Genomic DNA, 72,089 nt, shown 5'->3' on the forward strand with positions numbered 1-72,089 from the left:
ACTCAGCGATTTTCCAGAATCGCTTTCTTTACTTCTTCCCCACTGTAGTCAATAATATATGTGCTGTGCGTCCACGGCGGTCGTCGTCTTCGACATCTTTTCGAAGCGTTTACTCCACTAGTAAACTATGTCTTCCTCATAGCCGATTCGCCAAAAGCCACAGTCAACATTTCGAATGCAGTGCTGCATATTATTCCATTTTCAAGAAATATTTAATGTAAATTCTTTGATCTGTCTTTCTCGTAAGCAAAAATTCGCCCAGCACTCGAAAACTCTTATATTCTTGAAATGTCCTGGCAGATTAAAACTGTGCGCCGGAACGAGACTAACTCGGAACCTTTGCCTTTTGCCGGCAAGTACTCGACCACCTGAGCTACGCAAGTACGACTCACGGCCTCGCCTCACAGCTTCACTTCTGGCAGAAAGGTTCCGAGTTCGAGTCTCGGTCCGGCAGACAGTTTCAATCTGTCAGGAAGTTTCATATCAGCGCACACTCCGCTGCAGAGTGAAAATTTCATTCTGACATATTCTTTTCGATACTCGGCAATAAACTAACTATTCAAAACAGCTGAAAATGGAAACATACAAATGCAAAAACTGCAAACATACATCAGGAACATGTGTACGAACAAGATATTTTTTTTAATGGGATGTATAAAGCCCACGAAAGTAAATAAAAAAAACGTTAAATTTCGGTCATATCTCGTATGATGTCCTCCACTGAAGGGGTGCCCGAGATATCTGACGTGGAGAATATAAGAGTGTCAGAAGTGATTGGCAGGCCGATGGTTCAGAACTGTACTGAACAGGATTGTACTCAAACGAGCAGTCAACATCATGGCTTTACATTTTATTTGGTAATCATTGTATTTCAGAATCCACAATTCCGGTTGTTTTCGGTACAGATCTATGAAGTTCCACACGATATTCAATTTGAGATAGAATGCAAATTAATCAACACACCTCCTGTCAGTAAGGCAGGTATTACACTATCAAATTTCTTTGTCCAATATCTTTGTCAAAGAAATTTGATGGTGTAATAGGAAACTTTGTCAAATGTCGTCAGATATTTGATCAAATCTAGGACCTCGCTGTAGATTTGATCAAAGAACACGCTTGTCTTATGTTCACTACAATGTGACATGTTACCACGTGGAGCGCTAGCATCGCTGCAGCGTTCTGTCATCTCTAGTGTTTGTATAAACATTGCCAGTAAATACAATTGATGTGTACCGACAACTACAATATTAATAGACATGTATGAAGTTGATGAGGCGCTTTACGATGTGAGGCACCCTGAATACAAAAATATACTAAGAAGATTGGAGACCTGACCTAAACTAACCTAACCCTCTCCTGTAGCAAGGAATCGGAGTGTTGCAGGAGCCTGTCTTCTACAGATGTAGCAGTTCTTAAGTGAGTATTGTGCTTTGTAATATAAAGATACACTTCACTGAGCACATACTGAGATGTATGTTCATCCGTTCTTAAGTAATTGATGTACGACTTCATGTCCACCACTATAAGATCACGTAACAAGTTTTGTTGAACGCTTTTATCGTGTCGTCGTAAAATCCACGGCTTCACCCAGGTACGTTTCCTTTTTTTCCCCCGCTTCTCTTCCGCATGTGCACACAGTACAATTGTGGTACATGCAACTGCTGCGGTTAATAAGTTGTTGTTGTCAGCCATCTTGAAAAATATGACAGTGTAATAACCCTTTTTAGCGCCACGTCAAAGATCTTTGTCAAATATATTTGACGAATATTTGATCACATCTTTGACAAAGAAATTTGATAGTGTAATACCGGCTTCGACCATAGATACTAGTAGACTGGCTTTGCTGTGCAGAAGCTATAGGGCTAGTGTGGCTCCAACATAAAACACGTGACTGTTGGCAAAACGTGGCGGGATTTCAAATCAGCGGTCTGCCATCCTATGTTTGTATCTGATTTCCCCCACATTTCTCGATTGACTGCTAAACGCTTCCACCAAAAACTACTTTTTTATTTGTGAAAAATTATGCCAAAACTACATTTGACCTGGATTTGTTCAAAGTACCATTTATAAAATCTAACAAATACATCGAACGCCACTCTGGTGGGCAGCGGGACGAAATTACTATAAACTATCAATTATAGTAAAATGTCGTTAAAATTCTTTTAAGCAGTAAGAGTGGGCTCGTGTCAAAACTTTAAACATTGTATTGGCCACGTTTCGAGCTCTAGTCACTTATAAAAGAAAATGGGCTATGGGAACTATGTCAACTATAGGTGTCAAAATTGTTTACTTTAGGAGCAGGTCCATTTTAGAGTATCAATTTTAGGTGCACTTCAAAGGTTCAGTTCCCGCTATTTTTACAAAAGTTTAAACTATCAGTTTAAAAAAATGATATTTTAGATGAAAGGTGAGACTTTGCAGTTTCAGAAAATAATTTTGGAGCCTAGGTTTAAAAATGACAGACACTGTAAATACAAATTATAGATATAAATTGTAAATAATAACTAACCTATCAAAACACTTCTCCGCGAAGTGCTTCGAGCAAAGGCGCGTATGTGCAAATGGCTTAAAGTTTTTCCGTTTCAGGGCCTGTATCCAAAGCTGCCTTCGGTTTTCATCCTTACAGAACCTATGAGTAGGAACGAGAAACGATTATATTTACTTCTGTAACCGAATTATCACAGATACTTTCCAAAATGTAATATGAGTATGACTTTACAGGCATCACTTTCAACACTTTAATTTACGGGATACTCTGTTTCAAGTGTAAAAACCATAAAAAAGTCACTTCAGCAGATTTCAATAAACGCATCTGCACTATCATAGAAACACTTACACGTGAAATGTAATGCCATTTCCCCGACAAAACGCTGAGTACAACCATAAGCGCAACACGAAACAACCATGTTTTGCCAACATTCACGTGTCTTCAGCCCAGAGATGTTGGAGCCACGAAAATGATGTCAGGGCCAGTCTATTATATTTATGGTCGAAGAATACCGGCCTAAACTACCACCTCGTTGCTGCTGTACAACGCGCATTGCGAAGCGGTTTGCCGTCCGCGCCGGACGCGTCGCGCTGCGCCGAACGCGTTTTCTTGAGTTTTCGCAGTGTGACACGGAAGTCCCGTGTAGACCAGGCTTTGCAGTATACTTTCGCACGTGTCAGATTTCACTATTAATTGTGATTAACCTCTACGTATACTGCGGAGACAAAAGCCATGGCATACATCCTAATATTGTGTCGGCCCTGCTTTTGCCCGGCAAGTGCAGCAGCTCCTGCAGAAATATTGAACCATGATGAGTCTACAGCTGTCCACAACTGCGAAAGTGTCTTGGGTCTGCGCCACACTTAAACGCTATCATCAGTTCTTACCAACTGAAACCGGCTCTCATCTGACGAGGTGACGGCTTTCCAGTCACCTAGGGTCCAACCGCTATAGCCACGAGCACAGTTTTGAAGGCGCTGCATACGCCGTCGTGCTCACAGCTAAGGCACTCACGTCGGTCGTCTGCTGCCATAGCCCATTAACGTCAAATTTCGCCACAGTGTCCTAAGGATACTTGTCCGTCCTACATCGATTTCAGCGACTATTTCACGCGGTGCTGCATGTTTGTTAGTACGCCGGGGTCGTTAATTGAAGCCCGTCCGTCACTGCGTTGTCCATGGTGAGAGGTAACACTTGAAATTTGGTATTCTCGGCACACTATTGATACTGTCGATCTTGGAATATTTAATTCCCTACAATTTCCTAAATGGAATGTCCTCTACGTGTAATTCCATCTACTATTCCGCTTACAAAGTCTTAATTCCCGTCGTGTGGCCATAATCATGTGGGGAACCTTTTCATATTAGTCATCAGAGTTCAAATGACAGCTCCGCCAATTCACTGCCCTTTTATACGTTGTGTACGCTATACTACCACCACCTATATACGTGCATATCGCTATCCCACGACTTACCACCTCAGTGTGTATTCCAGATTCCACAATCACCGTTGGTTTGTTTTCGGTGCACATCTACACTACTGGTCATTAAAATTGCTACACCAAGAAGATATGCAGATGATAAACGGGTGTTCATTGGACAAATATATTATACCAGAACTGACATGTGATTACATTTTCACGCAATTTGGGTGCATAGATCATGAGAAATCAGTACCCAGAACAACCACCTCTGGCCGTAATAATGGCCTTGATACGCCTGGGCATTGAGTCAAAAAAAGCTTGGATGGAGTGTACAGGTACAGCTGCCCATGCAGCTTCAACACGATACCACAGTTCATCAACAGTAGTGACTGACGTATTGTGACGAGCCAGTTGCTCGGCCACCATGGACCAGACGTTTTCACTTGGTGAGAGATCTGGAGAATGTGCTGGCCAGGGCAGCAGTCGAACATTTTCTATATCCAGAAAGGCCCGTACAGGACCTGCAACATGCGGTCGTGCTTTATCCTGCTGAAATGTAGGGTTTCACAGGGATCGATTAAAGGGTAGAGCCACGGGTCGTAACACATCTGAAATGTAACATCCACTGTTCAAAGTGCCGTCAATGCGAACAAGAGGTGACCCAGACGTGTAACCAATGGCACCCCATAACATCACGCCGGGTGATACGTCAGTATGGCGATGACGAATACACGCTTCCAATGTGCGTTCACCGCGATGTCGCCAAACACGGATGCGACCATCATGATGCTGTAAACAGAACCTGGATTCATCCGAAAAAATGTTTTGCCATTCTTGCACCCACGTTCGTCGTTGAGTACACCATCGTAGGCGCTCCTGTCCGTGATGCAGCGTCAAGGGTAACCGCAGCCACGGTCTCCGAGATGATAGTCCGTACTGCTGCAAACGTCGTCGAACTGTTCGTGCAGATGGTTGTCTAGCAAACGTCCCCATCTGTTGACTCAGGGAGGATCTAGACGTGGCTGCACGATCCGTTACAGCCATGCGGATAAGATGCCTGTCATCTCGACTGCTAGTGATACGAGGCCGTTGGGATCCAACACGGCGTTTCTTATTACCCTCCTGAACCCACCGTTTCCATATTCTGCTAACAGTCATTGGAGATCGACCAACGCGAGCAGCAATGTCGCGATACGATAAACCGCAATCGCGATAGGCTACAATCCGACCTTTATCAAAGTCGGAATCGTGATGGTACGCATTTCTTCTCCTTACACGAGGCATCACTACAACGTTTCACCAGGCAACGCCGGTCAACTGCTGTTTGTGTATGAGAAATCGGTTGGAAACTTCCCTCATGTCAGCACGTTGCAGGTGTCGCCACCGGCGCCAACCTTGTGTGAATGCTCTGAAAATCTACTCATTTGCATGTCACAGCATCTTCTTCCTGTCAGTTAAATTTCGCGTCTGTAGCACGTCATCTTCGTTGTGTAGCAATTTTAATGGCCAGTAGTGGACAAAGCTTTCTTTTTCCTGATTATTCCACACGAAATTCATTTTGAGATAGAATGTAAATTAACCTACACGCCTCCTATCGGTACACTATCGTCTCGTTCTGGCTCGCCAGCAACAAGCCCGACCAAATAGAGCGCACACGAATAAACCGTTTCCACTGTGAGGAACTTGTTCCTTGTTGCTCGAAAATGCGCATTGCGAAGCGGTGCGCCGGCCTCACGGAACGCGTCGGTCCTCTTTTGTTGGGTTTTAGCGGTGTGGTGCGGCACTTCCTGTGTGGACAACGTGCTGCCCTGTACTGTCACAGCTGTCAGTTTTCGCTGTTAATCGTGATCCACTCTTTACACATAACAACTTTAGTTCAATGTTACCAGATGAATAAATAAAAATCTCCTGTGGCTCACAGTTGAAACAAGTATTTTCATCTGAAGCCATTTCAGGGATGGGCGTGTCAATTCGAACTGGTTATCAGCACTCTAACTCATGTTGGCTACTTGATTTCTCTATCATACCACAAACAAATGTGTGTTCTCCTTTTTGGTGGCATACTCAAAAATTTTGATCAGGTGTATTAATTTGTGCTGGCCGCGGTAGACGAGTGGTTGTAGGCGCTTCATTCCGGAATCGCGCGACTGCTACGGTCGCAGGCTCGAATCCTGCCTCGTGCTTGGATGTGTGTGATGTCCTTAGGTTGGTTAGGTTTAAGTAGTTCTAAGTTCTAGGGGACTGATGACCTCAGACGTTAAGTCCCATAGAGTGCTCAGAGCCATTTGAACCATTTGCATTAATTTCAGACTATGGTAGTACTTTCATGGCAAATTCTCTAAAATTAATTTCTTACTTGTCACTTTTCTTCACACTAATACTGTTAAAAGTGTTTTACATTTAACACGTCAATATAAAATTCGAAATTTGTTGTATTTCTATTGCATTTTTACAACAAAAAGTGAAGCTGTAGAATTAAAAGTTAATTTGTCAAACTAAAAACTATCAGTAGGCCCTAATTTCGTATTTTCATTCTCGCCACTCCGTTTAATAGACAGCACACTTTTATTGAAGCTAAAACAATATAGTAGGTTCAGATCTTTCTGGTTTCATTAAAAACTTTTAAAAATTTCAGAGATTACCAAGGACCCAAGGAGAGGCAGCTAATATCAGCCAGGGACGGAGGTACGAACCGGCCCTGCTTGCAGCGTAATGTTTAACTACGTGAATCTAACCCGCCGAGTGTCTTGCAGCGTTATGTTTGACTACGTGAATCTAACACGCCGAGTGTAAAGAGAACCTTTAGGATGTCGCCATGTGGATGACCCGTTTCCTTCCGTAACGAAAGGCGCTATAGGAAGCAGATATTTTGAAGACAACTATTGCGACTTCTTTTTACGTTTATGCCGAAACATCTTGGCTTAAATTTTTTCTTAAAGATTCTACCATTGGGTATTACAGTGCGGCAGTGTGTTCTCGATATGTTTTTTACTGCAGAAGGATGCCATTTGAGTATTGGCTTTCAGTAGTAAGCTCTTCCGAAGGTTTTTTTTCTCAGTGTAAAAGCTTACTGTTGAAACCCATTAGTCAAATTTCTTCTGCGCATCCACACTAAGTAAGGTCCTAATTTATAACGATAGACACAAACAATGATCCATTCTTACAACACAAAAAGCAATATATTGCGAAATATTCAGTTAACAGTTATGAATGTGTAATGCATTATTTAATAACCTTCCTTTACTTATGCAAAATACTGCTTTACTTGTTCTTAGGCGAAGGTTGTACAACTGCTTCGTTGCTCAACCGCTTTACAGCTTCAGTGAATTTCTTCATTGTCATATAGTACCATAACGTCAATAACTCTTTTCCTAAAAATACAGTCCTCTGATGGCCTCAGATGTTAAGTCCCATAATGCTCAGAGACACTATTTTTGCTGTGCAGTTTAAGTTTTTAAAACGGTTTCTGCTCTTCCATAACGCGTGTTTTTATTTCCTAACGCTTTGGCAGGCCCTTTCTGTGTCGTGAGCTTGTGACACGTTGTTTTGAGCACCTATTTCACTGCCGAAGCACGTCAACGTCAATAACTAAACTTTCGCACTTTTACTCATAGTACTAATTGCTTCCTTTGCCCGTTACTACATAGGCCCAAGTGCGATAAATGGGCACTTTAGAATGAGTATCCTCTAAGTATTATAACTAATAGGTTTCAAAAATTTGGCCAGCTCTCTCGTCTTCATACAATCGTACTTCCGATCCGCTCCATCAGCTGTGGTAGATTGTTTGCACGACATGTGCTCATTGCTCGCCAGTAGCGCACACTGGCCATACTGTAGATTCTCGCTTTCCCAGTTACTCTTGCTCATTCAGGTTCACAGCGAGAAGACAATATGCTGGGATACAGTAAACGCCACGTGTACTGGTACCAAACACAATAACTGTTCTCTAGAGTTACTGTCAGGCCTGTTGGATGGGCTGATTTTTTATTTCATTATTTGTTATTTTTTTTGGCGGGGGTCTCTGAAGGCGTCGGGATAACTGAATGTTTTGCCGTGATCGGTTACTATACCAGCCAGGCCCTTTGAGATTGCACATATCGGTAATCCTGGATATGACAACCGGTGACGCATGCCTCACAGAATACGTAGTCCGTCGTACATATTTGGATAGTCAAAATCATTTTTTTTATTTCAATACGAAGAACAACAGAAATAATAAGCCATAAATAATTGTTTCACGCGATTCAGTTGGTCGAATTCGAATTAAGGAGGGAGACACTTGCTACAGAATCTCACCGCGATGACAAGCCCTGGTCTGTTATATGTCCAGATAAATGTACATGCTTACCGAACAGAAAAGATGTCAGCTATCCCCGCAGACATACCCGATTTTCTGTCAGCATGAACATATATTCTTCTGCATACACGGGCTACTACCGAAACTTCGCGAACTGTATCGGCTTCATTTCCATTCATTTAAAACTATCAATTACATTCGAGAAGAAAAGCTATATCAAACTGAGCTTGTTACGTCCTAGTGGAGTAAAGCATACGATCCGCAAAAATCAGTCTAATATTTGTGAAAGCGCTAATTGCCGATAAAGCTGCTAGCGAAGCGACTCACTACAACAATCAAGGGAATTTGTTTTAGATTCTAGCTAACTTTACGGCTTCAGGCGATTTCGAAGTTGTATGGAGGACCAGCTTGATGAAGACTCCTACATGTTTCCTACTGAACGTATAAGAAAGTTCTGATGTTCCTCAAGGATGATACATTTTACTTTTACTATTGAAAATGGCCTTCTGGCAAGATACTTATTTCATTAATGCGTGACGTCACTTTCAATAAGTGAACATCGATAGATGTTAGTTGCAGAGGTGTAAGCGTCTGCAACAATGTTCAACAATGACTATCAATTTTACACTAACAAATCCAAACAGTCAATTTTGTCACGCTATCGTTCGCACGGAAGTTTTATCTGGTTATAACTTCCAGTTCGGCGAAAACAAAAAAGGTGGAGAGAAATCATAAAGAAGAAATGGTACTGCAAGAACATTACGTCTGTGGCTTTTGGCTTAGGAATGGAAAGTGGTTTGCTTGCAATGTCACCCAAGGGTCGTTTCATAAACGAATTGGGTTCTGCTGTTAAAAGCGTAAACGTTGTTCGCTCATTTCCCTGTAAATTATATTTGAAAAAAGAAAGAAAATAAGACGCTTAGAAAACGCGGACTTAATTCCAAAACATGTTATTTTCATTGGATCACATATTTCCTTTCCAAGATATTGCAGTCGTTTTGTCACATTGTCTTAGGGCCAGCACAGTAACATTTAAAACTTGCTGTTTGCCCATGAGTAGCAAATTTCTGACAACAAATAGGAGGCACTGCAATATTTACGTTGACAGCTTGATACTATAACTGTCGATCCTTAAAAGATGACCTAAGAAAATATGTCAGTCCTTGCATTTTGTGTACTTTTCTTACACGCTTGCCTTCATCACATTTGTAGGGGGAAAACTGATTGGGTCACCAGCAAAATGAATACTGAGTGACAACCAGACATTCTACATAGCACAAGAATAATTTTATGCATGAGAGGTAGCTGGGTGAAACTGGGAGGTTCATTAAATTTTGTCAAAGAGCATAAATTATTGAAATAAGAATTAGTTATCAAAAGGACTACATAACCCCGAATTTAACAGCAAACGAGAGGCCTCCAATACTTATTGAAAGTTCAGTTTTAATCTCTAGACGACTAAAACAATTTCTTCAATAGCAATGTTAAAAATTAATAAGCGTAAATGTTGTCTGACATCTGAGGCCAAATACTACCTACGAACGCTTGATGAAATTGATGTAGAATTCTGAGCTATCACGGTAATTACCACCACGGAAAAGGGAATCGAAACACTGCTGGAACAACATATTTGAGCAAATTAACAAATTACTTGATGGAGCTGGTTCCATTCTGGTAGGCACTGAAAATGATTTAGTCTTTATTCTCACACAGTTCATACAATTCCGTTGCTGGCATCCTGCACAATCCAAATCCCGCGCCACCTACTATCAGAACAAATCATGGAATACAGGTGGTGGAGGAGGGGAGGAAAGAGACGAGACAGACAAGGTTTGCGCATCGCTGTGCTATAATCGTTTGTGGGGTAGAACTCACCACGCTCTCTGAATAGACCGGCATGCTGTTGCAACTGATTCTCGTGCAACCACAGTTCTGCTTCGTTGCTGTGACTAGCGGCATCCTGAGCGAACACACACATTAAAAGTTTCGTGAGCGAAAGGGAACAAGCGAGGCACAGCAGCAGACCCACCACCACCATGGGCCAGGGCCCGTGCCCGGGCCCTTGCTGCATACTTCAGTCACCGCAGCGGTAACAGACGCTAGTCATCACGACCCGGCGTTTCACTGGCATTTGAACGCGCACCTTACTAGCAACGCAGGCCGACAGTTTGCTCGCGATCACGGCAACAAATCTACTGTTTTATTCCCCCTCACGACAGGGATTTGCATCAGCGTAGCAGCTGCAGCGTACTGTGAAAGTGCTGCCATCTCTATTTGACAGTTGCATACTGAGTGGAATAAGCAAAGATTTTACACAGGGATACCCGAGAGAGAAGTCACGGACTATCAACGGTGTTAAACTACAGAGATAAATAAGTTCTTCATCAACATAATAATTAAAAAAACTATGTAGATATACTTTATATTTACAAAATAGTCTATTCGTTAAAATTCTCACTGATCTCAGCACACTGTACAAAGAGAAGTGCAGATATATTTATAGTCATTATCATTTTTGTAATTTAAACGATTTTAGTCATAATTACTTCAAATAATGTAAAGTGAAAGGAAAATAATAAGATATGAGTTTTAGATACCCATATATTGCCAAAACTAGTTATTCCCTCGCTGATAGTGTCACAGGGTATGGTCGATTTCAGGAGGTCGATTCTGCACAGTAGTGTGTACATACTGTCGTTCAAGGTTATGTTGTCGCAAAGAGGTTTACGTGGACTGTCTACTTCCTCATATTCATGGTTGTTCAGTGAAAGAGAGGCGTGTGTAAACAGTGTATCACCGCCCCTAAGCGGGAACCCAGTGTGTATTTTGCACCTCTACTGTGTTAAATAATGGCGTACACAGGTCAGATGGCCAGTCGTGAATTCCTGTGGGACATTTTTCAAAGGTACGTAACAGCAGGTGTTATCTGCTATGTGCTATCCTTGACAGTAAGTTCCCTCACGAAAACGTGATAGATGAGTCAGTGTCACAGCTCGAAGTACGTTGGTGACTGGATCCTTCCATGGCGTATTACTTCAATTCACAAATGCCTAGCAGGGAATTCCTGTGGGAAGCTTTCAGGAGGTACAGACAATTTTGCGTTTGTTTTTGTACTTATAAGAACTACAAATGCTGTCGTTATAATGGATAAGAGCATTTAATCGCGGCTGAGAGCGTGATTGTAATGTAAAGAAACAGGTTCTGCCCAGAACTAAGTTCTAATTTTGATATAAATGACTGTCGCTTTTTATTTCTCATATTGCGGTGGACTCGTCGTACATCGTGTAGGAATTGTTTGCGTCTCGTTAAAGATGTAAGAGATAGGGTAAAAAAAGATAGGTTCATCAGTAGGCTACTTCTCGCAAAACTCTGAACATGTCAGTAGTTAAGTCTGACAATTTCAAATTTATTATTGTTATTAAAATGTTAACTGTTTGATTGCCCATAAAACACCTCCAGTATCGTACTGTGTTGTATGTATAGCTAAGTTTCCAAGTTAGTCACAATATTATTTAAGTATACCCACGTACTAGTCATTTAAGAACATTCCTTGTAGATGACTAATTTCTTAAAGTTTATGCAACTTCTAGGTTAATAGGGAAAGCATAAGTAAACAAAGGGAAAAAAAGTAGCACACAACTTCCAAAGAGGGGGGGGGGGGGGGGGAAGGGGAGTTTTGTTGCTGCATCGTCCTTGCCAGACAAGTAAAAACACTTTTGCAGCTTCACTTGACGACAGTCACTGATAAAAGTTTTCTGTGCCACAAGTTCTGTGCATACTTCAGAGATCAGTATTGGACACAGATGCCGTGAACAAAATCTCAGCTTTTCTGGGGGTACTCTCCATTGACATGCGGAGCAGTAAGGTAAGGGCACCTATAGTCGACACGTTAAGAGAATTTTTTCTTATTTTTTAATATTATGGCCATACTATTAAATAATTATAGGTTCTAAAATTATTTTCTGGAACCTGAGAGTATCAGCTTTCATCTAAAAAATATCATGTCTTGTAAAAATGAAGTTGTATGTTTTTCTAAATAAAGTGGAATGTGAGCCCTTGAATTGCACCTAAAATAGACACTCTAAAATGGCCATGTTTCTAAAGTTGACGATTTTGGCACCTATAGTCGACATAATTCCCATATCCCCAAAATTAGACAAGGATGGAAAGAAAACGGCAATGCTAGTCACACCAATTTTTTTTAATTATTATTTAAGTTTAACTGCAAACATTTTCAGTATGTGTAAATCTCCTGAAGTACATGTAAATATAGTCCTTAAATATTAACATTCCTTACCAAATTATTGATTATCTTTAAACAGATGAGTAAAAGCAACTGAAAATTCAGAAAGGAGCTTACTGCTGAAAATTAATGTTTACAAAAGAATGTCAGAAACCAATGTATGACCTACTTTTCTTTTACATTAAGCAACTTTTTGAAAACGTATTTGATCCTTTCCCCCATCACTGACAGTTCAGGCATCTCTACATCGTCAATTATTTGATGGTGAGAGATAAAGGAAATATCAGTTTCATTTGCTAAAAACTCTGTATTACTTATATCAGTACTTTTCAGTCCCACAACTTTTATAAGATCTTTTGACACCTCTTGAACCACACAAAGCGAACTGAAGAGTGACGTATTTCGTTTTCCTCCAACAAATTTTTGCAATGATAAAATCCGCTTCTTTCACATTCTTTTCACTGGTACTTTCTAATGACATTTCGTCAGAATCTTGTTCATATAATTCTGAGTCACTGTCCATTAATGGAACTTCACTCTCATCTGAAGTATCTGAATCGGACACCACCACTTTCTTTTTCCCTTTCTTGGCTAGTCTTTCTTCCCTCTTCTTTTGCTGAATAATTTTCTTGTCCTCTGTGGCCTTCTTCCTTTCTTGTTTCTCCGTTTCCAGTTTCTTTTTCATTTCCTCCTTTTTTTAGGAAGTAATTTATCATTTGAGGAGATGTGACAACAGCTGGAATTTTTTCACTCTTTCTCGTTACTCTAATTGGAGCACTAAGACTAGGCCAAAAGAAAGCTCTTTTAAAGAGTGATGGTACAAATCCTGCACTAATGGATGGTTTTGGCTCATTTATTGTCATTATGGCTTTTTGTGGAGTGCTAAGTTCTAGAAGTGTCATTGACTGTGTTGTATTTCCCACTTCTTGAAGTTGAGAAGGTTGTTCTGGTGATGAAGCTCAGCAAGGCCTCCTGTGGTGCAGATGATGGTGCTGGTGAGGTTTCTTGCTGAGACAGATCATGTATAGCTTGTTGACTTATTTTCCACAAAAGTTTGTAGTCTCTCTGGTCCAATTTGATCTTCGAGCCAAGCTATGTGCTTTTTCAGCTGGGGCTCTGGGGTTGCTGTTGTTGTTGTTGTTGTTGTTGCCACTTGTGGCTCAGTGACATCTAATTCTGGAACTAAAACAGCTTCTGCATTCCAGGGAAATAATCCACATTTACCGAACCCATTCTGAAGGATCTCGGTCGTTACACCATCTAGAACTGAACTGAGCACCTGTGCAAAGTTTTGTTTATTTAAGTGTCCGTTCTCCATGCGCCATTCTTGCACGTTTTGCTTCCAACACATTTTTAGAGTACGGAACACAGCGACATCCATAGGTTGCTAAATGTGTGTTGCATTTGGATATAGGGCCACTTTCTCAGTGCCCTTCTCTGCACAAAACTGACTCAGGGGCAGTGACAAGTGTATGACCATCCAGAAACAAAACAATTTGGAACTGAAATCCTTTCTTTACAAACAACAGGTAGAAAATGTTGGCAATATACTCATAGAAATTTTCATGGTTCATCCGCCCACTTTCTGAGTGCCCAATGGCCCATTCCTTTGGTACTGCTGTGGCTACAGCTGCTGGTATTCTGGTGTACGTGAAAGAAAATGTTCAGAATGTAAACTAGGCTTGCTAGAGAATACAGATACAAAAATTAATAAACAGGTAAAACTATTTACTTAAATACAATCATTGGTGGAACAAGTTCCCCAACAGCATTTCCCATAAAGAGTGTTGTTATGTTCTCCTTTTCATCGTTTCCAGCCCCTTGATACACTGTCTTCGATCCTCGTTCAGCCAGAACCTTTCCACCCTTTGGATTGAGGAAGAAGGAAGTTTTGTCTCCATTAAATATTCTACTTGGGTCCTCAAACACTGAAATTAGCTCCCTCTCCTCTAAATAACTATGAACCTCCTCAAACCAAAATTTAATATTATCTTGAGTGGCATTTCTTCGGATTGTAGTTAAATTTTGGCAAATTCTTGGGCTTAAATTGTGACGTCTTTGCATAAAGCCATTGTACCATTTCTGACTGGGAAAAGACTCTCTTACTTTAAACTTTAATTTATCAGCCAACTTTCTAGCAGAATACAACAATGTCTGTTTCGAAACTGGGATCCCTCTTTTCCCCATCATTATTATCCATTCAGCTAGCAAATTTTCCTGATCTGCTGAAAATGCTGTAGACACTCCAATTTTCATTTGTAATGGGACCTACCATTGTGTTTCCCCATCAAAGTTACCCTTGGAATCCCAATTGTTTTGAAGCATAAGAATAGCTCATTCCACAGTTCACTGCATCAATGGCCTCTATCAAAGACTCTTGTAAGTACCCCCCTGCGGGTTCGGGGGTTAGAATAGGCCCGCGGTATTCCTGCCTGTCGTAAGAGGCGACTAAAAGGAGTCTCACATGTTTTGGCCTTATGTGATGGTCCCCTCTCGGGTTTGACCTCCATCTTTCTAAATTATTCCGAAGAGCGAGCCAATTGGGGAAGGGCGCCTTACATGGTGCACTGTATCCGTCGTACAATTAGACCTTTAGCCGTCTTTCTCGTCGTTGCAATGGTGTCCCGCTCGTTTTCGATCTCTTGGGCGATTACCACACTGCACTCTGCAGTGTTTCTTTTAACTGCGACGACGACCTTGGCCATTTTTGCACCTAAGATCCAGCACGGTAGCCAGTCCGTTGTGATGGGGCCGCCATGTACCCTCTTGGTTGTAGCCCCCTGACAACACAGGGATCGCTCTACTGATGCCTGCGCCGTTAACTCCCCACGTATGCCAAGGAGTAGATGCCTATCCTCCTGGGGTATCAGGACTCCCGGCAACGGCCATCCTGCCAGGTGGCCTTTGCTGTGGCTGGGTGGCGCCCGTGGGGAGGGCCCTTGGTCGGAGTAGGTGGCATCAGGGCGGATGACCCGCAATGAAGCGTGGTACATCATCTCTCGCTGGCGGCCAGCCGCCAGCAGTCTCTAAGCGTTCTCGGGCTCAATTTAATGCTCAGAAGTACGATCCGAAAACGTTCCCCTCCCTGGCCACACCGTGGGAAGAGCGTAAGTCCCAGGATGGAGGTAACAGTTATTCGCCCCGATTCTTAGTTTGCACGAGAGCTGATGGGGAGTCTTTTGTCTCCACAAAGCCTCAGTTCTTCGTCGAGCATTTAGAGGACAAGTTTGGGGAGGTGGAGGGCTTGTCTAAAATGCGCTCTGGCTCAGTACTGATACAAGCGGCATCCTCCGCCCAGTCACGCAGGTTACTTGCTTGTGACAAGTTGGGGGATGTTAACGTTACTATTACTCCACATAAGAGTTTAAATATGGTCCAGGGTGTTATTTTCCATAGGGACCTCCTTTTGCAGTCTGATGACGAGCTGCGCGCCAACTTAGAACGTAGAGGTGTTCATTTCGTCCGGCGCGTTCATCGGGGTCCGAGGGACAATCAGGTTGCTACCGGTGCCTTCATCTTGGCCTTCGAGGGTGATACGTTACCGGAAAAGGTCAAGGTGATGGTCTACCGATGTGACGTCAAGCCCTATATCCCTCCCCCGATGCGGTGCTTCAAGTGCTGGAAGTTCGGCCATATGTCTTCCCGCTGCACTTCCAGCCTCACATGTCGAGATTGCGGACGCCCATCTCATCCCGATACTCCATGTGCCCCGCCTCCCATCTGCGTCAACTGCGGGGAGCACCATTCACCTTGCTCGCCAGACTGCAGAATATTCCAGAAAGAGCGCAAAATCATGGAATATAAGACCCTGGACCGACTGACTTATACTGAGGCCAAACGGAAATACGACCGATTACATCCTGTGCGAATGACAACTTCCTACGCCGCTGCTACAACACCTGTGCTAGCCCCATCAGTTTCACGCCTTCCGGCCGGATCGACGAGTGGTACAACTCCTCCTGCCCCCTTGCCAGTGGGGGGCTCTACCCACCGGGTTGCTCCTGTGCCACCTACCTCAGGAGCAACACCATCCCCCCCCATCGGGGACGTTGGTCCCCGCTTCTAAGCCGGAGAAGTGTCCAACTTCTTCGGCTTCTCACGCTCGCAAGGGGTCCCTTGGGTCCCTCCCTTCCCAGGTTTCCACCGGCGGGAAGGCTGACGATCGACAGTGGCGTAAGTGCCCACAATCTGCAGGTCGAAGGGCTTCCCGATCCTCCTCAGTCCCGGAGACTGAATCGGTGAAGCCCTCCCAGCCAGTTAAACCCAAGGAGCAGCATGAGAAATCAAAGAAGAGCAGCTCTAAGCCCAAGGAACGCGCGGTGGTAGCCACCCCATCGCAACCTTCTAGCTCTGCGTCTGGGGACGAGGTGGAGATTCTGGCGTCCGCTGAGGACCTCGATCTCGCCGGTCCCTCAGACGCCGTGAATAGCAATAGCACTAGCACGGGTGCTCAATCGGAGGCAGCAGGTGACCCAGCGGCGTAATCTGCCGTCCCAGTCCCGGCACGCCTTTCTCAGCCATGGACAAAACCATCCTCCAGTGGAACTGCAGCGGTTTCTTCCACCATCTAGCTGAGCTCCGCCAACTTATCAGCCTTCACCCTTTCCTCTGCATTGCTCTGCAGGAAACTTGGTTTCCAGCAATGCGCACCCCCGCCCTCCGTGGCTATCGGGGTTATTATAAGAACCGAGCAGCTTATGAAAGGGTGTCTGGTGGCGTCTGCATCTATGTCCTTAACTCTCTTCACAGCGAGTCTGTCCCTCTACAAACAGCTTTAGAGGCTGTCGCTGTTAGGGTGTGGACGCCGCAGGCTCTTACCGTCTGCAGTATTTACCTTCCACCGGAGGGTGATGTCGCGCAGCATGTCCTGGCTGCGCTGATAGCCCAATTGCCGCCACCTTTCTTATTACTGGGCGACTTTAACGCCCATAACCCTCTGTGGGGTGGGTCAGTGGCAACAGGTCGAGGCGCCACCGTTGAGCATTTATTGTCGCAGCTCGATCTCTCGATTTTGAATGATGGTGCCTCCACACACTTCAGTGTGGCGCATGGCACCTACTCCGCCATTGACCTTTCAATCTGTAGCCCTAGCCTCTTACCATCTGTCCACTGGAGTGTGCATGACGACCTGTGTGGTAGTGACCACTTTCCGATTTTTCTGTCACTACCACAGCGTCACTCTTCTGGGCGCCCTAGCAGATGGGCTATGAATAAGGCTGACTGGGACTTGTTCTCCTCCACTGCCGCTATTGAGCCTCTCTCAACTGATGCCATTGATGCGGTGGTTACATCGGTCACCGCCGGCATCGTCACTGCCGCCGAGTCTGCCATTCCCCATTCTTCTGGGTCCCCTCGGCGGAGGGCTGTGCCTTGGTGGTCGCCTGAGATCGCTGAAGCGATTAAAGATCGCCGGCGGGCGCTCCAGCGTCACAAGCGACATCCCTCCATGGACCACCTTATTGCCTTCAAACGGCTGCGTGCGCGGGCCCGCCTCCTTATCCGCCAAGGCAAGAAGGAGTGCTGGGAGCGGTATGTGTCCACCATTGGCCTCCATGTCACTCCATCGCAGGTCTGGGCCAAGATTCGACGGGTCTTCGGCTATCGGACCCCTGCCAGCGTCCCTGCGCTCTCACTGCATGGAGCAGTTTGTACTGACTCCGACGTCATTGCAAACCGCTTAGCAGAGCATTTTGCTATGAGTTCCGCTTCTGCGAATTACCCCCAGGCCTTCCGCTCCATTAAAGAGCGGATGGAACGTCGGAGCCTTTCTTTTCGCACCAACGCTTCTGAACCCTACAACGCTCCATTCAGTGAGTGGGAATTTCAGAGTGCCCTTGCCGCTTGCCCTGATACCGCTCACGGGCCAGATCGCATCCACTGTCAGATGCTGAAACACCTTTCAGTGGACTGCAAGCGACGCCTCCTCGACCTTTACAACCGTCTCTGGGTCGAGGGTGAGTTTCCGTCGCAATGGCGGGAAAGTATTGTCATCCCCATTTTGAAACCTGGAAAGAACCCTCTGGAGGTGGACAGCTACCGTCCCATTAGTCTCACCAACGTTCTTTGCAAGTTGCTTGAACGGATGGTGAGCCGGCGCTTAAATTGGGTGCTGGAGTCTCGGGGCCTTCTGGCTCCGTCTCAGGGTGGGTTCCGTAAAGGCCGCTCCGCCACCGACAATCTGGTGAGCCTTGAGTCGGCCATCCGTACAGCCTTTGCCCGCCGTCAGCACCTGGTCGCTGTCTTTTTCGACATGCGGAAGGCGTACGATACGACATGGCGTCATCACATCCTTTCTACGCTTCATGGATGGGGTCTTCGGGGCCCTCTGCCGATCTTTATCAGAAATTTTCTGTCGTATCGTACCTTCCGCGTGCAAGTCGCGGCCTCGTATAGTTCCTCCCTCGTCCAGGAGAATGGGGTACCCCAGGGCTCTGTCCTCAGTGTCTGCCTGTTTTTAATTGCAATAAACGGTCTCGCTGCGACAGTGGGAAATTCTGTCTCCGCTTCCCTGTATGCTGACGACTTCTGTCTTTACTATAGTTCTATTAGCATTGCAGCAGCTGAACGTCAGCTACAGGGCGCAATCCGCAAGGCGCAGTCTTGGGCTGTAGCGCGTGGTTTTCAGTTTTCGGCAGCCAAGACCCGCGTTATGCATTTCTGCCGGCGCCGAACGGTCCATCCTGAGCCGCGGCTTTATCTTGCCGACGAACTTCTAGCTGTGGTGGAGACCCACAGGTTTTTGGGTGTCCTTTTTGATGCCCGGTTGACTTGGCTGCCTCATATCCGGCAGCTTAAACAAGCGTGTTGGCGGCATCTCAACGCCCTGCGTTGTTTGAGCCACACCCGCTGGGGCGCCGACCGATCTACCCTGTTGCGGCTCTACCAGGCGTTAATCCAGTCTCGCCTGGATTATGGGTGCCTAGCTTATGGCTCAGCATCCCCATCTGCGTTGCGGGTGCTGGACCCAATTCTCCACAGCGGGATACGCCTTGCCACTGGTGCTTTCCGCACCAGCCCTGTGGACAGCGTCCTAGTGGAGGCAGGTGTACCTCCACTGCGGTTCCGACGCCAACGTTTGCTGGCCGCTTATACTGCCCATGTTTTTAGCTTGCCCGGGCATCCAAATTATCGTGTCCTGTTCCCGCAGTCAGTCGTCCATCTGCCAGACCGTCGGCCCCGGTCGGGTTGTCCGATCGCCGTACGCATCAAGGAGCTTCTGTGCGGGCTTGGGTTTTTCCCAGTTCCACCTCCTTTCCGGGCGCCTCTGCGTACACCCCCGTGGTGTGTTCCTCGCCCTTGCCTTCGGCTCGACTTGGCACAGGGCTCGAAGGACTCGGTCCCTCCAGAGGCCTTCCGCCGCCGCTTTTATTCCATCCTGGCCACGTATCAGGGCTCTGGAATTGTTTACACCGACGGTTCGATGGTTGCTGGTCGTGTCGGGTATGCGCTAACTCTAGGGGACCATTCCGAACAACGGTCCTTGGCGGCTGGCTGCAGCGTTTACACTGCTGAGCTAGTCGCCATCTTTCGTGCCCTAGAGTATATCCGCTCCTGCTCAGGTGAGTCCTTCGTTATCTGTAGCGATTCCCTGAGCGGTTTACGAGCTCTCGACCAGTGTTTTCCTCGTTCTCGTCTGGTGATGGCTATCCATGAGTCCCTGCATACTCTTGCGCATTGCGGCCGCTCTGTGGTCTTTGTGTGGACCCCCGGTCATGTCGGTATCCCGGGCAATGAACATGTTGACCGCCTGGCGAAAGAGGCCACGAGTAAACAGTCTCTGGACGTTGGCCTCCCAGAGACTGATTTGCGGGCAGTCCTCCGCCGAAAAGTTTTTGCGCTTTGGGACGCTGAATGGCGCAATCGGATCATGCCCAATAAACTCCGTGCAATCAAGGAGACGTCGACTGTGTGGCAGTCATCCCTGCGAGCCAACCGCAGGGACTCTGTCGTCCTTTGTCGGCTCCGCATTGGCCACTCCCACCCGACACACAGTTATTTACTGCGCCGGGAGGACCCTCCTGTATGTCGCTGCGGGGCGGCTTTGACAGTGGCCCACATTTTGTTGGCCTGCCCCCTTTTAGCTGTGGTCAGGCAGACATTTGCGCTGCCTGATACGCTCCCTGCCCTCTTATGTGATGACCCTGGTATGGCTGCCTTAGTTTTACGTTTTATTAGGGCAGGGAGTTTTTATTCTTTCATCTGAGTGTTTGTTCTGTTCTTTTGTGTTGATTCTGGCCATTGGCCTACGATTTTACGCTGAGTTTTTAATGTGTTCTCGGTGGTTGGCTTTTCCTTTTTATCTCTATGGTCGGCCACCCACTGTCACACTCTGTGTGATTTTAATTTGTTTCGTCTGATCTCTGTAGGAGTATTTCTTGTCCTGTGTCGTCTGACGTCTTTCCTGTTGTTCGTTTTTTTTTATTCTCTTTGGGTGGTTTTACTTTTTTTTTTGGAAAAAGGGACCGATGACCGTCGCAGTCTGGTCCCTTTAATCCCCCCAAACCAACCAATCTTGTAAGTATTGTTGATACTTCTTTGGACCCATGTTTCCGAAAAAAAAAAACAGTTAAAAATAACAATTATTTAGAATACTGATAATAGAAAATAAAAGATTTAAAATTATCAGATACCACTCCCAAATTACACTTGAATACCTAAAGCTGACACCCTATGTCAATTATGGGTTCTAAGTGACATAGCTTAATAAAACTAATATCATTATGAACAGCATTAAAGTTACTTTCAGATACAGTCTAAAACTCAAGTTGTAATAGGAAACCTAAAGTTGACACCCCTGTCATATTTAACGTTATGTTAATTTAAAAGAACCAATTGTTGACATACTTGTGAGTGCGTAAAGTACTAATTTTATCCCACACTCAACAAAACAAAGGCAACAATAGTCTTTTCAGTAACACAAAGGAATTATACAGAAAGAAGTTGAACCACACTGAATGAAACTTACCTGCTTGCCATTTTCTTAAGGTTTGCTTCTTACTTCTGTCTGCAGTTTAGGTCATAACAAATGTGGCTTTCCACTCCCAAAACCACCCCCCCCTGCGGGTTCGGGGGTTCGAATAGGCCCGCGGTATACCTGCCTGTCGTAAGAGGCGACTAAAAGGAGTCTCACATGTTTCGGCCTTATGTGATGGTCCCCTCTCGGGTTTGACCTCCATCTTTCTAAATTCTTCCGAAGAGCGAGCCAATTGGGGAAGGGCGCCTTACATGGTGCACTGTATCCGTCGTGCAATTAGACCTTTAGCCGTCTTTCTCGTCGTTGCAATGGTGTCCCGCTCGTTTTCGATCTCTTGGGCGATTACCACACTGCACTCTGCAGTGTTTCTTTTAACTGCGACGACGACCTTGGCCATTTTTGCACCTAAGATCCAGCACGGTAGCCAGTCCGTTGTGGTGGGGCCGCCATGTACCCTCTTGGTTGTAGCCCCCTGACAACACAGGGATCGCTCTACTGATGCCTGCGCCGTTAACTCCCCACGTATGCCAAGGAGTAGATGCCCATCGCCCTGGGGCATCGGGACTCCCGGCAATGGCCATCCTGCCAGGTGGCCTTTGCCGTGGCTGGGTGGCGCCCGTGGGGAGGGCCCTTGGTCAGAGTAGGTGGCATCAGGGCGGATGACCCGCAATGAAGCGTGGTACATCATCTATCGCTGGTGGGCCTCCACCAGCAGTCTCTAAGCAATCGAGGTCTAACCTCAACGGGAAGAAATTGGATCAGAGATCGTTTCCCTCCCTAGCTACTCCATGGGAGGAACGTCTTGCTAAAGAAGGCAGTGGAGAATATTCACCCCGGTACCTCGTGTGCACACGGGTTGATGGAGAATCGTTCATGTCGACCAAGCCCCAGTTTTTTGTGGAGCGTTTAGAGGACAAGTTCGGGGAGGTGGAGGGCTTGTCCAAGATGCGCTCTGGTTCTGTGCTCATCAAAACGGCATCCTCTGCCCAGTCACGGAGGTTGCTCAATTGTGACAAGTTGGGGGATGTTTCCGTTAGCATCACGCCGCATAAGAGTCTGAACATGGTCCAGGGTATTATATTCCACCGGGATCTTCTTCTGCAGTCCGACGATGAATTACGCGCCAACCTCGAACGACGAGGTGTTCACTTCGTCCGGCGCGTCCATCGGGGTCCGAGGGATAATCAGGTAGCCACCGGTGCCTTCATCTTGGCCTTCGAAGGTGATGTTTTACCCGAAAAGGTCAAGGTGATGGTTTACCGTTGTGATGTGAAACCATATATCCCTCCTCCGATGCGGTGTTTTAAATGCTGGAAGTTCGGGCACATGTCATCTCGCTGTACTTCGAGCATCACGTGTCGGGATTGCGGACGTCCTTCGCATCCTGATACTCCATGTGCTCCGCCTCCCATCTGTGTTAACTGTGGAGAACACCATTCCCCCTGCTCACCGGACTGTCGGATCTTCCAGAAGGAAAGGAAGATAATGGAATATAAGACCCTGGACCGCCTAACCTACACCGAGGCCAGGCGCAAATATGAGCGGCTCCATCCCGTGCCCATGACGTCTACCTATGCCACTGCTGCAACACGAGTTCGCTCTCAGCTCTGCCAAAATTCACCGGCCCCCTTGGTTGCGGGGGGCACTTCACTCCCTGTTGCTCCTGCTCCATCTCTTTCAGGAGCAACACCACCCCAACCACCGGGGACATCTGTTCCCCCTTCACAGCCGGAGAAGCGTGAGCCTTCTTCGGCTCCTCTCACCCGGAAGGGGTCCCTTGGGGCCCTCCCATCCCAGGCTTTGCCCAGTGCCAAAGCGGACGCCCGCAAGTTTGTCAAACAACCACCAGTCGCTGGTCGTAGGGCGTCACGGTCGTCTTCAGTCCCTGAGACTGACCCAGTGAGGCCCTCCCAGCCAGACCCACCTAAGGCACAGCGCGCAAAGCAGTCGAAGAAAAAGGCTCCCAAGCATCCTGAAATTGCGGTGGCACCTGTCCCTCCGCAACCTGCTCCCTCTGCATCCGAAGATGAGGTGGAGATTCTGGCGTCCGCTGAGGACATGGATCTCGCCAGTCCCTCGGATGCAATAGATAGCTGTTGTCCAGGTGGTGACTCAGTAGCAGCAGGGGCCCCGGAGGCGTAATCTGCCTCCCCAGTCCCTTCACGCCTTTCCCATCCATGGCTAATACCATCCTCCAGTGGAACTGCAGCGGTTTCTTCCACCATCTAGCTGAGCTCCGCCAACTTCTCAGCCGTCATCCTTTCCTTTGCATTGCTCTGCAGGAAACTTGGTTTCCAGCAATGCGAACCCCCGCCCTCCGTGGCTATCGGGGTTATTTTAAGAACCGGGCAGCTTATGAAAGGGTGTCTGGTGGCGTCTGCATCTATGTCCTTAACTCTCTTCACAGCGAGTTTGTACCTCTACAAACAGCTTTAGAGGCTGTCGCTGTTCGGGTGTGGACGCCACAGGCTATCACCGTCTGCAGTATTTACCTTCCACCTGATGGTGCTGTCGCACACCATGTCCTGGCTGCTCTGATAGCCGAACTGCCGCCACCTTTTTTGCTGCTGGGCGATTTCAATGCCCACAACCCTCTATGGGGTGGGACTGTCTCCGATGTTCGCGGTCGGGCCGTGGAGCATGTGTTGGCTCAGCTCGACCTTAGCCTCTTGAACACCGGTGCTCCCACGCATTTCAGTGTGGCCCATGGCTCGTTCTCGGCCATCGATCTCTCTATTTGCAGCCCTGGCCTTGTCCCATCCCTCCACTGGCGAGTGCACCCTGACCTGTGTGGTAGTGACCATTTTCCCATCTATTTGTCACTGCCCCAGTGTCATTCTTCTGGGCGCTTGCCCCGCTGGGCTCTCCACAGGGCTGACTGGCCAGCTTTTACTTCCGCTGCAACCATTGAGTCTCCCCCACAGGGTGACATTGACGAGGTGGTTCGTGTTTTAACCACGTCCATCATTTCAGCGGCCGAGGCTTCCATCCCCCGTTCTTCTGGCCTCCCTCGGAGGAAGGCTGTCCCCTGGTGGTCGCCGGAGATTGCTGAGGCTATTCGCGGCCGTAGGCGGGCTCTCCAGCGTCATAGGCGGCACCCGTCTCTGGAGACCTTCATCGCCTTTAAGAGGCTCCGTGCCTTCACCCGCCGTCTTATTGCACGGCGTAAGCAGGAGTGCTGAGAGCGGTATGTTTCCTCCTTGGGCTCCCGTGTTTCCCCCTCACTCGTGTGGTCCCGGATACGGCGGATTTATGGACACCAGACCCCTACGGGTGTCCCTGGGATCTCTTTGGACGGCGCTGTGTGCACGGACGCTGCCGCCATTGCTGAACACCTTGCTGCGCACTTCGCTACGAGCTCTGCGACTGCAACTTATCCCCCCGCCTTTCGCTCTCTCAAGGAGCGGGCCGAGCAGACGCCATTATCGTTCCACACGTGTCGTTCTGAAACTTACAATGCTCCTTTCAGCGAGAGGGAATTCCTCGCTGCCCTCGCCGATTGCCCTGATACAGCACCAGGACCGGACTGCATCCACGCACAGATGCTGAAGCATCTCTCCAGGGACTGCCAGAGACACATTCTCGCGATATTTAATCGCATTTGGAGCAAAGGCGTGTTCCCGTCGCAATGGCGAGAGGGTGTTATTGTCCCCATCTTGAAGCCCGGTGCGGACCCACTGGCGGTGGACAGCTATCGTCCCATTACCCTCACCAACGTTTTGTGCAAATTGCTCGAACGTATGGTGGGGCGGCGTTTGTGTTGGGTCCTTGAGTCGCGCGGTCTCCTCGCTCCATCCCAGGGTGGCTTCCGTCGGGGCTGGTCTGCAGTGGACAATTTGGTGCGGCTGGAATCTGCTGTCCGTACGGCCTTTGCCCGACGTCAGCATCTCGTTGCTGTGTTTTTCGATCTGCGGAAGGCGTATGACACCACATGGAGGCATCACATCCTCGCCACATTGCATGAGTGGGGTCTTCGTGGTCGGCTCCCGGCTTTTCTTCAAAGCTTTTTATTGCGCCGCTCTTTCCGGGTGCAAGTCGGTGCCACCTCTAGTTCCTCTTACATACAGGAAAATGGGGTCCCGCAGGGCTCGGTGTTGAGCGTCTCCTTATTTTTAGTGGCCATTAATGGTCTGGCTGCAGCAGTGGGGTCGTCGGTGTCTCCTTCTTTGTATGCCGACGACTTCTGCATCTCATTTAGCTCCACGACTACGGGAGTCGCCAAACGCAGGCTGCAAGTCGCCGTTCGCAAGGCAGCATCATGGGCTCTGACTCACGGTTTTCAGTTCTCTGCACCCAAGACTCGAGTTATGCACTTCTGCAGGCGTCGGACGGTCCACCCTCATCCTGCACTTTACCTCGACGGCCACCTGCTTGAAGTGGCGGACACTTGCCGCTTCTTGGGACTCGTGTTTGATGCCCGACTCACATGGGTTCCTCATGTTACTCAGCTGAAGCAAAAATGCTGGCGGCACCTCAACGCCCTCCGCTGCCTTAGCCACACGTCTTGGGGTGCAGATCGCTGCACGCTGCTGCGGTTGTACAGGGCCCTTGTGCAGTCCCGGCTTGATTATGGGAGCCTGGCCTATGGGTCTGCGTCCCCCTCAGTGTTGAAGTTGTTAGACCCCATACACTACTGTGGGGTTCGGCTTGCAACTGGCACTTTTCGCACCAGCCCCGTGGATAGTCTACTGGTGGAGGCCGGGGTTCCCCCGCTGCAGATTCGCCGCCATCGTCTGCTCGCCGACTATGCTGTCCACGTACATTGCTCGCCAGGCCATCCCAATCGTCGCCTGCTTTTCCCTCCCATGGTCCTCCATCTGCCCGAACGGCGACCTAGGTCTGGGCTTTCCGTCGCTGTCCGTGTGCAGTCCCTGCTGTCCGAACTGGGGTCATTCCCTCTTCTGCCTCCCTTCCGGGTCTGTACACCTACGCCTCCCTGGTGTTTGTCCCGGCCGTCCGTCCGTCTGGATTTGGCACAGGGACCTAAGGACTCGGTTCCGCCTGTGGCCCTCTGTCGCCGTTTTCTTGCGCTCCTCGAATCATTTCCGGGCTGTGAGCCTGTCTACACTGATGGTTCCCTGGTTGATGGTCGCACTGCCTACGCTTTCGCTCACGCTGCCCATGTTGAGCAATGCTCCTTGCCGGTTGGCTGCAGTATTTTTACTGCAGAGCTGGTGGCCATCTTGCGCGCTCTTGAGCATATGCGTTCCTGCTCAGGTGCGTCCGTCGTCATCTGCAGTGACTCCCTGAGCAGCCTCCAGGCCATCGACCGCTGCTATCCCTCTTCTCCTCTGGTGTCCTCTATTCGGGAGTCTGTTTCCACCATTACCCACTCTGGTCATTCGGTGGTTTTTGTTTGGACGCCAGGTCACGTTGGCATCCCGGGGAACGAACGTGTTGACAGGCTGGCCAAAGGGGCGATAGACGCCCCAGCTTTGGAGATCGGCCTTACGGCTCGCGACCAGCAGCTGGTGTTGCGCCGTAAGGTGCTTGGGATGTGGGCTGCTGAGTGGCTTGGCATGACGGCCCCGAATAAACTGCGGGCTGTCAAGGAGACGACCGCTGTGTGGCGTTCCTCCCTGCGGGCTTCTCGCAGGGACTCGGTGGTCCTGTGTCGGCTGCGCATCGGCCATACGTACCTGACGCATGGCCATCTCTTGCGTCAGGGGGATCCCCCCCTGTGTCAGTGTGGGTCCCGGCTGACGATCGGCCACATTTTGCTGGAGTGTCCTCGACTGCGCACACTCCGGCAATCTTTTAATCTCCCGGGCACTTTGGCTTTGGTTTTATCCGACGATGCCTCCATGGCTGATGACGTTTTAAATTTTATCCGTGGTAGTCCGTTTTATGGTTCGATTTAGGGAGGTCCTGCACCTTTCCCTTTCTGTGTCTTTTGTCCTTGTGTCTGTTGCTGTTCTTGTCTGTAATGTTTGTTGCTCCATTTGTGTTCTTTTAGCGCCTGGGGGGACGTCTCCTCCCCCTTTGGTTTTTACCTGCTCCGTAGATTTTCGGCTCCCCTGATTTTGGAATGGGGGACTGATGACCTTCGCTGTTTAGTCCCCCTTAAACATCCCAACAACCACCACCACCACCCAAAACCACGATGCTTTCTCTGTGACTTTGTAGATACCACAGTTAAACAATGTGTAACAACAATGTATGCTAAAAGCACAGCCTTCTATATTACTTCACTTCCTTATTTCAAACATTTTAAAATTGTATGTCGACTTTAGGTGACCTGTCAACCATAGGTGCTCTTAAATGCAGTGTATTCAACACCTCTTTTTGCCTACTAACCTAGTCTTCAGTGGTAATGGTTTCAGTGATTGTTGCTCTCAAATCCTATAAAATGTAAAATGTGATGTCTGACATGCAATATTATAAATCTGTATGGTGAACCAGAACTAGAATCTAGACTATTATGTTTTGCTGGCAGTGCCTGATTGACTGAGTTTGGAAGAAGAGATGTACAGAGAGCCACAAGCTTTAAGGTTGTTTTCCAGTTGTTAGTGAATAGCTTAGTCACTAAGATCTTTTTCTACCTTTCCAAGTTAGTCACAGTCCAGCACACAGTCTTGTCAGAAAGTTTCAAATAGTGTACACTGCCGTATGTAGTGAAAGCTTTTTCAGTCATAGACTATGGTAGGTTATGGAACAATTTGGTAGTTGTCATACTCCAGGCTGGTGCTTGTAGTTGGGAAGTAGAATGTGCATTACTTCCAGTTCCATACAGTCTGAGAGAAGCATGGAAATGCCCTGCCCATGTCATCATTAAGATATGTGTACAAGAGCATGAAGATGTGTTGAAGTTCGGTTTTTATTGTATTAGTGTTTTGCAATAATACAAGTCAGTTGTCAACTTCATCTGCTGAATAATGTTTTTTCTGTATAGCATTTTAAAGTATAGGCTGTTCCATCCATACACAAGTCTGTCTTCGCAAATGCATGGGAACCTTAGTTTTTTTTTAACCTTTATTCATTCGATTAAATCAGGAGGAACTCTGACAGAACACACTGGAGACTTGTCATAAAAAATTAATGTAATTTAAAAAAATAATCACACATCGGCATAATCAAATGCTGCTGTAAAGGGACTAGTCATTGCGATGCTGCATCATCACACTAAGCCAAAGAATGCAGACTATCTGCCAGTCTTCTAATTCGATTGCTTAAAATAGCTAATTACTGTTAATAATAATAAGTTATTGCTGGCAAGAATGTAGTGGCATTCATTTAACGACAGTCTCTGCGGATGATCAGCCTCTTATTTAATGATTCCATCTGAAAATAATTCAATTTTCAGTTCTTTCCCAAGGAATACTAACCACGAAGTTGTAGTGAACATGAGGAAATGTATGTTAACACTATTATGCTACCATAAATAGTTATTGGGAAGCCAGAAATAGAAATTGAAAGTATTTTATTGCATGGTGGAAGATTGAATGTTTCACATGTTGCAGAAATATTTATAAATATTTGGGATGTCACCAATTAAATTTGCATTTTTATGCATCCAGCATATTCACCATTACCTCCTCTTGCTGCTTTGCCACCCACTTGGAAATACAATATTTTTCATGCCGTGTGGAGGCTCTCAACACCTGACTCTATTAACTTATGCTTCTCTTGATTTAAGCTAGTAAACAAGGGTAAGAGAACTAATTACTAAATTGCCTTCATACGCAGTGAAATATGTGTGTACTCAAGACTTATGGGGAGGCAGGTACCTAAAAGACAGTGCCTTTTTAAGACTTTTGAGACAGACTGAGATGTTGTTAACAATTGCTGATAAAGGAACTGCTGTAATAGGACTAGAAGATGCACAAATTAGAGATTCTAGCTGTAGAAAAATTAACAGCTATGGAAAGGGGAGTTAGTACTGATGCTGGAACTGAGGAAAAGTTACACAGAATCTCTTTGATCAAGAAAGAGACAATGTTCAACTGCTTTACTCGTAAGTTAAATTAAGTTATTGTGATTTCATGTTTATGTTGCAGTGGACTTGATGCTTCTGCAATTTCCCCCTCCCTACTCCTCCAATGTTAGGATTTCCAGGTCCATTACAAAACCATTCTGTTAAAACTGTAGCTATATTTTTTGCAGTCAGTTCAGTCTTTAGACTGTAGAATCTCTCATATAAACATGTGTTGGAAATTATTTTTTGTCAGTAGCTGCAGTACAGTACACATGATATTTTTGAGAATGTGATACATCTACATCATCTATACTCTCTGCAAACCACTGTTACTTGCAGAACAGAAGGTACGTCACATTGCACAAGGCATTAGAACTTTTTACAAAAATGCTTGCTTTAACACTTGTGTGCACATTGTAATTCGACTAATCTTGTCTTTGTGATCCCTATTAGAGCAATAGACAGAGAATTGTAGTATATTCCAAGATTCACCACTTAAAAGTGGGTCTAGAAACTTTGTAAGTAGGCTTTTGTAGAGTAGTTTGTGTCTATCTTAAAGTGTCTGCCAGTTCAGTTCTTTCACAGTCTTTGTGACTCTCTTATGGACCAAACAAACCTGTGACCGTTCTTGCTGTCCTTATTTTTAGCTGTTCAATATCCTCTGTTAGTCCTGGTTGATAAGGGTCCCACACACTTGAGCAATACTTCAGGAAGGGTTGCATGAGTGTTTTTCAAGTCTCTTAGAGAGATCGGCCAGTGAACTGGAGTTCATTATTAATAGTAAATATCGCAATAAAGTAACATAATTTTCAGTAGAAAACAGTGATCATTTTATTTTAAAACACACAATTTTTATTTATAATGCACTGTCTATGACTCTGCTTGCAGTTATTTTTTGTTAAGAGTGTGTCAAATGTCAAAGTTTTGCCGTGATATTGAATTATAGGCCTATTAAGTTTTTGGCAGCAATGCAACAGTGACCCTTCATATAAAGACCATTGTAAGAGCAATAAAATCTTATCAGTCGTTTTGCAAGTATGTCCATGATAAATCGGCAAGTAGTCTGCTGTCTTGTAGTGACATGATGGTGGATCATGATTAGTTCTTTCAGATAAGCATTGGTGGCAAAAGAAATTTGAAGGTGCTAATCGTATGATGCAACAGCTGATGTGCTTCACTGCTGACTGCTCAGAGAGCAATTCACCTACAGAAACCCCTGGTGGACATTGTCAGCACCTGTAAATGAAATATGCTAATTTCTGTGTTGGACCAAATCTCAAATGAAAAAACTCTGTCATGTTAGGTGCATCTTACATCTATATAGTAATTGTGTGGCTCAGTGACTGGTGCAAGTCTTTCAGTTGGACACCACTTCTGCGACTGGCATATACCAAACTTAATCTACCAGTGAAAGTGGCTCTGCTGTTTTATGTGGAATCCACACAGTGTACTGTTATTGCCGTATCTTGCGTGGCTTAGTATTTCTCCAGGGGACTTCCAATGACTTGTTGAGTCCATGACACATGGAGTTACTGCACTATGCTGGGCAAAAGGAGGTCTGGCCCAATATTAGGAGGCATCCCATGACTTTTGTTACCTCAATGTACATACAGAGGAAATTAGTTACATACGAGGGCTATCCACAAAGTACATTAAGTTTTGGAATTAAAAATAAATAAAGTATTGGAATTTTTTTTTAATTATATACAGATGAAAGCCACACTTAAATACTACTTTTCTACATAGTTGCCATTTAAATTAAGGCACTTATCGTAGCGATGGACGAGCTTGGAAATTCCTTCGTCGTAAAATTCGGCCACCTGCGCCTTCAACCACGTGGCGACTGTCTTTTGGGACAGAAAAGGTGTGATTTTTGTGAATTTCCTCGAAAGAGACACTACAATAAACTCTCAAAGGTATTGCCAAACTCTGCACAACCTCAGAAGAGCAATACAAAACAAGCACAGGGGAAAGTTGGGCTCAAAGATCTTGCTGATTCACGACAACGCCCAGGCCCACACGGCAAATGCCACTCGTGAAGTTCTCGAATCTTTTAAGTGGGAGTTGTTTCCTCATCCGCTGTACAGTCCTCACCTGGCACCGAGCGACTTCCACTTATTCCCAGCAATGAAGAAGTGGTTGGCTATGCAGCGTTTTGAGGTAACCACGTGGTTGAAGGCGCAGGTGGCCGAATCTTATGACGAAGGAATTTCCAAGCTTGTCCATCGCTACGATAAGTGCCTTAATTTAAATGGCAACTATTTAGAAAAGTAGTATTTAAGTGTGGCTTTCATCTGTATATAATAAAAAAAAATCCAATACTTTATTTTTAATTTAAAAATGTAATGTACTTTGTGGATAGCCCTCGTATAATTTGTTCTTGTGTAGCAGTTCCAGCTTGGAATAGTTTGCTTGTGTTACATTTTTCCTCATGGGGTGTGTTACTGGTTCCCACAATCTTCTGAGAGGCTTCTTCCATTCCCCCCCCCCCTCCCCCCTCCCCAATTGCTTAATCCAGTTTCACAGTATTCTGTTGTATTCATATTTGTTGACTCCTCAATTAGGCTATCACAAAAACTACCAGTCAGTTGACAAACACATAGTTTTTTAAAGAAGGAAAATTGTTCTCTGCTGAGCTCCAGAAGTGCTGTCTCTTACACTGTATGTGCCTGCAGTGATGGGAAACATGGAGTTGTCTGGCCTGTTTATGGTCTATCACTTTTGTAAGGAGAGGGAATGTGAAGCCCTGATGTATCATGCTGTACATGCAGTGTAATATTTTGCAGATAGCTACAAAAGGGTCTTGGTAATACCCGTTTCAGTCAATGCTTTCCTGATTCTTGCAGAGGCCTCACTGGTGTTAGGTATGAAGAAAATCTTCAGTTGCCTTACGTTGATGTTATGCTAAGTATGAGTGCCTACTTAAATTTTCTATCTTATAATTGTTGAAAGCAAACTTTTCTTTCAATTTGTCCATGACTAGATCGTCACAGTAATAACTCTGTGCTGTACCATCATCATAGGATACACTCTATCTTTTGCCAAATAATATCAGTTAGTTGCCAAAAGATTCATATTCATGTGCTATAATCCATTTCACAGTGTGTCAACAGGGTTTCGTCTCTACAAAGACATACAGAAACAAGAAGCAACTGTTATGTGTGACCTCCATGAGTTGTGTGTGATAGTGAGACCATGTCTGTGCTTCTCCACATGGTCATTTGCATCATCATAAGAGTTTGTGAAACATTTGAAACTACTAAAACTAACACCATCTTGTCCATATGGTTTTCCAGAGGTACACAACGAGAATTGGTTGTTAAGACACTTAGTGCTATTGATTCATGAACATAGATGCTTGATAAATGTCTGCTCACCATGCAGAGTGTGTGTGTATGGATCACTGCCATGAGCGTATTAAAAATTAGGCATGTGCCTGGTGAGTTTTGTTGATGATACACTGTTCATGAGTTTTTCTCCAAAGTACATTGCTTTTACTGGAACACGTTTAAATCCTACTTGTGAAGTTATTCTGTTTTGCTTAACAGTTTCCTGTCTCATTATGGCAACAAATATGACAAATAGCTAGCTGTTGTCACCTATAACTCCATGTTTCTGGCTAAGAGAATCAGAAGACTTCACACTAAGAACATCATTTTACCGTCTTTCGCAGATGTGTTGATGGTATGTTTGTGGTGTAACTGCTTGATGATGTGTCTCAAGATAAATTTCTGAATCATCTAAACAAGATTCATAAATGTTTATGTACATATCCATGACAAATGTTGAGTCATAGTTTCCTTCCATTTATCAATATCCATATGTAGAAGAAACCTTACGACACATTAAGAAAGTAAGAAACCCGTCAAGTAGAATTTCATTGTTCAACAACTGATGACATCCATCAGAGACTATCATTTGGTTCATTCATTGTTGGTGCACACTAAAAGTCCCAGTTTGTGAGAGAGTTATTTTTTTCTTACAGTACTGGTGCTAAATGTAAGGATAGTATCTCACAATTTATGAATAAAGGTCAAGCACCGGAAAGAGACTTTTGTCTTATGACTAAAACGTGAAGGATAGTAAGCATGTGCATAGGACACACAGAGACTGGCAAGATCTAAACCACAGAATAGGTTACTGTCTTCCAACCTGATGCTTGCACAGCCCCCACAAGAATTGCCAGAGTTATGTTTGCCTGGAGTGTATTGTATTTGTTGTAAACATGGGAGACAGTTCATAAACAAGATGTGGCAGTGTTTTTCCCAGTTATGTGTGGGACATGCAGACAACTGAGACAATCAAGGCAACAAGTCAGCACTTATTGAGTGCAGATTACAAATAATCACACCTTCAGATTTATAAATGTAGAGTAATCAGTTCAACTTGTTGCTTTAGGTTTAGTATGATTGAGGCAACACAAGAAAGAGCTGTTTAATCTTGTTGGAAACAACGAAAACCCAACACTGTGGTGGGTCAATCCATATGAAGTGTTCCAGTGATGGTTGCTTGACCATTTTTAAATAATTTAATTTTTTACATGTGATTGCCCTATATTTGAGATGTTCAAAACAGTTTTTTAAAATAATTTATCCTGCACCTTTACTGGATGGTGGCCATTTTTATTTGTAGGCGTGCAACGATTTTTCAGTCTGGAGACATTAGTGAAAATTTGAATATCTCTGCTCTTGGTTAAGTTAAAACCTTGCGATTGACATGATTGTTCTTAGAAAAGTGTCCTCTACTACATCATCTATTACACAAAATACCCTTAATTCAAAAATAACCAATCAAAATTACCTTCAAAGTTTGGTATCCAAATTTTCAAAAATCCATTTTTTAGGCCCAAAAATAACAAACAAGGAGTGATTTATGAGTGTGTTTTTCCCCTACAGTTAGATATCATACACCACTAGCCTCATGTAGAGCAAGAACACTTACAAATGTTTCCTTAATTTTTTATGAGTTATTGAAATTTGAAAATTTTCATTTTTTGTGAAGTTTGGGGTTAGTTATCTCAGGTGGGACTGAATATAAAAATATGATTCTTGCACAGTTTTTACACCTATATGATAGCAACGTACTGTAAAAATTTCAACATTGATATCTGACTGAACAAAGATATGAATTTTTGAAAATGAGGAAATAATTCACATTACTCTACAACTGATCTTATGGCTGTTGCCTATTTAAATGGGTTATGGTTTCATTGTAATAAAATTAAGTTGTGACATATATTTACTTAACACTATCCCCCAATATTAATATTTATTTTTAATAATGCAATATTAAACAGTAGGAGCTTTCACTTTTGTTCTGCTGTAATAAAAATGCCCATTTACATTTAGGTTTATTGTCAATAAAGAAGTACATTATTGCTGGGTGTGGCATTGTTGTAGTCAGTTTGTTCTGAAACATCTATTAGTGTATGTACATACTTCGAGAGTGTAGAATGTGTTACGTGCTTTGTTCTGTGTGTAATTTGTAATTAATTTTGAGAGATTAACTGGAATGCAATAACGTGGATGAACAGTGCTCTGTTGGACAGATAGCAAGTGAAGTATGTCACAAAACAGTTTACAGTTCTGTTTCAAAAAACTTGAAAAATGACAATGACTTTGATGAAGTTAGACAAAATTTGTTTAAATTTCGACTAAGTTCTTCTGTGACATCAGTGTGTGAGTATCATGAGAAGAAATATATTCTGAAGTACAACCACATTTTTGGAAGAAAGTGCTGTGATCCACTTAAAGTTCATAAAAAGCCTATTACTAAAGGTTTGAGGGAAATGAAACTTGAACATTTGTCCTTGTTATGTGAGAGTGAAACAGCTTCCCAAGTGAAACGTAATGTGATTCCTGGAAATTCCCTGTGCCCAAATTGTTACTCAAAAAATATTTGTTGTGAATCCAGAACCAGAATCATGTAACCTAGTTAATGACATTTATATTCCTAATGAGAAAGCTGTTAGCATATTGGATTTTGCGTGTTCTAAGTTAGACATATCTGCTTCAAAAATAATAAAATTAAGTAGCAGAATAAGAAAAACAGCTATTGAAAATAAGGTAAAACGAATTTCAGACAAAATTAGAAAAGACTTGGAATCGCGCTTTAATAATACACATACCAACATTATTTCTAAAGAAGAAGAAACCTACCACCAGCATAATCTGACACTGAATATTTGAGCTTAATAGAGAAACTAAAAATTAAAGGTTCAGTGACATCTAAAGAGGAAAAAGTTAAAATTTTAAGTTTGCTCCCTGACTCATGGTCAAGAGAAAAACAGTTCATGGATTCAACGTTTCTCATCGTTTGGTTAAATTAACCTGAAAATTAGTGAAAGAGCAACGCATTCTTCCAGTTTTAGGAAAGAAGAAAGGAGTAGGTATAAGTGAAGAAACAAAAAGATCCAGCAGTTTTTGAAGATTATGAAAACAGTAGTATGTGCCCAGGTTGCAAAGATAGCAAAAGAGTTGTTATAAATGGAGTTAAAGTAACAAAGCAGAAACAACTAGTGCTGTCAAATTTAAATGAACTTTATGTAGCTTTCAAAAATTCTCATCCTGAATGCAAAATTGGAAGGTCAGAATTTTGTGACCTCCACCTTAAGTGGTGTATTTTGGTTGGATCCTCAGGGACACACTCCGTATGTATTTGTTTGTATCATCAAAATGTCAAACTGATGATTGCGGGAGCAAAACTTGGTGATCTTAACTACAAAGAGTTACTAGATTTAATGGTCTGTGACACTAACAGTTATGACTGCATGATGAGTTTGTGTAATAAATGCCGTGGTAAGAAAACCATTATTGAATTGTTTCATGAATATGATGAGGAAATGCCAGACAGTATTACCTTCAAACAGTGGGTCACAACTGACAGGGCAGAAATTATAACAGTGGTTAAATCTCAGGAAGAGTACTTGGAATCTTTAATTGATAACTTACAAAAACTCAAAAGTTATCACTAAGTTTCTAAAATCAAAAGTAAGTTTTTGAAGGACACAAAAAGCACAACTTCATGAAACCGAATGCATAGTGCTAGCTGATTTTGCAGAATATTTTACCTTTGTGATACAGTATGCTATACAAGGGTACCACTGGGACAATGACCAGGCAACAGTGCATCCATTTATTCTCTACTTTAAAAATGAGAAAGATGAAATTTGCAGTTCTTCAATTTGCATTCTAAGCGACTACTTGGAGCACAACACTTTGGCTGTACATGTGTTTCAAAAGTATGTAATAAATTACATAAAAGAAAATTTTCCCAAGATTGAGAAGCTGATAGACTTTCCAGATGGAAGTCGTAGTCAGTATAAGAACAAAAAGAATTTTTCAAATCTGTGCAACCACAAAGTAGACTTTGGGTTGGAGGCTGAATGGCACTTTTTTGCATCTTGCCATGGTAAAAATGCATGTGATGGCGTAGGAAGTACAACAAAAAATGAAGTAGGTAAAGCCAGCCTACAAAGGCCAACCACAGACCAAATTCTCACAGTACAGGACATGTATGTCTTTTGCAAGGATAATATTGAATGCATTACCTATTTTCTGATCAAGAAAGAAGTGGTTCTGCATATGAAAACAACACTTCAAACCAGTTTTGAAAACTGTGTAGCAATGAAAGGAACAAGGCATTTCTGCAAATTCATTGGCATTGCAGAAAACTTAGTTCCATGCTATGTAACATCAGAAATCGAAATTTTTGAGGATCATTGTCAGTAAAATTACATCTGTCTTTAATGTTGAATGACATAGTGGCATGTATGTATGATGGACAGTTATGGCTTGCAGAGATTGAAAGAATAAGTTTGGAAAAAATGATGTTTTTGTGCATTTTTACCACCCTACTGGCCCAAGAACATCATTCAAGAAATCTACTAGTGACAAAGTTTGGGTACTGAAATATTACTGTATCTCATTGCTACCTATCAGAACCCCTCGGAGAGCATTAAAGATAAACACCAGTCCTAATTGCCCAATTGTAAAGTGACCTGTTTCCAAATTACATACAAAAATAACCACTATTTCGGTATAAATATAATTCGAAAATGATGCTTTGCTGATTAACATTGTTCTTATGTGAAAAACACAGTATAAATGTGAAATTAATACTGTAACTAATCGAAAGAAATGTAGCACATGGTCAGGATGTACCAGTAAACCTATCATTATAAAATTACTACAGCAAATTAAATAGAACATATAAATAAAGCATGTTAATTGAATCTCCAATATATGTTAGCACTAAAATTCAGGCACTAGTTGATTTGTTATAAACAAATTTAGAAATGTAATTGTTACCTGTAATGTAATTAGTCAGAAAATGTTATATTAACTCGTAACTAAGTTGAAAATAGGTTCACCTTGTTCAGCACTGAGATCGTAAATTTTTAGCTATGTGTATCTCGTATTCGATTTAACTTTTAATTGTGATTTTACATAAAATTGTAATTTTCACTGTAGGTAATAGTTAACAAAAGTATGAATAGAGGTTACGCAGGTGCCTTGGGGCACTCGTTTTTTGGCTAGGGTTGCGAGCAAATGTATTGTAGGCTCACTCGTTTGTTGATTGTTGTGAACTCTGTGTCATTTGATGTCAATTTTGGGTACATGTGATGTAACCGGTACAATTCACCAGGCTCGGACTCGAGAGTCCTGGAAATATATTGGTGTTAAAACTACAGTGTACTTTGGAATTTATTTGGGAGTCTTCTGCAATCCTTTTCATAGGCGGCACAGCGACGAGACGAATACAGGAATTTTACAACACCCAGAGAACTAAACAACTCTCACTTTTGGTAGAATTGACGTGAAAACAACAGCACATCGACTGGGCATTTCATTCAAAAGTCAAAACATTTGCAACGTGGAGGTGGGAAAATGTAAACATCTCAGTACCATTGAAAAATGTTTTAAGGAAACTTTCAGTGCTTGAACTTACCACAGAAACTGGAAGGTCTTATTCTATATCACAGAAGCTGCCTGAAGAAAAAAGTGTTCTTAACATTCACCACCAGGTTTAGGAACAGTACCATCTTGAAAGATGTTAATTGAAAATATTTATTTTAAATACATCAAAATAATATAAATAATTTCAGTGATGTTTCCACTTTTTGTATATAATTCAGTACCTTACACCAATAATGATTGATTATATCCTGCCAATATCACACATGAATAGGCAACAGCCATGAGATCAGTTGTAGAGTGATGTGAATTACCTCCTCATTTTCAAAAAATCATATCTTTGTTCAGTCAGATATCAGTGTTAAAATTTTTACAGTACGTTGCTATCATATAGGTGTACAAGCTGTGCAAAAATCATTTTTATATTCAGTCCCACCTGAGATAACTAACCCCATCATTTACAAAAACTGAAAATTTTCAAATTTCAATAATTCATAAAAAAATAAGGAAACATTTGTAAGTGTTCTTGCTCTATATGAGGCTAGTGGTGTATGATATCTAACTGTAGGGGAAAAAATACTCTCATAAATCACTCCTTGTTTGTTATTTTTGGGCCTAAAAAGAGGATTTTTGAAAATTTGGGTACCAAACTTTGGAGGTCATTTTGACCGGTTATTTTTAAATTTAGGTTATTTTGTGTAATAGACAATGCTGTAGAGGACACTTTTCTAAGAACAAGCATGTCAATTGCAATGTTTTAACTTTACCCAGTGTAGAGATATTCATATTTTTGATAATGTCTCTAAACTGAAACATCGTTGCCTGCTTACAAACGAAAATGGCTGCCATTCATTAAAGATGAAAGGTAAAATTTAAAAATAAAATATTTAAAAATGGTCAAGCAACCAACCTAATGTTTATTGGACCACTTCATTTGGATTGATCCTGGTGCATCTTTCAAGAAAACTAAACATCATCCCCTATGTAAAAGGTTACCAAGTAACTGTAAAATTACATTGACTCGCACTGATGATGCCTGGGTAGGAAAAGACTATGGAACACCAGCACTATTATAGAGGGAAACATTCCACGTGGGAAAAAGATATCTAAAAACAAAGATGATGTGACTTACCAAACGAAAGTGCTAGCAGGTCGATAGATACACAAACATACACACAAAATTCAAGCTTTCGCAACCAGCGGTTGCTTAGTCAGGAAAGAGGGAAGGAGAGGGAAAGACGAAAGGATGTGGGTTTTAAGGGAGAGGGTAGTAAAGGCAGAGAGTTTGGGTAGAGATGTCAGTCGAGGCGGAAGTACAGAGGCAAAGATGTTGTTGAAAGACAGGTGAGGTATGAGCGGCGGCAAATTGAAATTAGAAATTAGCGGAGATTGAGGCCTGGCGGATAACAAGAAGAGAGGATATGCTGAAGGGCAAGTTCCCATCTCCGGAGTTCTGACAGGTTGGTGTTAGTGGGAAGTATCCAGATAACCCGGACGGTGTAACACTGTGCCAAGATGTGCTGGCCGTGCACCAAGGCATGTTTAGCCACAGGGTGATCCTCATTACCAACAAACACTGTCTGCCTGTGTCCATTCATGTGAATGGATAGTTTGTTGCTGGTCATTCCCACATAGAAAGCTTCACAGTGTAGGCAGATCAGTTGGTAAATTACGTGGGTGCTTTCACACGTGGCTCTGCCTTTGATCGTGTACACCTTCCGGGTTACAGGACTGGAGTTGGTGGTGGTGGGAGGGTGCATGGGACAGGGTTTACACCGGGGGTGGTTACAAGGGTAGGAGCCAGAGGGTAGGGAAGGTGGTTTGGTTTCATCCCTATGTAATGTGTGTGTGTGTGTGTGTGTGTGTGTGTGTGTGTGTGTGTGTGTGTGTGTATGTATGCGCGCGCGTGCCGTGCGTGCGCGCGCGAGTGTATACCTGTACTTTTTCCCCCTAAGGTAAGTCTTTCCACTCCCGGGATTGGAATGACTCCTTACCCTCTCCCTTAAAAGCCAAATCCTTTCGTCTTTCCCTCTCCTTCCCTCTTTCCTGACGAGGCAACTGTTGGTTGCGAAAGCTAGAATTTTGTGTGTATGTTTGGGTTTGTTTGTGTGTCTATCGACGTGCCAGCGCTTTCGTTTGGTAAGTCAAATCATCTTATATATATATATATATATATATATATATATATAAAAACAAAGATGATGTGACTTACCAAATGAAAGTGCTGGCAGGTCGACAGACACACAAACATACACACAAAATTCAAGCTTTCGCAACAGACTGTTGCCTCATCAGGAAAGAGGGAAGGAGAGGGAAAGACGAAAGGATGTGGGTTTTAAGGGAGAGGGTAAGGAGTCATTCCAGTCCCGGGAGCGGAAAGACTTACCTTCGGGGGGAAAAAGGACGGGTACTCACTCGCACACACACACATATCCATCCACACATATACAGACACAAGCAGACATATTTAAAGACAAAGAGTTTGGGCAGAGATGTCAGTCGAGGCAGAAGTGCAGAGGCAAAGATGTTGTTGAATGACAGGTGAGGTATGAGTGGCGGCAACTTGAAATTAGCGGAGATTGAGGCCTGGTGGATAACGGGAAGAGAGGATATATTGAAGAGCAAGTTCCCATCTCCGGAGTTCGGATAGGTTGGTATTAGTAGGAAGTATCCAGATAACCCGGACGGTGTAACACTGCGCCAAGATGTGCTGGTCGTGCACCAAGGCATGTTTAGCCACAGGGTGATCCTCATTACCAACAAACACTGTCTGCCTGTGTCCATTCATGCGAATGGACAGTTTGTTGCTGGTCATTCCCACATAGAACGCATCACAGTGTAGGCAGGTCAGTTGGTAGATCACGTGGGTGCTTTCACACGTGGCTCTGCCTTTGATTGTGTACACCTTCCGGGTTACAGGACTGGAGTAGGTGGTGGTGGGAGGGTGCATGGGACAGGTTTTACACCGGGGGCGGTTACAAGGGTAGGAGCCAGAGGGTAGGGAAGGTGGTTTGGGGATTTCATAGGGATGAACTAAGAGGTTACGAAGGTTAGGTGGACGGCGGAAAGACACTCTTGGTGGAGTGGGGAGGATTTCATGAAGCAGACTGAAATATTTCGTTGTCTGACAGGAATTCAATCATGCAGCCTTTGTTTCCAGGCATATGCTTTACCAGAAGACCACCAGGCCCAACAAACACCAGCACGATTCTGGAAGAAGACAGTGTGCTTTTGAAAACATTACTGTCACTTTACAAATTTAAGTAATTGATGGTATTTGTTGTGATCTTCAGTCAGAAGAATGGTTTGATACAGATCTCCATGCTAATCATCCATGCCTCACCGTAGTTACAAGGCTACAATCATGACAAATTGTTGCTTTCTAACACTTAAATTCATGTTAGATGTTAAAATATCTCTCTGTTTCAGAAACCCATTTCTTCCCATTGCCAGTCTACATTTGATATTTCTCTATTTTGGCTATCACCACTTATTTTTGTGCAGAAATAGCAACACCAATTTTTTTTCAGTGTCTCATTTCCTAAATCTAATTCCCTCATCAAAATGCGATTTAATTAGGTTACCTCCCATTACCTTTGTTTTACTGTTTCATTTTATAATCTTTCAAGACACTGTACAGTACATGGATAGTAAATTGCACCAACATGATTGATTTTTGTTCCTGTTCCCTTCACATATTGTACAAGGGGAAAAATGACTGTCTACATTCCTCTGCACATGCCTTAATATCTTACTTTTGTCTAATGTCCCTACATAAGATGTACAATGATGGCAGTATAATGTTTGCACTGTCTTTGAATACAGGGTCTATAAGTGTATTTAACAGAATTCCACAAGAACTGCATTGCTTTGCTTCCAAAGATTAGCATTAAAGTTCCTAGAGGATTTTTGTCACATTTTTATATTGTCACAGAAGAAGCTGAGTACCATCGTGGTGTAGTGGTTACGATACTAAACTGTTGGACGGACGGTTGTGAGTTCAAAACTCACCTGGACTTTACAATTTTAATTTCTATATTCGATTAGAGTACATTCTAGAAGTATCCACAAATGTCAAGAACCATTGTACTGGAATGTTCTGTAGCTGTATATATACTGCATGTGTTCTGGCCGGAGGCAGTTCACTCCACACTCTTGTATGTGCAAGTGCTGAATAAACCTTTGTTAAGTGAAGTTAGTGTTAGTCATTTAGCTAATTACACCTTCTTCTACGTGACAATATGACTATAGTGTGTCCCTGATTTCATTCAATGCCTTTTGTCATGTCTACTTAATAAGGTCTCAGGTCGCCGGAACAGTATTCGAGAATTAATCACACTAAGACCTATTTCAAATTACTTCTTAATATTACCCATAAATACTTAAATACAATATGATATGCTCAAGATGTGCACCACTAATCTTGTACAGATAATACAAAGTTACAGACATTATCCTACATACTGTCTTCCGAGTAATTGCTGCCCCTGTCAAAATTACAATCTCACCAGAAAACCTTGAAATTTTTATTTCATCTCTCTGAACTTTGATTCCCGTTCAAAATTCTCCTTGGTTTCCTTTACTGCTAGCTCATTATGCAAATTGAACATCATCAGAGACAGCCTACAAACCTGTCTCACTTCCTTATCAAATACTGCATTCCCTTCATGTCCTTCAGTCGCTGTAATTACAGTCCAGTTCTGTACATTGCAGAAAACGTATCACTCCCTGTATTTCATAGGTGCTACTTTCAGAGTTTCAAAGTGTGTATTCTTGTCCGCATTGTCAAACTCTTTCTGTAAATCTACAGATTCTAGAAATGTAGCTTTGGCTTTTCTCAGTATACAAGTAATCAGCTAGATTCATCTGGGAAGATGGTGTATGCCCAATTCTTGTAATTTCTTCCTTTTTGATCTAATATTTTTTTTAAATTAATGTAGTAGTGAGGTTAGCCCATTATGTTCTATAGGTAATTATTTTCATTAAGGAGCACTTAATATTGTACAAGTTCACAGAATTTTTTAATATAACCATATTAGTGTTTATTTTGAAATAAACTTGTATATATGCTTTTGTTATTCCCGCTCATTTAACAGTTACTGTGGAAAAATTTGGTATGCCACAAATAACATTTTAAAGCAGGTAGCACCTTGTTAGTGGAACATTTAAAAATTAACAAAACAGTTTATTATAAACATATTAAGCATTATGAAAATATTTATTTATGAAAAATTAACCTCCATGTATTTGTCAGTACTGGATCTTAACTATGTGGTGTAGATTGTGTACCAATAAAATATTACATTATATCTTTATTTCAGGGTGGACAAGGACCGTAGTGGATATATAACAGCTGACGAACTGCAAGTTGCCTTGTCTAATGGAACATGGACTCCATTCAATCCGGAAACGGTCCGGCTCATGATCGGTATGTTACATTTCAGGATTTGTTGAGTAGATTTAGCTGACACCCAATCTACGAAAATACCAGTCCAGTCTTTTGCCACACCTACTACCAGCTCCTTGGCATGTGAGTTATACCCATCTAATACTAAAATTCATCAGATTCCTGGCAAATGCTATCCTATCAGAAGCAGGACTATCTGTAAAAGAAGTTGTATCATATACTACCTCAACTTTTGAACAACCATTTACGTGGATTTGAACTCCAAACAGCTCTTCACACAAATGAGCGGCCACCACCAAACGGTGGCCTAGAGCAGAGTTGACAACCCAGTGTGCTGATCACAACATGCTCAACTTCAATTGCTGCTACACAACCCTTGGTTCTTGATCCTCCCCCAGAAGATAAGCTTCTGTGAAAAATGTAGATGGAACTTGGCCTTACAACACAATCTTTGATCTGGCAATGCTCTTCCCCTTGATCTACACCAACCCCTGCTTCACATTCACCTCAACCCACATTCCTAAGCCCCTACTGCACTCATTTATTCTCGCCCTCACAGTCTCGTCTGCTGCCTTATCTCCCCCTTCCAGTCCACTCCTCACTGTCATTGTGCACCACGCACATACCCTTGCCTGTGCCAGAGCCAGCACCAACCTGACATGGTGTATGTAGCCATCAAGTTATATAGTAAAGCTGTAATCACATAGCTGTGGCATTCAATATGCATTAGATGAGTATGTGCCTAGCAAGATTGTAAGAGATGGAAAAAGAGCAGCCGTGGTACAAAAACAGAGTTAGAGAACTGCTACGGAAGCAAAGGGAACTTCACAGCAAACATAAACGTAGCCAAAGCCTTTAAGACAAACAAAAACTACACAAAGCGAAATATAGTGTGAGGAGGGCTATCCAAAAGGCATTAAACGAATTCAGAAGTAAAGTTCTATGTACTGACTTGGCAGAAAATACTAAGAAATTTTGGTCTTGTGTCAAAGCGGTAGGTGGATCAAAACAAGATGTCCACACTCTGTGACCAAAATGGTACTGAAACAGAGGATGACAGACTAAAGGGCGAAATACTAAATGTCTTTTTCCAAAGCTGTTTCACAGAGGAAGACTAAACTGTAGTTCCTTCTCTAGATTGTCACACAGATCACAAAATGGTAGATATAAAGATAGATTACAGAGGGATAGAAAAACAATTAAAATCGCTCAAATGAGGAAAGGCTGCTGGAGCTGATGGGATACCAGTTTGCTTTTACACTGAGTATGCGAAGGAACTTGCCCCCCTTGTTGCAGTGTTGTACTGTAGGTCTCTAGAAGAGTGTAGCATTCCAAAAGATTGGAAAAGGGCGCAGGTCATGCCCATTTTCAAGAAGGGTGTTGAACAGATGTGGAGAACTATAGACCTATATCTCCAATGTCGATCAGTTGTAGAATTTTGGAACACGTATTATGTTAGAGTATAATGAGTTTCCTGGAGACTAGAAATCTACTCTGTAGGAATCAGCATGGGTTTCGAAAAAGACGATCGTGTGAAACCCAGCTTGCGCTATTCGTCCACGAGACTCCGAGGGCCATAGACAAGGGTTCCCAGGTAGATGTCGTGTTTCTTGACTTCCGCAAGGCATTTGATACAGTTCCCCACAGTTATTTAATGAACAAAGTAAGAGCATGTGGACTATCAGACCAACTGTGTGATTGGATTGAAGAGTTCCTAGATAACAGAACGCAGCATGTCATTCTCAATGGAGAGTAGTCTTCCGAAGTAGGTGTGATTTCAGGTGTGGCACAGGGGAGTGTCGTAGGACCGTTGCTATTCACAATATACATAAATGACCTTGTGGATAACATTGGAAGTTCACTGAGGCTTTTTGCGGATGATGCTGTAGTATATCGAGAGGTTGTAACAATGGAAAATTGTACAGAAGTGCAGGAGGATCTGCAATGAATTGACGCATGGTGCAGGGAATGGCAATTGAATCTCAATGTATAAAAGTGTAATGTGCTGCAAATACATAGAAAGAAAGATCCTTTATCATTTGGCTACAATGTAGCAGGTCAGCAACTGAAAGCAGTTAATTCCATAAATTATCTGGGAGTAGGCATTAGGAGTGATTTAAAATGGAATGCCCATATAAAATTAATCGTCAGTAAAGCGGATGCCAGACTGAGATTCATTGGAAGAATCCTAAGGAAATGCAGTCCGGAAAAAAAGGAAGTAGGTTACAGTACGCTTGTTCGCCCACTGCTTGAATACTGCTCACCACTGTGGGATCCGTACCAGATAGGGTTGATAGAAGAGATAGAGAAGATCCAACGCAGAGCAGCGTGCTTTGTCACAGGATCATTTAATAATCGCGAAAGCGTTACGGAGATGATAGATAAACTCCAGTGGAAGACTCTGCAGGAGAGACGTTCAGTAGCTCCGTACGGCTTTTGTTGAAGTTTCTAGAACATACCTTCACCGAGGAGTCAAGCAGTATATTGCTCCCTCTTGCATATATCTCACAAAGAGACCATAAGGATAAAATCAGAGAGATTAGAGCCCACACAGAGGCATACCGACAATCTTTCTTTCCACGAACAATACGAGACTGGACTAGAAGGGAGAACCGATAGAGGTACTCAAGGTACCCTCCGCCACACAGAGTCAGATGGCTTGTGCAGTATAGATGTAGATGTAGATTCAATGTACAACTAGCTGACTATCTCCACCATGCTGCTGAATGCTCAGAAACGACCTGGTTTGTGCGTAGGGACATGTGCCTCAACATTGTATATGTGATCGCAGCGTGCTCCAGGGGCAGTTGTTGGCTGTATTTGGCTCGCAAATCATGCCAGTTGTTTCTGAATTGGACGGATGTAGAATTCATATGTTAGCCATGTTAAAACACACAAATCCTCCAATGTCCACATGCTAGTCTTGTTGTTCTATCTGTAGAATATATAAATAAAAACTTCGAAATTCGTGAACATGATATGCAGCAAGAAGCAAAGTTCCATGTCCAGTCAGTAAGGACATCAGCTTATGAAAGTTCCAATACAAATAGTGTGACAAAAATTTGCAATAGTGTTTCACATAAGATAAAAATAATTTGACCAGTCTCACTATTTAGTAAAACCCTAAGGTCATTCTTGCTTTGTAACTGTTTATATTCAGTAGCAAGATATTTAGGATGTGCAAAATATCTTACTCAAAGTAGTGCAGCCTCCCTTGTAAATAAATTCAATTGAACGCACGCACTCCTGAAAAAGAGCTACTTAAATTTACGTAACATAAAATATTGTAGAAAATATTTGTATTAAATTAATAATAAAGTTTAATAACCTATTAAAAAACAAGAAAGTGAGTAAAAAAGCTTTGTTACAGCAAGACGCAAATCAGCTACACATCGCATATTACTAATTGTAACTCAGCATGTTTGTTTTTTATGCTATGCGAACTTGTGTAATATGACTTTGTCTTCAATGTTACCATCTTCTGAATGCTTTAATCACAGATGTGTTCACTGACATTCAGTTATCAAAATCGTACCAAGAACAATGTGTGTTTGAAGAATCTTCAGTGTGTGTTTGCCATGAAACTGTACACTTTCATAACACAAAAAAAAATTCAAAATTTTTTTTTACCCTCCAATGACATTTCCCATCATTTTTTAACAACAGATCATGCCAGTAAATGATGGGTTTTTGAGATGTACTCAATTCGCTGGCACTTTGAAATGGCATATATTCACAGGATGTAAGTTATAATATAAAACCCATCGAATATATTCAACTGAAAGCCAATATGATGCTTCCTAACTTTATTCTGAGAAGAGATTGCTTGCATGTGACGTTCTTTCATCTCATTAGCGTGTGTTCAGATGCACATTCAGCATATCTGTTGTGCATGATTTTGCTTTATGCATTCGGAAAGACTTCTCAACATGGTTTTTCCATGCTGTGAAGTCAGGAATTTGGCACACTCAGTGTTGACTGCCGAATGCACGATCTGTGTGACAATGGGTTTACTTCCAAAACATTAAAACTGAGCACCAGAGTGGAAAATGAACCTGGGACCTTTGTCTTTCACAGGCAAGTGCTCTGCTGACAAAGTTGTCCAAGCATAATCCACATCCCGCTCTTGCAGCCCTAATCCACCAGTATCTCTCTCTGAATTTGATAGATTGGGACTGTTTCTCCAGTACATCATATTCACTTTGTAACCTTCACAGGCTCAACCTCAACCTCTGTCATTCCTTTACTGCCCTTTCTCATTTACCTGCCAGTTCTTTTCTGCTCCGTTGCCCCCCCCCCTTTTGCCCCCCCTTTCCGTAAAAGACTGTCCTGGTTTCAGTGAAATAATATAACAGTTTCATTCAGACTATTTGCAACAAATTGTATCAAAGTTGGAAATTTCTGAATGGAATAATACATCAAATTGAAAGTAATCTTTTTTTTTACTTAAGCTCAATATGTGCACCTTACATTATACAGCACACATCCATCGTAAATCCAGTTCTTCCCATTCTTTGGTTAACGTGTCCAGAGTAATAGACGCAATAACCTCTTCAATTCTGTCAACTCAATCAAATTATTGGATAAGGGCAGAACATAAGTAAGATCTTTTATAAAGCCCCAAAAGGAAAAAAATCACATGGTGTGAGATCAGGAGAATGTAGAGGCCAATGGAAAAGAACTATTGTATTGACCATTGCAACAATCCAATGATCAGGGTATTCGATGTTCAACTATTCTCATAGAAAGAGATGCCAATGGGGAGGAGTTCCATCTTGGCATCATATAAAGTTTTCAGGTTAGTCTTCTGACTGGAGAAAGAGCCATTCTTGCAACATATCCAGATAAGCCACTTCCGTGATGGAAGCATCAGCAAAAAAGTGTGAACACTAGATATTGAAACACAGTGCAGAAAATGTTTAATTTTGGGGAATCTTATATAATGTATGGGATCATTAGTATATTGACATGTGAATGTGAACATCTTGGTTATTTACCTTCCCACTTACATGAAAAGTTGTCTCATCACTGAACAACATGTGATCAAGAAAGTAATAGTCCCTCTGTAACACTTAACTTGCAGAGTTATAATGTACATCGTACATTACAGGTGCACAGAGCCGCTATCTCCAGCTGCTTCGCCTAGAAGATAAGATGCCCTGACATTGTCAACATCCTCTTCAGACACTTTTGGTCACCCTCTTTTTCACTCTATCTGTTCCTTCTTGTATTTTTGGCCTGGCTCCCCGTCCCCTTTTCACCTTGGTTGCCCCATCTTATCACTCTGGTTGCTCTCCCATATTTGTCCTCTGTACTCCCTTCGCTCATTCTGTACATTTATATTGACATAGTCACAGCTAAAAACTAAACTAAACTCTGCCCAAACAGACCATGAAGGCCCAATAGTACTGACCAGCCACAGTGTCATCCTCAGCCCACAGGCATCACTGGATGCAGACATGGAGGGGTACATGGTTAGCACACTGCTCTCCCCGCTGTATGTCAGTTTATGAGTCCGGAGCGGCTACTTCTCACTCAAGTAGCTCCTCAGTTTGCCTCACAAGGCTTGAGTGCACCCCACTTACCAACAGTGCTCGACAGACCGGACAGTCCCCCATCCAAGTGCTAGCCCAGCCCGGCAGTGCTTAACTTCAATGATCTAACGGAAACCGATGTTACCATTGTGGCAAGGCCGTTGGCATAGTCACAGCTACTCATTTACTAATAAGACGTTCGCTTCTATAAGTATATGAAACAACGTATTTAAAAATCCTAAGCAGAAATAATTATAAAAAGTGCTTGCATTTGTGTACCAATTGTCTAATGTTGATTTATCGACAAAAGGAAGTAATGTGGAGTAATGGATGCTCCACTGATAAGTGGCCCTGGGAGAAGTTGTATAAAAATTTTAATAAGAGAGGATATGAAACCAAATTTGTACGCAGCATACTTTTATGGCTGAGAAATAAAGGTACATTAAAAGATGTGCTGTAAGTGTCTTGCCCCCCCCCCCCCCCCCCCCTTTTTGCATACACAGTTCATTGTGGTGCTGCATGTTCGTGAATGTTGCTGCTGGAATACTGGACATGACTGCCTGGATTTCACAGTGAATGTTCTCACATAGCTTGTAGATAGTCTGTTGCTTGTTCTCGTACACATTACCTATAAGGTGACCCCACAGTAAAAAGTCCGGTTACAGCCATACTCACTCCAGATGTGTAGCATATTGCCCCATCTTGCTGATACCGGCCAAGAATCTGTTTGTTTTCATCCAATTGGTTCACAAATACATGAAACGATACCTAGTACACTTCACTGGTGACAGTACCGCCAAAAATCATTGGGCAGATGATGTGTTGCTATGAAAATGCACAAAACACTGTTAATAGTAATCCATACTGTAGTGAATTAAGAGACCCGCACACAGTCATTGAAACCTCATTGTTGTCACATAGCACAGTTGCTGCCACATCGATAAATTACCTGAGAACATCTGCTGTGAAATCGTATACTCCGGCAGCAATATTCATGAAAATGCAGTGCTGTGTTGAACTTTGTATGCAGATGGGGGAAGGCCGTTTCTGGCATGTAATGTTCTGTTATTTCTCAGCCATAAAGGTATATTTTGTACAAATTTGGTTTCATATCCCCTTTTATTAATTTTTTATAATACTTTTCCTGGGGCAGCTAGCTAATGGGACTGCCAGTAGTTGTAACAATTTGTAACTACACTGTGTTAACAGTGTTGGTACCAGTATGTGTTGTCTATTTTCTCAGTTCAAGTGGATAATTTTGAACTGTTGATAAACAGTTGTATTGCACTACTAAAGGCAAAGTAAGTGTTGTGAGGTTTATTGTATTCTGGTTGTTTGTATCCAGAATGTATCAGCTGTTACAGTAGCCATGCCACATAAAATTAATGTTCAGCAGATATATTTGATTATTTTTTATGTGGCATTTCAGTAAGACCTTGTGTTTTGCTATAGTTTTAGTGATACAGATCTTTTATGATGTAATTTTTAATGAGTAAAATCTCAGATTTCCCAGAATATTTCTGTCATTTGTCGATGGCTGAAGGGTCCATAAGGAATCTAGTATGAAGACAGGGCTTCTATTGGTGTCGTGTAGCAGATTGTTTAGAAAAACAATTTGCTAACTTAGTTCATTTTTTGATGAATGAAAATTTGTAATTTCACCAAACATTGAGACACACTGGAGATTTTGAAAGAATGATAAGATTTTTATAAAAATAAATTTTCCACAGAAAGTTTCATGTAGACAGGCTAGATCTGTCTTGAAGTTGTGATAGAACTCGTCCTGTATGTTAGATTCTAACTGATCTCTGTAACTGTTTACCTGTATTTGCAAAGGAATTCATTATCCAAATTATTCATTCCACTGTCCATTTGATCGTTTATAGCTTCAGTGGTTGATCTTATTTATTTAATTATTTTTCATTTGTTTTGCTGGACCTGGTATTTTTCACTTTCAGCATTTCTTGTTGATATACAAATATTAATGTGCATTGTTATTTCCAAACACAGGTATGTTCGACAAATCGAACAGAGGTACAGTCAGCTTTGAGGATTTTGGAGCATTGTGGAAGTATGTCACAGACTGGCAGAACTGCTTTCGGTCATTTGACAGAGACAATTCCGGCAATATTGACAGGAATGAACTTAAGACTGCATTGACTTCATTTGGTTACCGCCTTTCTGACAATATAGTATCTTTGTTGATGCAGAAATATGATCGAGGAGGCCGTGGTGTTATTTACTTTGACGATTTCATTCAGTGTTGTGTAACACTTTATGTAAGTATCATTTAATAATCTGCAGTTCCATTTATTTTGCATGTTCTTACCAAAATTTTTGATAGCTGTCTAAATTTGGAGCAAATATTTTGTGCCATTATTAACTCCCATGAAGAAAAAAAAAGTATTTCAATGATTAGAATATAATAGAGGGAAACATTCCACGTGGAAAAAATATATCTAAAAAGAAAGATGATGAGACTTACCAAACAAAAGCGCTGGCAGGTCGATAGACACACAAACATACACACAAAATTCAAGCTTTCGCAACAAACGGTTACTTCGTCAGGAAAGAGGGAAGGAGAGGGAAAGACGAAAGGATGTGGGTTTTAAGGGAGAGTGTAAGGAGTCATTCCAATCCCGGGAGCGGAAAGACTTACCTTAGGGGGAAAAAAGGACAGGTATACACTCGCGCGTGCGCGCGCGCGCACACACACACACACACACACACACACATATATGCGGATGGATATTTCAATGATTATTATTTCTTAATAATTTATTTCACATGGAGAAATTGTACATCTTTCAAAGAATTGGGAAAGACTGAACAACAGTAAAACAGCAACTGACTGACAAATTTCAGACAGATCATGTGATTCTCCATTGGACAAATGTTAATTAAGATTCCAAGTGATTTATTCTTCTTTCAATTAATAATGCAATTGTCTTGGTTATATTCTTTTCTTCTCTTTTCCCTTTAGCTTCCAATGTGTGATTCTGGGATCTGTGTTGGAAAAAAGTTTCTATTTTTTGAAGGAAACCCATGTGGCCTCAGTTTTTTTGGGTGTGGAAATTCTGTTTTAAGCAACTGATGGGCAATTATCTGCTGAAAACTAATGATGATCTGATGATTCATGAAAATATTTCCCTTGAAATGAGCCTCACTCTCCAGAATAGTTCACCCAGGTTCAATAATATAGTAACCACAACTGACAGTTACATATAAAGACCAACTTCTGCAGAGTCCTGTCAGTCCACTGGCATCTCATCAAGGGAAATACAAATGCCTGAAACCAAGAGGGACTTAAGACCTCAATGATATTGCACTAGAACTCATACAAAGTGGGAAACCCAAACAGTACAAGCCAGCATAAATAATGCCACAGTAGTCCTTATAATTATGAAAGGTTATCTCAGAATCTGTGGCTATTATTGTAGCATCATTCTGCCCTCCATCTCAGGCAAAATCTTTTCTGCTTTTAATTCTACAGGACAGGCTTCAGAGTGTTCCAAAGAAAATATTCCTTGAATCTTCATTTCTCTTTAGCTCCTTCAGAATTGCTGTTTGTGTAATTTGTATCAAACAGCTGCAAGAGAAACATAGATTACAACATAGACCTCTGTGCATAGTGTTCTGTAACCTGGAAAGAAACATGGACACCTTAAGTTGAAAAGCTATTCTAATGTTTTTCGGATGACACGAGACAGTGTGGTACTGAGGTGCAAGACTCACATGTCTCTCGCAGTTGACTTACATATTGTGTGCAGCCGATTCTCTTCTCTGGGTAGTCAGCTGTGTCGATCTCCCAAAAGCTTATTCTCCGAAGACTATAGCGGATTACAGGAATTTATTAAGCTACTTCTCTATTCTTGAAATAATTTGTGTACTCGTTGACCGCTTTCAGTTCATTCTTGATATATTTTCATCTCTCAACACAAAGCAACATTTACTCCTTTTCGCATAAGCAATTAAACTCTGGTAAGCCAACTGGTGTTTTTAAACTACAGACTTGATATAACACAATTTCAGTATCATAGTAACAATCCAATAATTTATGGACATCACATGCGTCCTGCCTCATGCAGAGCTAAGACGTGAAGTAAGATAAGTCTTTAGTCTCAAGCAAGTCCAATACATGAATGTGCAAAGAAGTCTATATTCAATTGTTCATTAGTCTTTTTTGCAGTCAACACAGACTCTAACACACCAAAGAATACTACATAATTATTCCTCGGATTTTCATCATCTCTTCTGTGGTGCTGGCAGCAAACATTTGTCGTCATCAGCGTCTCGCCCTCTTACAGTCTTCTAATAACAAACTTCCGACCTGCACATAGAAACAGGTGGATTGGTAGAAGCGTTCTCACTCTACCACACTCGTACCTAAAATATCGAGTGTTCGAGACAGTGGAAGGCCGAGTGTACCTAGAATTTACACTGAAATTCTTGAGGCACTACACTATATGGATGGTTTTAAGACACTGTAGATGCAAAACAAATTTTATAGAACTGATCAAAGAACTCCATTGCGGTGTGTTGGTCAGGGAAGGACCCTACCAAAGTGACATCTCTCCAAAATACAAAATTACAGTGGTCTTAAACAGGGCTGTGTACTTTTACCCACAGCCTCTGCTACTTGCCCGCTTTACTCCACATGATATTGTCCCCAACCCACAGTAGTGTGAAAATTAGATACAAATTTGTTGGAAGACTATTAAATGAAGCCAGACTTCCTTAGCAAGATTATCCAAGTGCACCTGAATGTGAGAGATGCAATACACAGATCACAGTACTTATCCAGTGCATACATCTGGAAAGCTGCCATCATGTCAGCATCGTATAATTAATCTAGGGAAACATCACAAACTTTCCAAAAGGGAATGCACTTCATTTTACACTGATCAGTGTGGCACATTGGACTTCTAAGCAGTAAGATGACAATTCAAATATCTCTTCGGCTTTACAGATTTAGCTTTTCAGTGATTCCCCAGAACACTTGACGTAAATGCTGGGGTGGCACCTTTGAAAAGGATGTGGCTGATCTCCCCCCCCCCCCTTTCCCCCCTCCCCGCAATCCTGAGCATGCAGTCTGTCACTAATGACCTCATTGTCACCAGGGCATTAAACTGTAATCTTCATTGCTTCCTTCCTTGTAACATTTGACATCATATTGAAATAGTGGCTAATTGGCATTGCCTTTAAGAACTGCACAATAAAAATGTCTGATGTCTGGCTGATTTTCTTTATTTGCACTTATGTTATTGTAATTTAAGCAATCAATGACTAGCAGAAATTCACAGTTGTTAGTGTTTCTTGGTGGATTTCACCGTCTTCACATCAGCAGAACAAATATTTGAGTAGTCTTTCTCTGAATATGTAAAGGCATTGGTACATAAGTGAATGTTCTCATAAACTAAATCTGAAAATACCAGGAAATGAATGCTGCACTCTATGCCAAGCAGTAAATCTCATCACCTAGACATCTGTGATTCAAGCTCATGCAGTGGATCTTGCACAGTGGCTATCTCAACCCCAAGCCACTGGTAAACAGCCAGCAATAGTTTAATTGATTGTTCACCATCATATGTGTTGGCTGTTTTTAGTAGCAATATGAGGGAGATGTAAAAGCAGTTGACAAGTTATGTAATGTCACTTTCAGCATTAAATGTCTGTTTAGTATTATCGAGGATGAATTTCGACAAATATATGGCACAGAAGTGAGAGTGCAGTGATAACGCTAAAGACCAATGGCCTGATGCATGCTGCTCACTGTATGTTCATATGTTTTACCTTGTGAAACTGTTTCAATAGCTTGACAACAAAAGAATGTTTGTCTCACAAGTAGTTCATCCAAATAAATTAATCACAGTAATACCAAGGTAGTCTGAGTTAGCACAGCCTCCTAATCGAGTGAGTGTGAGCTATCAGCTTAATTACCTGTATTGTCTAAGGTGGTGCAGTGGTTAATACACTCATCTGAAAGAAGGAATTGATTTCATATCATCTTCTGCTCATCTTGATATAAGTTTCCTTTGGTTTCAGTATACAAGTTAAAGCAACTTTTGAAAGACAGTAATTTTCCAATGTACTTGTGCTTTGTCCCTTAACGACGTTTTCATCGCTTTTGTTTATTTTTTTCCTATTATTCTTTCATTCATTACTAACATTGCTGAAGTAGTGCCACTTTGTAGAGGCTGCATTTAACAGCTGTGGGCAAAAATATCACGAGTTGGAAACAACTGCTGTAAGAAGTCCTTCCTGTGAACATTGGTACTTGCATCCAGATTTCAGAGTATCACATAAAAATCAGAATTATTGTAGCAAATGCTGCTCAGGTTAGCATATATAGGTGAATTTGTGAAGAGTATGTGTTTAAACTTAATAAAGAGTTGTTACTGCAAAAATAGTAAAATTATCTGTGCTGTTGGGTGCTTATCTCATAAATCTGCTGCAGGTGAGTGGTTGCCTATCTTCATTTTTGTTAATTTCCACACTGTAATTTCCTCTGTTATTATGGAATTTAGTGTTTGTTGTAATTCAGTAAATGCCTCAACTTGTGCAGTATCAGACAATTTTTACTACACTATCTAGATACGTAATCTTTCACTTCATGAATTTACATTTTTTTTCATTTCTTTTCTTTTGCTTTCATTTTTCAAATCTCTGTTTTTAAACTGTAGTTTGATTTAAACCTTTCCCTTTCAGCTCAGTTGCCTTCCTGTCCTTTGTTACTGCTCCTATGCTTTGTCATGTGCTGTCCCCCTTTGCTTTTGCTGTGAAATTAAATATCTGCTTCTCCTCTCATTGCTATTTCAAATTTCCGTGATTTAGTATCTTTGGGTTACAATGGAATTGTCACATGCTGATAAGGAACAGTAGAATGACAGTATTCTCTCATTGTATACTGGGTGATGGTGCATCTTACTTGCAGTAAATGCAAGATATCCCCTTAACACATAGAGAACCCAGTAGTATCTAATTACTAAGTAAGTGGTAGTGTATTATAGGCTGTCATAATGGTTAAAAGACTTAAACTTGTTGGGAGGAGACAAGATGTTATTGCTTGACAGTTTGAGCCTTTATCATGTATGCATGTGAGCAGTGGAAATAGCTGTTAAGATCATAACAGTTCTGTACCACTCTTGCATATTGTGGGGTGGTGGGATTACCATGTTGAATAAATTTAGACAACTGGTATTTGTGGAAGATGTAAAAATTCTGCTGCCTCTATAGTAAATCATGTGTAAGGGCTGTGTGAATGAATGAGACATCATTGTACATATCTAACCCTGTAGAAAATATTATTGCTTAATCCATATGAAAATGGAATAATGTAATAATGGTGCAAAGAGCCCACTGATGTGCTGTGTACAGTGGCTAGTGGATTCTGTGTGTTGTCAGAGCATACATTCCCATATTGAAGAAACTAACTGCTGCAAATTGATAATTAGTTCTAGTTTTATCACAATCAAGAAAAATGTGGTTTAAAAACTGCCAGATAATACCGTATTTACTTGAATCTAAGCCGCACTTTTTTTCCGGTTTTCGTAATCCAAAAAACCGCATGCGGCTTAGAATCGAGTGCGAAGCAAGCGGAAGTTATGAAAAATGTTCGTACGTGCCGCCACAACTAACTTCTTCCGTCGAATATATGTAGCGCTACGCAGGCATGCTTTGTAGGTACAAAGATAAATACTGGCGCCAAAACCTCTGCGTCAGTAAATAATTTTTTTTTTTTAAGTGGAAGACGAGCTTTTTTTTCTCCGCCGCGAGTTTCAACCACTGCATTTTCATACATTATCCAACGAAGTAAATACAAATTCTGTATCGTTCATCTTCGAATGTAGCACAATTTCAGTGTACTACGAAAATTGGACTGGCAAGACTGTTTGGGATGTTTGTCAATATGGCAAACTCTACGTTCTGAATTTTTTCATATCTGTGAGAAGAGATGGTTGCTAATAGGAACCTGATGAAATTTGAATCACATACAGTATTCTCTTCACCATAAGAACAATACGAATATAAACATGTATTCTTTCGTGTTTGCTGCTATCTCATTTAAATCCTGTCTGCCTAATAAACTACGAAACTAGAGTGAGACAACAACAAACGCGGAAGAATATACGCATCGTGTCATGTTTATATTCGTATTATTCTTATGCCTAATAGTGATAGTCAGAAATGAAGCACGGCAAGTGACTAGATTTTTAAATCTAAGATGACTCTAATTTCTGTGCAGAATTTGATGTAATAAAGAAGCGGCCGCAAAGATTTTCAAATGGAGAAAAATTTTCGCCTAACTCTCGTTCAGAACATGTTCTATCATACGCAGCCTATTATTTGATTCTTGTTGATCATTATCAAAGAAAGCAGCAGTGTAAGTAACAACAAATAGCAGTCTCTTGCCATTGTTTCGCTAATGAGACGATTCCTCTTCTTTTTTTTTTAATTGTACGCGGTGGTAGCGCGTACAACAGCAAGCCATGCCGCGAGCCGCGACAGGCTGTAAACACGCACTATCAGAATGCGACAAACAATGCATGACACAGTGCAGTAATGCATTTTTCAACTTAAGAGTGACGCAAACACCTATAACAAAGAAAACGGCATTTATCAGATCAAAGCAAAATAAGCAATCGATTCAAACCAGACGAAGCACGTGAGAAAGGAAGGGTACCCGTATAAATACGGACGGAGCACCTGACGCATAGCAATGGCTACGTGGTAAAGCTTAACTGCTAAGCTTACGACTCGAACCAAACTACTGTAGCTGTATCGTCATTCATTCGACCTAAATTGTGTCTCATATTACAATGGACCAACTTTGTTTCGATTTGGAGGTGCGGCCTAAAACTTTTCTCTCCCCTTGAATTTAGAGTCTCAAATTTCAGGTGCGGCTTAGATTCAGGAAATTTTTTTTTCCTTTATTTCGAGTCTCATTTTTCAGGTGCGGCTTAGATTCGAGTGCGGCTTAGATTCGAGTAAATAAGGTAAATGCCTTGAATTTTAGCTGGTTGATATGCAACAATAAATAACACCTTTAAAAGTTGCAACAGGGCTCTTACCATTTGCTCTAAGGCTCGTTTTCTGAAACTGTATTTAAATGAGGTCTGTTATCCCCTCAGCGTAGCATTTTTGTCATCCACCTTTCTGTTACAATATTTTTGTAATCACGCAGATGACACCCATTCTAAGTTTTTTCATTGACAAGACCTTGTCCTATTGTTGCTTAGTTTGTAATGTTTTGGGTATCATAAATGCAAAATGTGTCAAAGGCACCTTCTTTTACCTACCTCTGTTCTGGCATATGGAAACTTTTATCATCCAGAGCATAGCACATGAGAGATGACTAATGTCTTATATCAAGTCACTTTACACAGGCCTCAGCATTCTACAGTAGTGTGCCACCACAAAATTTTGTATGATAATAAACCAGAAAGAGCGAATACTGTATGTGGCAAAGAGAAACTGCAGCAGAGTAACAATGTTCCACATCATCCCCCACCCCCACCCAGTAATAAAACTACAGCGACTCTCTCTCTCTCTCTCTCTCTCTCTCTCTCTCTCTCTCTCTCTCTGCCTCTGCTTTTCTCCATCACTCAAATATAAATTTGCTTCATAGATTACATTTTTCCATAAATAGGTCCCTGTTGGCTAAGATTATTTCAAAACTTTGCGGAAGACATTTGGTGAAACCTGATAATGACACTGCTAAAGTGTCTGATTTGTATACAATAAATTTAATTCTGTAGTTGCTTTAATTTTATTCATCACAATATCAATAATAATCTCTTTCTGTTTTTCAATTTTTTTACAGACTCTTACATCTTCATTCCGCCAATATGACACAGATCAAGACGGTGTCATAACAATTCATTATGAACAATTTTTGAGCATGGTTTTTAGTCTGAAGGTCTGAAAGTATCATTTTGGTGATGGTTATCACTTCATATTGCAGTTTATAAAGACACAGGCAACAATAAAAGAAGATGTATGCATGTATCTTAAGAGCATCAAAAGAAAAATTGCTTGCTCATATTCCTCCAGTATCTTTCCTATGCTTGTCTACCTCACACACTGTCAAATTTTCGCATTACTTACTGTGTGCTTATTCCATTGGAATGTAATTGATAAATATGTTGAGGAAGAATAAAGTTTTCGTTATGATTTTATATTCTATACATGTTCACTCTTGTAAAGGAGCAGTGTTTTAGTGACAAGATTGTCTGAATTATATCTCTGTGATAGATCTGGAAATAGGTGATATGTGAAATTTTATAACAGACTTTATGTGGATGTGGTGCTCTCCCTATTATGGGAGTTATTGCGACATGTATGTGCTTTTTTTGTCTGATTCTTATACTTGTATTTTAGGTGTAACAACACCTAGTATTGTTTACTTGTGAAATTATATATACAGTTAAAATTCTCTCAGTATTTTGTAAATAAAAAACTTTTTATGAAATGATGTTTTATTTTTTTACTGTGCAGCTTACACAAGGTCAAACATACTGTAGAACAGCATTTTTGTCCTGTGCTTGGCAACGTGCTGAAAACCTAATTTTGAGAGAGAGAGAGAGAGAGTGTAATTCAGTTAAATTCCTGTAATTTTGTCTAGTAAGAACTGATACTCTAACAAAGAATTTTCTCTAGCAGGCTACTGCAGCAATAAAACACAAATGGGGGTATAACACCGAACTAAAATTTTAGTGGCAAAGAAAATGCATCATTTACAACAACAAAACACAGTGTACACACAAGTGTGTGCTAATAGCAAAATGTATCAAAGGCTTTAGGATGAATATTATGCAATAAACTACTTTCAATGAGCATGATCACAACTGTTAACATTTTTAGAGGCCCCCCACACACTAGTGGCAGATCACAGCAATCCATCACAAGGGTGACTAATAGCTTTGTAGATCACACGTGTGGTCAGCTTGCTGCGACAGGTCCATGATCGCTGGTCACATGGAAGTACCAGGCAATCCGATAGATCAAATGCAATTCTTGCATGCAATATGGCTGCCTGCTGGTTAGCAGCGGTGAGTGGCAATATGGCAGCCAGTCATTTATCTATTTATTAAGTATGGTTGTGCAATAGGTCCCTCTTATGATTTTGAGTTATTTTGAAAAAATTAAAGTTGTTAAACATTTAAACATAATGAAATATGTATCTACTCTATTGTAAGAGGACATTTTAATTCAAATGTTAAGGGTAAGGCTGTTAACTCTGCTCGAATCCCTTGTTATTTCATATAATCTAACTCCGTTATACAATTTATAACGACTTATGGTAATCGGTAGTGCTGTGTTGACAACATCTCTATTGACACTGGGATGAAGCAAGGTGCGATAATTTTACTTCCCCTCTTGTTTTGCCATCTGCCTCCTTAAATTCATTTTTTCACTTTTAACTAATTACCATTAACATATGTGAGTATAATCTGCATTTCCATAAAAGAGAAAGACTGGCACTCTGTTTTAAAGAATATGACACTAGATATAATTTTGTGCTGAGTTTTATGTACCTAATTGATTTTCTAATTTATTTTGACTATTCCTAGTTACTATCTTTCATTATAGCATGAAATTAGTAATTGTTTCTTAACTTGAATTTGTTGACTTATAAACAAATATAAATTCTGTACTAATTATAAACATTTGGAGGAACAACTAACAGTATTCATGAAGAATCTATTTGAAAACATGTTAGCAATGCCAGCCCTTAATTAATTCCAAAGTAATTAACAGTTTTGTCAAGAGCATTGTTTGTGTTAACTATATTTGTTACTTTCATGATTTAAACAAATAACACGGCTTAACCCATGTAGTAGAAGAAACTGTTAAAAAGAAGGAAGTTTCTTATGTATTCAGTTAATTGAGTGAAGTAAGTTTTAACTGTAATTTCTGTGAATTAAACATCAAGCAATGTGTAGTTTCAGCACCTGTTATTGTGAGGATATATAACGGCCTGATTTTTGGTCCTGAGACGTTCAGTCCATGGCACAGTTTGATGAGGAACCTGTATTGGTTAGATCAATAATAATGCATCCATGAAATAAGTGTAACACAATTGTTGCATGTTAAAACAATGACAGTGTCTGTTCCATACGTACCTTGCTATTCTTAAACAACTGTGTGGTTACGTTTTTACTGCTCATAGATGTTCAGTAGTAAACTATTGTAACAGTATGTGGATGTTTGCCTGCAAACTATTAATGAGGCTTATTGAAAGATAAACAATAGTGCACTGGCCCTGTTAATTGTGTATATGGGGGGTTGTGAACAGTGAAAGTAAACAACTGTGAAACGCAAATGTGCACCTGTCGGCTACATCATTTAAAGTAGTCAGTGTTCGACTTCCATCCCTCTTTTCTTCAGCCAGTATAGCAATGCAGTACGTAGACACCTAGGACAACAAACGAAGAAATAAAGCAGGTGAACACCACAACACATCAAATAAATTGTGTAAATACTTACAGTTAAATCATAAGACTAATGAATAAAGAGATTCAGGACTAATAATCATAAAACATATTGTATTTGCATACTAGAAAGATGTACACAACCTGTGAAAAATGTAATATATTATGTAAGGTAACCTGCAGCTCCCATGAAAAGCATTTCAAAACAAATTAATAAATTATAATTCTCACGTATTTTAAATTTGTGTTTTGCAAGTATCCCTGCGGATACAGAAATCAGCTGCTGCTGCTGCTGCTGCTGCTAACATAGTTCATTTTCTGTAGCAGAACTTCCCTTCCAGTGACTTTTGTAATACTGATTGAAATTGATTGCCAAATTGCTCAGTATATGGTGTCCAGGCAAGTGACCGATTACAGACAATATGGCATTAAATGGATTGCTTCGATCCGTAGCTCATGTGTGAAGCCCTTAATAGGTGTGGGAGCCCCTCAGTGCCCTTGCACATTGCCCCGACACAGTTCCTGGCCTGATCAAATCCAAAGCCAAATGATCTCTCATCTGACTAAAAGCGGCATCTCCTCGTCATCTTCAACCAGATCTGGTGCGATGGCATCTTTCCATCGCAGTGGCGGGAGGGCACCATCATTCCGGTGCTCAAACCCAGTAAAAACCTGCTTTATGTGGATAGTTATCGGCCCATCAGCCTCACAAACGTTCTTTGTAAGCTGCTGGAACGTATGGTATGTCGGCAGTTGGGTTGGGTCCTGGAGTCATGTGGCTTGCTGGCTCCATGTCAAGGTGGCATCCGCCAGGGTTGCTTTACCACTGATAATCTTGTGTCCATCGAGTCTGCCATCTGAACAGCCTTTTCCAGATGGCAACACCTGATTGCCATCTTTTTTGACTTACGTAAAGCATACAACACGACTTGGCAACATCGTATCCTTGCCACATTGTGTGGGTGGAGTCTCCGGGGACCACTCCCGATTTTTATCCAAAACTTCTGTCGCTCCGTACTTTGTGTCCAAGTCAGTGACTCCCATAGTTCCATCTATATCCAGGAGAATGGCGTCCCGCAGGGCTCTGTATTGAGTGTCTCTCTATTTTTAGTGGCCATTAATGATCTAGCAGCAGCTGTCGGGCCCTCTGTATGCAGACGACTTCTGGATTTCGTACTGCTGCTCCAGTACTGTTGTTGCTGAGCAGTGCCTCCAGGGAGCCATCCACAAGGTGCAGTCATGGGCTCTACCCCATGGCTTGCAGTTTTCAGCCGCAAAGTCGTGTGTCGTGCACTTTTGTCAGTGTCGCACTGTTCATCCAGAACCGGAAGTTTACCTTAGTGATGATCCATTCACTGTAGTGGAGACATATCAATTCCTAGGACTGCTTTTCAACGCTCGATTGACTTGGCTCCCTCATCTTCGTCAGCTTAAGCAGAAGTGCTGGCAGCACCTCAATGCCCTCCGTTGCCTGAGCAACACCAATTGAGGTTCAGATCGCTGTACACTACTGCAGCTTTACAGAGCCCTTGTCCAATCCCGAATTGACTGTGGGAGTGTTGTTTATGCTTTGGCAGCGCCTTTAGCATTGCATTTATGCGACCCTGTGCACCACTGTGGTGTTCAATTAGCAACAGGAGCTTTTAGGATGAGTCCGGTAACCAGCGTACTGGTGGAGGTTGGTGTCCCTCCACTGCAGATCAGATGTGCGCAACTGCTTGCCAGTTACGCAGCACACATTCATAGTTCCCTTAGCATCCGAATTACCTTCTCCTTTTCCCGCCCGCATCGGTGGCCCAGATCGGGGCTAACGATTGCTGTTTGTGTGCGGTCCCTTCTCTCCGAACTGGAGTCCTTCCCTTTACCACCTCTACTTGCAGTCCGTTCACGTACACCTCCATGGTGTACACCTCGGCCACAGCTTCGTCTGGACCTTTTGCATGGCCCTAAGGACTCAGTTAAACCCGCCGCTCTCCGCTCTCACTTCATCTCAATTCTTGATGTGTTCCGGGGTTCTGAAGTGGTTTACACCAACTGCTCAATGGCTGATTGTCACGTAGGCTTCGTATGTGTTCATGGAGGACATATTGAGCAGCACTCCTTGCCAGTTGGCTGCAGTGTTTTCACTGCAGAGCTGGCAGCCATATCTCATGCCCTTGAGTACATCCGCTCATGCCCTGGCAAGTCATTTCTCCTGTGTACTGACTCATTGAGCAGCCTACAAGCTATCGACCAGTGCTACCCTCGCCACCCTCTGGTAATGTCCATTCAGGAGTCCATCTATGCCCTGGAACAGTTCCGCCATTCCGCGATGTTTGTGTGGGCCCCAGGACAAGTCGGAACCCCCGGCAACAAACTTGCCGACAGGCTGGCCAAACAGGCGACGTGGAAACCGCTTCTGGTGATAGGCATATCTGAAACTGACCTGCATTCTGTCTTACACCGCAGGGTTTTCCAGCTTTGGGAGACTGAATGGCACAACAGCACACACAACAAACTGTGTGTCATTAAGGAGACTACGAATGTGTGGAAGTCTTCCATGCAGGCCTCTCTCAGTGAATCAGTTGTCCTCTGCCGGTTCCACATTGGCCTTACGTGGCTAACACATGGTTACCTACTCTGTCACAAGGACCTACATCAGTGTCGCTGTGGCTCCCAAATGACAGTTGTCCAGCTCTTGGGCGACAATGCCTCCAGACAGCTTTAGTTTTACGTTTTATCCATGAGAGTGGATGTTATACTTCTATGTAAGTTTTAGTGCATGTCCTTTCTCCCTCTGTGTCCTCCACCCTAGTGCTTTTAGGGTGGAGGTTTTAATGTGTTGCAGAGTGGCTGGCTTTCCCGTTTTATTCCCGTGGTTGTCCAGCCACTGTAATTTGCTTTCATGTTTAACTCTCTTCTGTTTCTAGCATCTCTCTGTTGTTTTCTTGTCCTCTTTCGTTCCTTTTAGTGTTCATTGCCTTTCCTTCATTCTTGTGGCTTTTCCTTTCTTTCCGTTTTGTGTCATGTTTCGTCCGTTTTATTCTCACACTTGTGGCATTGGTTTATTAGGAACAAGGACCGATGACCTCATAGTTTGGTCTCTTCTCCCGCCTTTAAACCAACCAATGTTAACAGGTTGCAGGCTAATATTGTGACTGGTGGTTCGAGAAGTGTTACTTTCAAGGTAAATTTCCTTTCATGCAGGGTGAATTAAGTTACGTGTGAGAATGTGAGATGAATTTATTAAATTGTTGAGTGTTAGACTCTTTCAAAACTTATCACTTTGAGGACCAGTTACCTAGAAAAATTTCAAATCCACAAGACCAGCCATTTAAGCCATTATTTAAAATTTTACTAGCACATTTGTGTTTGGTATACTCCGTCCATATCAAACCTACTAACCACCACCAATACCTCCACTTCGACAGCTGCCACCCATTCCATACCAAGAAGTCCCTTCCGTACAACATAGCCATCCGTGGTTGTTGCATCTGCAATGACGAGCAGTCCCTCCCAAAATATACCGAGAGTCTCACTGAAGCCTTCACTGACCGTAACTATCCTCCCATCCTTCTACAAAAACAAATCTCCTGTGCCTTATCTTTCCAGTCTCCCACCACCTCCCAAAGTCCCACAGTCCAGCCACAGAGGAGCATTCCCCTCGTAACTCAGTACCATCCGGGACTGGAGCAACTGAATTACATTCTCCGCCAGGGTTTCGATTACCTCTCGTCATGCCCTGAAATGAGAAATGTCCTGCCCACTATCCTTCCCACCTCTCCTACTGTGGTATTCTGCCGTCCACCAAACCTACACAATATACTCATCTATCCTTACACAACCCCTGCTCCCAATCCCTTACCTCATGGCTCATACCCCTGTAATAGGCCTAGATGCAAGACCTGTCCCATACATCGTCCTACCACCACGTACTCCAGTCCGGTCACTAACTTCACCTATCGTATCAAAGGCAGGGCTACCTGTGAAACCAGTCATGTGATTTACAAGCTAAGCTGCAACCTCTGTGCTGCATTCTATGTAGGCATGACAACCAACAAGCTGTCTGTCCGCATGAATGGCCACCAACAAACTGTAGCCAAGAAACAAGTGGACCAAATGACTGCTTCACAGTCTGTTCCATGTGGATCCTTCCCACCAACACCAGCTTTACTGAATTGCGCAGGTGGGGACTTTTCCTGCAATACATTCTCCTTTCCCGTAACCCTCCTGGCCTCAATCTTTGTCACCACTGTCCTCGCCCATCCAGCCCCTCCGTGTTCCCATTCCAGCACTACACAGCCGTCATTTCACTGCCACACCCAGTCTTTTAATTTCTTTTATTTCTCTCTTTTCCGCTACTTACCCCCTCCCCCCTCCACACCTTCTCTCCTGCCCTCCGTCTAAAAAAGGCCTTAATGGTCGAAAGCTATAATTGTGTGAATCTTTTTATTGTGCCTATCACGACTCAGCATCTCTGCTATATGGTGAGTAGCAACCTTCCTTCTCTGGTATTATTATATTACACCCTGGATTTTCCATTGTTTGATTGTATACTTTAAAGAGTAGCACATGCTAAAAACGACCAATATTATACGTCAAAACTTAGTTTTTCTTGTAGCTCTACTGTATGTACATTAATTTAAGCCATTAACTTTAGCTATTTCTATGTTTGCACTGCTTAACAGTGATTGCTGTTGGCCGATTCCATCACATATCCTATACTCTGAATAGCTGCTGTTATTGGCTGTCGAGATCACGTGACATAACCTGAAAGAGCATCACAGTGTCGATTTCAGTGCTTGGCAAGTTACCTTGCTGTATTTGATGGAATTCGTATTTATACTTTTGTAATACAAAAATGTACATTGTACATGTTGCTGGCCGTCAAAGGTCCTTCCAAAATGCTTTTCTTTTTGTGGTGTGAGATTTTGAATTCGGTGGTAGCAAAAAGATTGCAGTGCAATAAAGCAGCTGGGGTGGATGAAATTAAGTCTGAACTCATTAAATACAGTGGAATGTCAGGTCGTAAATGGCTACACAGGATAATTGAAATGGCGCGAGAGTCGGGTCAGTGTAGGGAAGCAGCCTACTCACGCCATATAAAATTCACATCAGTCTTTCCATTTATGTGCCAGCTTAGTCCGCTGTAACTAGCTCTGACGTCATAAATGTTATGCAATACTTTAAAAAAAAGTAAAAAACCTGAAACGTTTCTAGCATGTCAGGAGTAATACTAAATCAATATGTGTTGACTGTCAGTTCAATAACTTTAACCATAATGAGATTTTCACTCTGCAGCGGAGTGTGCACTGATATGAAATTTCCTGGCAGATTAAAACTGTGTGCTCGACCGAGACTCGAACTCGGGACCTTTGGAAGTTTGGAAGGTAGGCAGAAGTAAAGCTGTGAGTACCGGGCGTGAGTCGTGCTTCGGTAGCTCAGATGGTAGAGCACTTGCCCGCGAAAGGCAAAGGTCCCGAGTTCGAGTCTCGGTCGAGCACACAGTTTTAATCTGCCAGGAAGTTTCATATCAGCGCACACTCCGCTGCAGAGTGAAAATCTCATTCTGGAAACATCCCCCAGGCTGTGGCTAAGCCATGTCTCCGCATATCCTTTCTTTCAGGAGTGCTAGTTCTGTATGGTTCGCAGAAGAGCTTCTGTAAAGTTTGGAAGGTAGGAGACAGGATACTGGCAGAAGTAAAGCTGTGAGCACCGGGCGTGAGTCGTGCTTCGGTAGCTCAGATGGTAGAGCACTTGCCCGCGAAAGGCAAAGGTCCCAAGTTCGAGTCTCGGTCGAGCACACAGTTTTAATCTGCCAGGAAGTTTCAACTTTAACCATTTTCGAAATTTGGATGTTTTTCTGTAAATATCATTTGCGCAACAGAAAAGAGCTAGAAACTTAAAAATTTGTATTTAGATTCCTTTTGCATAATAATTTAGTAGAAATGGTATTCTGGATCTCTCAAATTAAAATTTTAGTTGAAATTCATGATTTTCTGGTTTTTGTCTTAGAAATTAAGGAAGCAAGATAGATTAAGTAGGCGAATAAATAAGGCTAGGATGTTTAAATTTAAGTAGAAGGGAGATCCGCTATAATCATAAAGATGTGAGAAGTTTCAATTGAATAACTATAAAACTTTTATTATGATTACTTACCTGTGTACTGAATGCACATTTAAATTGAGAGCTTCATCGGCCATCAGCAAAGGAAGCAATGATTTATTCGATAACTTAAAGTGGTGCATTACTAGCCCAGCAGCTAGTCGGGAGAGCAATTTTGATCAGGCGTTCCCTTAGCCGTCCGCACCACGGCTTTATATATAAGAACGCTGCGCGAGAAAAGAAGGCCCCAGTTCTCTCCAGACACTGATTTGCACACCACCTGTGTCGGGAGTCGCGTCGCATCTATATCATTGCTATAAACAGCCTCGGATGCTGTAATAAGTTACTCGGGATACGCGTAACCATAAAATCATTTTCGAGTGAAGTGTTGATTCTTGGATGATTTTAATGATCTATCTTCAGTTTGCGTATGTCGTATTTTCATGTGCCGCCACGGGACAGACATTCTACCATTATTTAGCGTGGCGTTTGATGAACATTATCATCAAATTATGGCGAGCATTCACTTAAACATTTAATTTGAACAGTTATAGTTGTATCAGCGCATTAGACTCTGAACTGCTCTGTTAGTTGGATTGTGTGGATCCTTTTTGGTCTGTGACTTTCAGAATATAGTGAACATTTTTAGAGAATCGTTTTTGATTATGAATCACAGACAATCTCCTAATTCCTCAGAGCTATAAGCTGTAGCTATAAGTGTATTTCTCAGATGAAGTGGGCACTAGGAATTCTAAGTACAGGCTTCACGTTTTTCCTAATCACTTTCTGGTTGCCAATATTGTAGTTAGAGAGCCAGTGTTGAGAACAGCAAAAGACAGCATAAATAATAGGAACATTTAACAACAATAATTCCACCTGCCGCCCCACATATGGTGAATCGGCCGGGAAACTTTTCTACATTACACTCTGCATATATTAACAACAATCAATTCCACCCGCCGCCCCACATATGGTGCTAATCAGCCGGGAAAGAAACTGAGTAAAAGTGAAAGTGATTTTTAAATATTCGGATTCGGGAGTGAAATGCGACACGCAACTGAGTAATAGAACAGTGATAGTGTTATGTGTGCATGTGGATGACGCAATTGGATTAACAACGCATCTGGATTGACGGAGCTGGCACTGAGTCTAGCGGCGCTGCCGGCATCGCGAGAAGCCAGTTTCGCCTCACTGCAGTCGTCCGCCGGAGCAACCAGAGCCGCGCCTGCAGTTGCGGGCCACGCAAACACACAGCAGCCATCGAAGTGCCGTCTGCAGTTCAACGCGCTGTGTCGCATCAGTAAGCCTGGTACGCCGCGCCGGCAACACCATACGTCTTGCAGAAGGAACTAAGTTAAGTGAAAAGCTGTTAAAAATTTTACTAACCTGCATTAAAAGACTGTCGGTGATGGAACTGCCAGAAGAAACTGAGGTTAAACTTAAATCGGAACCTATGTCTGTTGAGGGAACTGTAAATCCAGACAACGGTTCAAGTGTAAATATGCATGAAAATAGTAATGTTAAAGTGAAATATGAAGTATTGTCTCCAGACAGTAGTGTGAAAAGGGGCAATGATTCAATAATAGAGACCCATGTAGTAAAGCAGAAATCAGAAATTGTTAATTTATTGGATGATAGTTTATCTGATGAGTTAGAAACGAAACAGTCATCAGAGGTGGTAGAGTTTAAACAGGAGAAGTTAGATATGACTGATCAATCAGCAGTTTCATTTAGTTTTGATGATTCTGGTGTTGGAGCTAGTTTTTTGTCACCTGAGTGTGATAAAAAGCCAGCTAGTGAGCAACCCAAAGATTCTGAGGCTATTGATTTAAATGTTATATTACAAGCAATAGCTGCCAGTAATGCAAAAATGTCAGCCAGTAATGCTAGAATGACAGCTGAGTTAAAATCTGATATAATTGAGGTAAATAACAGGATTGTGGCCAGCCAAACTAATTTTAATAAACAATTGGAGGTAATGGACAATACCTTCAAGGCTGGTTGCAATATGTTGAAAGAGGATCTGGACAGTTTGAATTATAAAATTGATTACAATCATGAGGATATTAAGAAAAAGGTTGCTCAACAATTTTCTGAAATGTATAAAACAGTAAAGATGCAAGTTGTAGCTGCAAACACCGCTTTTATCGGTTGTCGGCAGTTCTTGCAGTTCGATCCAGATAAAAATATCCACCCGCTAGATTTCTGGAACGATTTTGAAGATGTGATTACACCAATTTGGTCTGAACGAGAGAAAATCTCATTTATTAGAAATCATTTAGCAGGTGACGCCATGCGTTGGTCAGCTGATGTTATGTTGAAGTGTAAAACATTAGCGGAATTTAAAACAGCTTTCATTAATGAGTATTGGTCTAGTAATAAGCAAAATGAAGTGTTGAGAGAATTTTGGAGTGGAAAACGCTTCAATGCAGGCAAGGAATCTATTAAAGAGTTTGCCAGGTCATGGATCTCACGTTTGTCACATTTGGCGGAAAAGCTGAAACCTGAAATGATAATACTAGGTCTTGAAGCCAAACTGCCATGGTATTGGCAAACTAGAATTATATCTGCCCCTAGAGACAATCTGGATCGTTTCATTGAATATTTGGAATGTGTAGAGCGTGTGGCTGCCAATGAGGAGCAAGCACATAATAACAGTAATTCTAATAACACTAGTAGTAATTTTTAAGAATGAGCAGAATGGCAATGTAAACATCAGGACAGTAGGTGTTCGTCATCCTAAGAGAGGTAGGAATTGGAGAAATAATTATCAGAACCAACAATGGCAACCAAATGATAGTAATTTTGTTCCGAACAAAATTATTCAGGTAAACAATAGTGCGGAAAGCAATGCTGTGCCAGTTAACTATAATGGAAATAAAGGAAACAGTAGTAAGCCGAGGCAGGAAAACTAGTTCCCGTCTATGAGGACACTGGTGCTCACCAGGCGGTTACTTTTCCTAAGCCAGTAATTACAGTAATTGGTAAGACAGATCAGAATACTCAAACTGAACGTGTGGATGAGGGGTCGGTAGCATCTAAGGATACAGCAGAAATATTAGATCACTCATAGTATTTGATAGATACCATGTTAGAGCCGCTTTCTAAGTGGGAAGAGAAAGAGAAGGCGCAGCAGTGTAACGGTAGGGAAGAGCTACAAAATACTGAATTGTCAGGTGAAGAAGCAGAAGGAATTCATGCTTATATTTATGATGAGAATGATGTGCTCTTATCTAAAGTGCCTGTGCAGGATGTTGATATTGTACTAATAGATTTAGGACAGGAGGTAAGTGAGAATGTAGAGGATAGCCTGTTGGGGGTCGATGAACCCAGTAGCTGTGACCAGTTGTCACTTGAGAAGGAACCCGATGATAATAGTGAAAGTGGTTTAGCTGTAACTAGTATTATGCCCGGTCTGGAGGTGCAGAATCACTCAGACTACAGTAATTTGGGTCATGTTCAGAAAACTAAATGTAATGAAGTCGTGCGGTGTTTCGATTTAAAATTAATCGACCGACTGGAAAAGGCAGCTGAAAATGTAATTCAGGAAACCACTACACACTTTGACATAAATGTAATGAAGACAGATGTCGATCACTTTAGTTGGAGACAAATCCAAAAGGAACTATTGGATGAGTTTGAGGAACCACCTGTACAAACTAGAATAAGGCACCCTATAATAATAGTGAATATGTTGGGTATCAATGTACATTGTCTCTTAGACAGTGGAAGTGAGGTGAGTGCGATATCTCAGTCCTTCTTTGATGCATTACCTGGTAAAGACAAGCTTACAGTAATGAGGGTATCAGGACTAAGGATAATTGGTGCTACTGGCAAGGTGTCAAAAATGGTAAAGCAAGAAGCTTTGCTACCCTTTAACATTAATGGTAATTTAATTGATCATCCATGCTTAATTGTAAACAATCTCAATGTTGAGGTTTTAATTGGCATAGATTTCTTGTCGAAATATCAGAGTGTTGTTGACTTTGAAAGAAGCCAGTTAAAATTGGTCTTGCCGATAACCAGAGTAATTACGGTACCTTTTATTGATAAACATGTAGTAACTAATGATGAAACTTGGGAGCTGCCTATACGAGTTCTGAAACATGGGAGATATTGGGACAAAGGTGTTAATCTTAGTGAATACCAAGGACCTTTCAGGACCATAGGAAAACCACATGCCAATGCATATAGGCTAGAGTACCCTAAGAGTAAAAAGCTATTAGGTCTCAGGAACGTGATCAACCTAAAGAAGTTAATAGGTAGTGAATGAATTCTGTAGGGAGGAGGTTGTTCTGTAACCTCTACACAGTGTGGCAGCTGTGCAGTCTCAGCTGTGTGAGATCTTCGTTCCCATTTCAGATCTCACTCATTC

The 72,089-nt window shown here is 42.3% G+C and overlaps 1 protein-coding gene across 2 annotated transcripts; it reads left to right on the forward strand.

Moving 5' to 3' along the window:
- The first annotated feature begins 10,907 nt into the window (after positions 1-10,907).
- LOC126092300 (programmed cell death protein 6) lies at positions 10,908-59,667 on the forward strand. Of its 2 annotated transcripts, none has more exons than XM_049907821.1 (4): positions 10,908-11,113; positions 43,577-43,683; positions 51,207-51,475; positions 59,020-59,667. In XM_049907821.1, the coding sequence occupies exons 1-4, from the start codon at positions 11,058-11,060 to the stop codon at positions 59,119-59,121; spliced, it is 534 nt and encodes a 177-aa protein (XP_049763778.1). In that variant the 5' UTR covers positions 10,908-11,057; the 3' UTR covers positions 59,122-59,667. The 2 variants fall into 2 exon arrangements, with proteins under 2 accessions (XP_049763778.1, XP_049763777.1); XM_049907820.1 differs by lacking the exon at positions 10,908-11,113 and adding an exon at positions 11,149-11,292.
- The last annotated feature ends 12,422 nt before the right edge of the window (positions 59,668-72,089 follow it).

Source organism: Schistocerca cancellata, chromosome 7 (assembly GCF_023864275.1).
Source record: "Schistocerca cancellata isolate TAMUIC-IGC-003103 chromosome 7, iqSchCanc2.1, whole genome shotgun sequence".
Classification (NCBI taxonomy): domain Eukaryota; kingdom Metazoa; phylum Arthropoda; class Insecta; order Orthoptera; family Acrididae; genus Schistocerca; species Schistocerca cancellata.

Coding starts and splice junctions, on each gene's coding strand:
- LOC126092300 (XM_049907820.1), top strand. CDS start 11,231: ATGGCGTATTACTTCAATTCACAAATGCCTAGCAGGGAATTCCTGTGG. Junction 43,684..51,206: donor AACGGTCCGGCTCATGATCG/GTATGTTACATT, acceptor TTCCAAACACAG/GTATGTTCGACAAATCGAAC. Junction 51,476..59,019: donor AGTGTTGTGTAACACTTTAT/GTAAGTATCATT, acceptor ATTTTTTTACAG/ACTCTTACATCTTCATTCCG.